This window comes from Crocodylus siamensis, chromosome 10 (genome assembly GCF_052110815.1).
Source record: "Crocodylus siamensis isolate JL-2025a chromosome 10, ASM5211081v1, whole genome shotgun sequence".
NCBI lineage: Eukaryota > Metazoa > Chordata > Crocodylia > Crocodylidae > Crocodylus > Crocodylus siamensis.
The window spans coordinates 68,103,077-68,173,518 of record NC_143404.1 but is presented as its reverse complement, the minus strand read 5'-3'; the positions used below and the strand labels follow the sequence as shown (position 1 = coordinate 68,173,518).

The following is a 70,442-nucleotide window of genomic DNA, read 5'->3' as shown; positions in this document are numbered from 1 at the left end:
CAACAGCGGCTTCTTTCTTCCTAAATGTCTGCATATGCAGCCACTTGGACTATGGGACCTCCTCCCAAGTTGAACCAACATGGTTTAGGAGCTGCTGACCCCACAATTATCTCCACCTCCGTACTGGAGACAAGGTTTTACAAGCCCAGGGACAAAAGTGCTCATTTCATGCATTGCAGGAGAGCAGGACCATCTCCAGGAATCAGACTCCTGGTACCTGAGCTGTTTCACACCTTCTCCGTGAACTCAGTAAAAGGGAATAAGCCAGCTTCTTTTTCCCAGCCATTGACAAAGAGGTACAACAGCTGTAAGTTGATTTTTATTGTTTAGCAGCTCAGGTTAACTCTCTCCTTGCTAATAAAATGAACTCACAAAGGCACTCGATTATGCCAGACCCCAAGTGAATCCACCGCGCTCGGCCAGAAAGTAATGGCACTTTGTATCCCATTAGAGTACGGCTCTTAAGGCAGTTAACTCCACTAAGATGCATTGATAGCGTGCAGTGCGTTTCCTAAAGACATTTTTCCTAAGGCCAAAACGTAACCTCTTGGCACAAGCTAAACTCCCATTGACTTCATTAGTGGAGGTAACACAAGGCGATTTATAAAAATAAAGCCACAGTAAATTATCACCTAATAAGGATCCTACAGTAGCTAAGAACCTGCTGGCATCATCCCCTGCTAGGTTTGATTCCCCGGTCAGATATTAAAGGAGCTGATGCCATTTGTCTACAAAACGCCCACATCCAAAGTAGGAAATCAGAAGGGAATACACTTCATTCTGGCTCATTCCACGGAGTAATTGCCTTTGCCTTGAACATTTCTATGTGAGGGTTAAATGGTATTTCTCCCATTTATTTTTGTTTTGTCTGTTGGCACACGAGCGGCTCCAGTCTAAGTACCTTCGCTTCCCTCTTGTTTCACCAGGAAACTTTCTTTTTTTTAATGCATTTCCAGCAGCCTTGCAGCGGGGCCTAATTCAGTGCCTGTTCCAAAAAAAAAAAAAGCCCCACTGGTTTCAATGGAGAATAAAATGTCAAGGGCTTGTTGCAAACCATCCAAGTTCACACACAAAGCGTCACCCCATGTCCCCCTCTGCCCTCAGGGGATCAATGAATAACCTTTTGCTTTTGCACTATCTTTCCTGCGTCACCTTCATCTGAACATTTTTTTCCCTTCCAGTCATAAAATTCCCGCTTTTAATATTTTAAACTCTTATTTCTCATAAAACGCCCAAGTATGAAAATTTCTCTTAAGAAATATACCATTAATGTATCTTTATTATGTGTAGCTGATCCTCCCTGCATGGGCCATGACTTTTTTACGTTCCCTGCTTGTCCCTGAGACATTTTATTTTGACACGATATCCTTATATGTTAAATTAAACCTATTTTTATTATCTGCTATGTGCCAGTAGACAGCAGAGACTTAATGCTGCTGTATGGCCCCTTCTGTCTTGATCTTTTCTACCATCGTGGGCCACTTTCCTTTCTCCCTTCACCCTCCCTTCCCGCTCCCCTACCTCTCCAAAAAACATGGATCAAGTTATCCCGACTGACAGCAATTTACAATCCACATTAATGGTCATATAAATTCCAGCGGATCAAGGAAGCCTCTAGTATATTATATTCAGACACAGCTAATAGGTCTGGGATAATTGCCATCTCTTGTTTCTGTGTTACGAGTCGGACTGTTTATATCTACAGTACAACTAAGCAGTAAAACAAGTTTTTACATTCTCAAAGTCATTCAAGGAGGCCCGGTAATTGCTTGCTGCTTAATAGCAGTCAGAGGGCTGGAGGTGGCAGTCACTTCCTATATTTAGTGAAAGCTGCTTTGCCAGAGCCTTTAGCAGCCGCTCTCTGAGACCACGATCAGCTAGCGAGCCCTTCCCAGGGACTCGGTCCTAGTCCTGGCTCCAGCACCCATGGAAGTCAATAAAAAACATTCCCACTGAGTGAGACTCAGACAACTGATTATTATGCTTCATGTTACAGGGGTACTTCCCCCAGGCACTTCTAAGTTCCCGAAGAGACTCTGTAGGTCACTCTCTGCGAACAGAAAGCGCAGATGGACACGAGCAACCTGAGAAACCGGGAGGGCATAAAATGCATTGTTCGCTTCTTCGTTTTGCAGGGTGAAAATGCAACACTTGGGGCATGATGACAGGCAACTCATCCATGACACTCGTGACGTCCTGTTTGTTCCTGACAAGCCCTGTGGATGCCCTTCTCTGACCCCAGATCATACTGAGCGGAATATAACAACATCAATAATAATCATAAGAAAGCTTATCTGTGAGTACTGCATACTTTCACTCGCACTTAGCCATCGCCAGCTACCTTAGTGTATGATATAGTCTAAGTATGAGCTAGGAAAAAGTGATGCATATGTGCATTTATTGCAATTTTTGATTCATACACACACACGGTGGATTAAAGTTCTGAGGACGGTAGGGGAAGTGAGTGATAGCACCAGCTATTGGATGTAAGTATCTGGCATGCAAAGTTGTGAAGAGTGATGGAAATTTGGCCATATGTACAAAAAAAAAATCATGCAATGAATGTTGTTTCCAGAGGGCCTAGAATATTTGTGCTTTCACTGCTGCAGAGGCCATGTCTTCTTGCACTGCTGCGTTAAGACCTGAACCCTTCATGTCAAGCTCCTTTCCTACTGCGGCAGTGCCACTGGCTTTCGTGAGGTTGTTTCTAATTCATGAAGGTAAGTGAGATAAAAATGGGAACCTGAGCAGGCAAAGTGAGGCAGGAGCCACGTGACTGAAAAATGACCCAACCTATGAAGGGAAGGTGTCTTACCAATGGGGCCATGAGTTTCAAAAAGCCCTCTGCCCTTAGGAAACTAGAGAATGTTTAGGGTTTTGTTAAAAAAATTGGCTCAGGTTCATCATTGGAAAAAGGAATAATTTGGGCAGAAATTTGAAGTACTTTTCCCATGGTGTCTTTCCCTTTCCAGGAGTTCAAAGTGCCCTGTAACCAATGTGGGACTCAATGGTGACCCGAAGCCAGGTAGAAGCTGTCCCACAACTCTTGAGTTGCCGGCTTTGCTTGCAAGTGGATCCAGTTTAAAGTAAAACAAAAGGCCTAAACCTTCCCAAGCAAACTGCCGAGCTCAGTTGACTCCTTCTCCCCTTTTTCAAGACCGTAAGTCAGAGCAAAGCCTGTGGTGCTTCCTGTTGAATAAGACCAGCAGGATATTGACTCTTACAAATCGCGTCCCTAGATGCCCCATTAGCAAAGTAGCTTATTAAACATTTGGGTGTGTTTACTAGCACTGCTTGTCTGCTGCTGCTTTCTATTGGGTGGACTCAAAACCAGCTAACTGTGTCAGACTCCTGCGCTGGAAGTAGGAGATTTTCTTCCAGCACAGGCAATAGGACTGAGCACTTGCAGCAGGGTGGGCTGGGTGGCATCCCACATCTCGGTGCAGTTTCGAGAGCCCATGTGTGAAATTGCTCCAGGAATCCCTAGGGCTGTCAGAATATCCCTGGCTAGTATATGCCTGTGAGTGCATCTTGTCCCCAGAGCAGGGACCTCTGAGTATGTGTTGGGGGGGAGGCTTTTGCAATGCAGCTAAACACCCTTGGCACTGATACCGGGACAGTTAAGGGTGAGTTGAGACGTGCATTTCAAACACAAGCATCAGCCACTTGCTCTCCCTGCCATTTGCCCTTGCTCTGGGGCTGTGTTACACACATTCCTGGAGCCATTCATAGACTTCACATTGCTGGTTGCACATCTTTTGGACCCCGTATTCTCTGCCCTGTGGTGGTTTTGGAGACAACGCACCTATTAGCAAGAAACTTCCCGTCAGAGGGAGAGCACTTCACCCGCTTTGTGGAGCAATATGCCCATGTTGTTATGAGCCTGTGCCCAAGGCATTTGTGTGCAGGGCTCCAGCGCTAGGTTCCATAGTGAATGGAAGGAGAGACATAAGCTGAGGATACCAAGGCAATAAATGAGTAGCTGTTAGCTGGGGAGGAGATTAAAAGGCCAGTCCTCTCTCACGATGCCTTGCTTTGTCTCCATAACTTAGCTATGCAACCTACAAGAAAGATCCCCTTGAAGAAGGTCTGCAAAGACACAAAACATCCCTGTATTTCCAGGGCACTGCATCACCCCCACAGGTTTATCATTCCCCTTCTTTGGCAGCACAGATACTAAAGTTTTTTCCCTGCTGACTCCCCACCAGCACTTTCTAAATGATTCATGGCCGCTTAATACCGCTCTCCCCCTCTCTCTGGTTTGCTCTCTTGCAAGCCAAGAAAACCTTCCTTCAGTAAATGAAGATGAATCCCCGCAATTCTGCAATTTCTTTATAAATGGTGCGTCCCGGCCTTTCATGTCTGTAGGGTTGTCGGGGGTGTTTGCATGCGATTGATTGCATCGCACTGCGTTCCAGGGAGTAATTTGATTATGGCGCAATTAAGTCTGACAAGGTTATCAGATGACCCTTTGAAAAATGGCAATGCACTTTCCTTCTCTCGCAAGATGGAGAGATGAACTTTTTTCCTGGCGCGGCAGCTGAAAAAATCAAAATGGTGAGAGGGCCAACAAGGTGTCAAGGCTTGGTGCCAAGAGCCCAGGTTGCCGGCCACGTTACCATCATCACTCCCACCTGCCAGACTGCCAGTGCGCTGCATTTTATGGGGTAGTTTTTGGTGTCTCTGTTAAATTCCCGCAGATTTGGTTCAGAGTCGATTCCTTTCTAATTCCCAGTCCGTCTTCCCATAGCCGGTTTCCCCACGTAAATGTGCATTTCTGTCGCGCACTTTGCAACCAAAGATAATGCTTCAACCAAGGGGTGCGGGAGGTCCTCGCTGATAGCATGTGTGAGGCTAGAAATCTGGCCCTGATGAAGGAAAGGACGCTATATGTGATATTCCCCCCCTGGGGTGCCTGGTGCGCATCGATTGAGCTGCCTTGACGCACGGCAGGATGCTCAGGGATCCTTGGTGATGCCCAGGGATCCTTGATGCTTCGGTAAGCAAAGTCAGGCAGTGGCCAGTGAGTTGCCAGTACTACCCCTCTTTCTCTTCTCCCAGTTCCTTATTCAGTTGTGGACTCCGCCAGCCCTACCTCAGGGCCTGTTTTTGCTCATGGCTGAGATTTCTGCGGGGGGAAACTGCCTGCAGGGGTACTAAATTTGCAATAGTGATGGTCAAAAATGGCTGACCTCCCCATCATTCCTGAGGCTCCATCCTTAAAATGCCTCTTGACTTTGAGGAGGGAGTTATCTAAATATTTCAAGCCGGTGACGAAAGGCTGGTATAGTGTATCCTATTGGGCATGGGGGCCCTGGTTAAAAGAGTTACAGCAGCCCTGTATATCACGCGTGCAGACATGCCTGTTTATATTGCCACTTCAATGGCTCCCCCATAAATCTGCGATCCTGGCAGTCGTCACTGGGGCTCTGGAAGGAGCCGACACTGATTGCTGTAGAGGCACCTCATTTGTACAAGGGCCACGGGAATATGGAGCCGGTGTTTGTCCTTGGAGCGGTTCTCCGGCACCGTTGGGTTCGGCCGTGCTGACAGATGGAGATGTAGATATTTAATCTATGGACCTCGTTTGCTGTTTGGGAGTGCAGGGCGAAGTCTGTTTGTGCGGCCGTCCCAGTCTCCAGGGAGTCCAAACAGAAACTCCCCGGTGTAAATCCAGGAGCCTGTCAGCAGGGAAGAGTGTGGAGCTGGATAAAGAACACGAGAGTCCGGGTCAGCTGAGATGAAACCTGCCCACGCTTCAACCCTTAGCACCATCAGTGCGAGCGTGGGGCTCACATCCAGAGCCCATTATGCAAACCAGCCTTAAATAACTAAATCAGCTTTCACTCACGGCTGGGCCGAGGCACTTTTGGAAGGGACGTGTGTATTCTGGAATAAGACTTGGCCTGCCTTCGAAGAGCCAAAAGGGTGAATTAAAACTGATCTAATCCTGGCAGCACATGTTGGCTTGCACAGCCTGTTTGTACCAGTGTAGATGTCGAACCCACACGGGTCAGAACTGGCAGGGTGTATGTCTGCCTTCCTGGTGTCGAGGGCTCTGCCAGCACCACCGTCATGAACACCTAGTATTCATATGCTTATAACTTAGTTGTAGGATGCCAGAGCTGGCCAAATGTATTCCTATCAGTTCTGATGAACCATATGAACTTTCCCAAATGGAGCTGGTGCTTCTGGAAAGTACCCAGCGTCCCTGAGTATTTGCTGACTTGTTTGGATCAGTAGCTTTCATCCTCTGAATTGTTCGTGAGCAGTTGCTCCCGTGAACCGGTCAAAACCTTTTCAACAAAGCTTTTTGCTGTGTAGAAACACCTCTTTCTCAAACAGAAATAGTCTTACAGGATAAATCGACTGAAATTCTCCCTTTCTACCCAGTCTATGATTGGAATTTTCCATTGACTGCAAACTGGGCTTCCCAGTAAAGTGTCACCGTCCCCACTACCCGCTGCAACGTGAAAACAGTCTGATTTCTTTCCTTCTTTCTAAACTGTGTTTACATCTTTTGAACACCTCTGGTCAACTGCTTATTTGCTCAATTTTAGGTTTTGAGACATCCACAGACAAAAATAAATGTAGGGGACGATGAGATGTGGATGGGGCCTCACAAGTGGATGGGCTGGAGTACAGCACGGGACATTCTGTTAGTACGAAGCCATTTCTCCCTGCCTTTATTTTTCATGCTTTTATCTTTAACTCGTTGAAAACCAGCTTTTTTGCAATTTTTTAGAAAATCATATTTTTTGCGACTCGCAGGTGAACGTGCTGGAGCAGAAATCAGCTGTTTCATCAGCAATAAACAAACCAAAAGGTAGGTTGTTTTTTTCTTTAACTGAAACCAATTTATTGGCTGTGTCCTACATTCCCCCGCTGCATAGACCTGCACAAAAAAACCTGCTTACTACATTGCAGCTGTGCACAAGACGTGAGCCTCGGAGAGCACGAACAAGGAGCAGACCAGCCCGTAGTTCACAGCAGACGGTGTGAACGGGTCATAAATGCAACTGAAAATCCCCTCAGGGGAAACTGGTTACTTCCTCTTTTCTCCTGGGTTTGTTTTTTCAGATCAGATTCTTGCAAAGTTGTAAGTTTGAGAGGGGAGGATGTTTGCATGGTTTGTTTTTGTACCTTGGTGGGGAGGCGGCTGGGGTTAAACTAAAATGCTGCCACTGTAACTGGGTAAATGATCTGGGCTCATCACTGCTGCTCAAGTTCGGTGCCTCTTCCTGGGGTGGAGCAGGACCAGGCCGCCACCAGAGACCGTCTGTGCCCTGCATCATTTGGCCGATGGGAGCCCTGTTGAGCAAACAAGGGTATTCCTCCCCCACCGCTCCATAGAGCAGTATGGGAGCCACAAGTGGCACGGGCAACCTCTATGTGTGGCACATGGCAGATTGGGGAGAGGGTGGAAAGGGCAGGGAGCGGAAAGCAGAGCAGCAGCTCGGGCAGGGAGCAGAAAGCAGAGCATCAGGAAGAACAGTGCAGGGGGCAGAAATTCCCCGACAGTTTAATTCAGGCTGCCGGGGATCCCTGCGTGCGTCCTAGGGAATCACAGAGCCAGAAGCTCCTGACAGCGTGGATTGACCGTCTTCTAAACAAAGAGCCTGGGGACATCAAATAAGAGAGGAAGAGCTCTCTGAATACCAAATAGCATCACTGGAACAGATGAATGGGGCTTATTTTAATTTTGATTAAAAAATGCCCCCCCAGCGTCTCCTTAAAATGACGAGCCGGGTGAAGTAGAGCAGGCGTCAGTCTTGGACAAGAGTAAATAACTCGGCACATTGAGAGCTCCCCAGGGGTCCATACCTTTCACCACCGCGGGTGGCATAGGCTTTCCTGGAGCACATCTTCCCTGCTGTATGCAAGGGAAAGCTGATGCCTCAATGCAAGAGGCAGGCGGACCGGAGCAGATGTTTAACACGTCACGCTCAAGGAAGTGCCCCCTTCAGAGAGGTGATGCTTACTGGCATCTGTTAGGGGGAAGCAAGCCTCCTGCTCCTGTATTGACTCTGACATAAAACCCCCAGCTGAAGCAAAATGAATTCAGATTTTAACTTTTTTGATTTTGCAGTAAACCTAAGTTCAGTAAATTGATTTTCATAGTAATAAAAGCTGAACACTCATAACCCCCAAAGCGATAAACATTTTACTGCTCTTTAGAATTTATATTTTATTTCTAGTCTTTTTCTTGGACATGCCCTGAGGGGATACATTTTATGCGAAGCTCTGGAAATGAACGGAGTGCAAATATTTTTATTTTCTGCTAGGCATCAAAATTTTTGATGCGTCCTCCCGAGACCAAATGTACTTCTTAAGTATACAGAGCCACCGCGGTGGAGCATCTGTGCCTGTTTCCAAAGAGAAAGCCGTACCCATGACCATTCAGTCATCCGTCAAGATAGTCATAGAGCAAATTAATCTGGATGCAATAGAGACCCCAGGCTTGAGACTTCCTTTTGAGTTTTAGATACAGCTGACTGATTTTGGATTACCTAGTCTAGGGTTGGAGCAGTGGTTTTCAACCAGGGTGTTTCGGCAATATGAGCATGGTGATCCATGCACTGTGAGCAATATGGCCCATGCAATCTGAGCACTGTTAGGTGTTCAAACGCCTACACATGATTCACAAGATAAACCCAGAGGTTTCAAATAGGAATCCACAGTGTCAAAAACATGCTGACCTGTCCTGGTCTTTCTGGTTTTTTGCAACAAAAGAATTGTTCTATTATTTTTCTGTAGTCACAAAACAAGTGAAAAATAAGAGCTGGCATTTTGCTAGGGGGATCCTAAAAAGGTTGAGAATCACCAGGTTAGAGTGCTGTACCAGTGATAGTCCAGAAAACGTACAAGAGAAGGATTTTGTATGCTGTCAGACCAACTGTATAGTTGGGACAGATGTTAGACAATTTCATTTTCTAGGATCCCTAGAAACGGCACTTGCCTCTCCCAGAAGCAGGGAGGGTAACATACTCCAAGAGGCAATATTCATAGCAGGCTGACTGTTTGATCACCGCTATTACTCCAGCATCAGTGTGGCTTTGCTGGCTCAGGTCTTCTGCTGGCCAGCCTTCCTGTGGGATTAATGCTGATTTGAACCAGCTGAAGAGCCAGCCTATGACCTGAATTGCAGCAACTCCATTTATAGGAGTGTAAGTATAGTAGAGTCAGTCACTGGTCCAGCCACTGGCCATGGCATTTACAGACCCAAGAGCAGGTAACATCCCTTGGGAAATGTTATCGATTAGGGTGCAGTAGGGGACAATAGGAGGTTAGCACAGGGGGAAACCCATCAAAGTCTGAGTCAAAGTCAGCATCATTCTAACACAGCTGAATTAGGGCCACCCTGAGCGTATATATCGCCGTGTATCTATTCCACATATGTCCGATGAGGTGTCGGCACAGTAACCAGGGTGTGCCCCTAATTGCCTGACTTGCAAGCTGCTCATTGACCCTTCTCCACTAAAGCTAAACTTCTGAGTAGATTTGAGCAGTCACCACTTCTCTTTGAAACACTTGGCTGGGTTCTGCTTCCTCTTTCTCCCCTAACATATGATATCTACCTTGGATGGCCTGAGATGCAGGCTGGGCGACGAGATTCACCCAGGACCAGTGACTGACTTCAACTCAGAAAATTTGTGGCCTCATGAAGCCTAAAAAAGAAGAACTCTCTGGTTTCCTACTATCCCACAGAGTGCCCAGCACTTTCTCTGAGTCTAGGAAAGTCCCAGGATATTGGATCTTAAAATAACAATGTTGTGATGCATGGAAATTGTATTTTAGGGCTTTTCTCTTGAAGATTCCTGTGGTGGATTAGCTATAACTTTTCTCCTCTTGTGTTTGCTGTGTGGTTAGATTCATGGTAAGTGATAAACTGGGTTTAATCTGCAAAGAGATATCAAAGCAGTGCTTGTAAAAGTGTAAACACCCTCTAAAACATTTCTGCAATGTTCTTTCTGTAAAATAGGTGCAAATGCAGACTTCATTTAGGGTGACCCACATATCTCCCTGAACTCTTTATCACATGTGAGGTGTTTGGTCATCCTATCCCTATGTCAGTAAAACCTTTATAGCATGCAAAGACACCCTATATTTCCCCTCTCTAGTATATTAAGATGCATACAATATTTTTGTTATGTATAAATGAAAGGATGAAGAGCCCAGGTTCAGCAGTGTTTCCAAGCCAGGACCCCACTATAATATCTTGGATCCATATAGGCTAAGTACAGACAGTCAAAAAGCCTGAGGCTGACTCAATCCAATCTTCTCAGGTTAGTCTAAGCTGCATAGACTGAACCGATAAGCAAATGAACAGACATTCACTTTTGATTCCAGAAATGCAGCCACATGCCTGTAATAGCCCAGGCGAGAAACCAGGGGGTGCTGGAGCACATCTCCCTGCTTGACACACAGCTTGGGCCAAGGCTAGCCCACCCACCCTGGGAGGGGAAGATTTTGGGGCGGTGCAAAGCATCCTGGGATGCTGGGGGACTGTGAGTTAACTTGAATCTGGAAGGTATCTGGGACAGAAGTTCAATAAACTGATTTCACCTAAACCAGTTGAGTCTGATACTACATCCATTCAGATTTATCTTAAACCAAGTTTGACCACTTTGAAAGCAGTTTAGGTGCACTGAACCTCTGTAGTGTTACAGATTTGAACCCCTTTCCGATCACTTTTACCAGTTCATAAGTAACTTCTTTCTCTACCCATAAGGTTTTGTTTGCTCACTAGGGTTTAACCTGTAGACAGCAGCTGCCTCTTAGGCACTAATCAGATGCTCTGCAAGTTAGCTCACATGGATCTCCGTGCTACCACAGCTACAGCGCTGAATCACCAAGCCACACCACATGTCACGTAGCTTTTTGCAAGATGCAGTCATACCTTTGATGGCTTGGACACCTACCCGAGTAACATCCCCAGGGAAATTACAGCAGCTGCTTCTTAGAAGAGTAAAACCGGGGAAGTACTGAAGACCTTGAACTTTCCTTAATGTAAGTTGAGAGGAACAAGATTCATGAAGTGAGGTAATACCTCTTGTTGGACCACCTGCTACAGCTGGGAGAGACTGAAGACAAGCCTTCAGGGTTCAAACACCTCTCATCCTAGGAAAGAATCAGAGATAGTCCCAGTATTGCCCAAGTTAGAGCAATCGATTAGTTAAACCTAATTATGTTAATGATTTTAACCACTTGAAAGGGAAGTGGACAGTTACCACTTGTCGAACAAAGATAGGAAAGGGGGAGTCCAGAGCCCCAAGTCTCTTTAAAGGGTTTCAGCTGCTGAAAGGGAGGAGGAGGAGGAGGAGGAGAAACAGCCCTCAGGATCAACCTGCTCCCCACACCGGGGTGCTCTATGGACACCAATTTGGGAGCCATTGGCCTCTGGATTTAGTGGAACAGAACTAGCAGGATCACCATAACAGGATTGCCTGCTGGCTCTCCACAGCATTCCCCCCCCGGCTCCACAACCCACCCCTTGCCCCCCAGGAGGAGGGGATGAAGTGGGGTCTCCTTGTTGATCCATTTCTTTATGCAGTCATTTCATAATGACTGCATAAAGAGCTGCAAATTCATCCCTTTCCATCCACGTTCCTAGTCTTTCCCAGCACTGAGGCTCCAGAAATGGGCTGTGATTGGGATTTAGCCAACCTTGCTCTTGCTCTTGCTGTTGCCTGAGCTAATGGATGGGCTCCCAGGCCAGGACTGTGTTCTTCCCCTGGCACTGCCAGCTTCTCCTTGCAAGCCGCCCATGCGTGCTAGGTTTGGGCTCTCTTTTCACGTGGCTTTAGAGTAAACATCCTGGACCTGATCCATTGCTTGTTTACACCAACACAACCCCACTGATTTCAGTGGACTCATTTCTGTTTGATGCAGGAGCAGAAGCAGACCAATCTGCAGACCAGTCTGCTTTGATCTGCCTGGCACCAGCTCAGGAACTGCCATAATATTAATGAAGTCATAGAGCGAGCTGTATTTAATGAATCGCAGTTTCAATTAATGTGCACATAAATTGAGTAGCGTCGCCCAGCCAGGGACAGCTGCCACCGGGATACGCTCAGCCAGCGTGCACCATGACACGTCTCTCCCCCTCATCATCACAGTTTCCCTCTGATTCTCCCCATCATTAGGTTTTATTTAATGATTTAATGCCAGAGTTAGCCGAAAAACCAACACAGCTCATGTGCACGGGCAGCACCAGCAGCTGAACTGAGCACGGCATTGATACCCCTGGCGATTCATGTTGGAAATGTGCTACACCATTAATCCATGGGTTCTCCTCGTCTGCATGGAGGCATTTAATAGACTTGGCCAGTCTCAAGGAAGGTTAGCATTGTTAGCAAGTAGTGCTCAACTCTCAGAAGAGGAGGGCACAACAGGATGATCCATTTAATGAAAAAACTGCCTACCTGAGCTAAAACCAAATGCCTTGGCCAAGAGAAGGAGCAGCCCCTGATCATAGACATCAAAGCCCCACAAATATTGTCCCTTCAGCCAAAATGAGTAACCGCCTTTTATGACTTGGTCAGCCATGATTCCATATATCTTTTAAAGTAAGTGCTTCATCAGAAGTGCAAGGACTCCAGCATAGCTCCAGATGGTCCTAAACCAAGCCCTGCAGGTTCTTAATCCTGGCTCAACCTTTGCAAGAAGCCCTTTTATGTCTGGAAAGCATCTACTTTCATCAACCAGCCAGTATGACAGTCTTTTCACCCAACCACGGGTCAGGTACTGAGAAGTGATTGCACTGAAACTATGTTGATTGGCACTGTCTGGTCCAATAGCTTCAATTCATAACCTTTGATAGTGACTCGTGGTTTTGTATCTCTTGATGACCTGACTCCACACTTTATGTGATTCATAGCAGATAAGAGAAACCCTTTTTTTTCTTAACAGTTTCTATAACCAAGGGACACATTGAATCCTTCATGGTGCCATCTTTTGAGACCTAGACCTCTCCACGATCAGAAAAGGTGTCTATGAAGAAAATGTCTATATGCTCCACTGTACTACTACTTTGAGATGCCTCAAAGCAGGTGAAAAATAATGAAGGCAGGTCCCAGTACAGTAGCATCTGCTTCTCCATGGTATTGGCAAGGACGTGCTTCTTACAACTGTCCCATGCTGATCATTTGGTGGCCATGAAGGAGGAATGTTGAGTGTACATCTGTAAAGTGAATTGACTCTCAAGCAAAATATCAAAGAAATGTGCTAAGATGAAAAAGAGTTGGAACAATTCATAGGTGTGTAGCTGGAGTTACTTCTGATGAGGCTGGACAATTAAGCTAAGTACAGGCAGTCAAAAAGCCCAGGGCTGAATCAGTTCAGTCTTCACAGGTTAGTCTAAGCTGCACAGATTGAACCGATAAGCAAGTGAACAGGCATTCACTTTTGTTTCTGGAAGTGCAGCCACCTGCCTGCAGTGGCCCAGGCCAGAAGCCGGGGATGCTAAAGCACAACTCCTTGCTCAGCTGACAGCTTGGACCAAAGCTAGTCTGCCCACCTTGTGAGGAAGGGCAGGGGGTGTGCGAGGGAGGTACAAAGCATCCTGGGATACCGGGGGACTGGAAGGGATGTGGGACAGAAGTTCAATAAACTGATTTAACCTAAATCAGTTAAGTCTGTTACTACATCCATCCAGGTTTATCTTAAACTGGTTTTGGCCACTTTGAAAGCAGTTTATATGCACTGAACTTCTGTTGTGTTACAGATTTGAACTGGTTTTCAGCCACTTAAACCAGTGTATGTGTAATTTCTGTCCCTAGCTAGAGCTCAGAAATGCAGGCATGGAATAAAATAAAGGGCAAGTGCAAGGGTGTAAGGAAATCCAGTGCAAAGTCACTGCTGCTGCTTAAACTGTGTCCTGCTCTTCCTTATCACCCAGTCCATTTTATCACCCGACATGCATGGGTGGGAGCCTGGAGATGCTTGCAAGGGTGGGTGATATACTAATAGATAGCTAGCAAGATGTTCCTCATTTACACTTGCTGAGATCATCCCCTGATCTTCGCTACCCCTGTGTAAGTCAGGTGTTACTGATTCTAAGCTGGTGCAGCTCAATGAGCCAAGCTAATTTTGGCTACACAAGTATAAATTTTGAGTAAATCCACTGACTTCAGTGGGGCTAAGCAAAACCACCACCATCGTAAATCAGAGCAGCACACGGCCCATTGCATCAGGTTAAAAGAGGAGTGAGATAGACAGGGGCCCCCTTTTCTGCCTATGAAAACATTTGTTTGCAAAGGGGCCAAGGAATCTCATGTGCCCTCCCACGGAAAAGCAAGACTAGCAGGCCCAGGTGGGAGCTTGTTCTTACGTTGCCTGCCCTGTTACTTTTCTAAGCACGCAGGAACCTTTGGCTCCACTCTGCTGGAATAACAGGAAGAGTAATGAGAAAAATAAGAACAAGGGGAGAATATTCGGCTGGAGCCCAAAGGGCCTGCGAATTGTTTGTCCAGTCGGAAAATGCCCTGCTCTTTCGCGTGACACTCCTTCACTTCTCCTGCTGCCCAGGCTGGCACCATGCTCTGCGGGGTGATACTGAATCTGGTGGCAAGCACCGGGCTCAGCATTTGTTTTGCATCTAATCTGGGGGGAGTTTCCAGCTCCAAAGACATTTTTAGCCCTTCCATGCGGTTTTTAATGCAGAACCAGCTTATCTCTGCTCTGGACGCCACTTATCACCTGCCAGGGCCCACCCTGTCTTGAAGAGGTGTCTGTGAATCTCTGCACCAGCCAGAGGGGGGTAGGTCTGTGAATCCTCTGGTTAACCCTTTGCACTGACAGAGGCATTGTTCATAACTGTCACGTGGGCTGTCCTGCACCCATCTCATTTGTTTGAAAACTAGCCAGGGACGCAGAGAGGCAGCCGCAGGACTGAGAGGGCGACATGCTGTCCTCAGTGACATGCACATAGCCTCACTGTGTTGGCCCCATCCGTGTGCTTGGATGCAAAGGAAAATAGCCTCCCTCCTCCAGGTTCCTATTTGCAGCAGACCCCTGTGCTCGCTTGCAACACCTGAACTCATCTTACTCCCCTCCTATTCCACCAAAAACACATAAGCCCATTGATTCCCTGCTGTGAGCCACACGTTTCCCTGCACCGGCATGCTTTGCACCCCACGTGCAAGGTGCGGGTAAGTAGCGTGGACAGCAGAAGGGGGCTTAGCCAGAGTCCTTGCAATCTTGTAATTCCTGATATCATAGCAGCCCCGCCGTGAGACAGACACCCCAACACTGCTCTCACTTGCCCCAGGGTGGCCCAGTTCCTCTCCCAGAAAATATCTGGGTTTGTGGAACCATTGAGATGCCTTAAGAGATGGTTTTTTGTCTTCTTCCCCTTCAGCTGCAGGGAATGGAGCTGAGGATGAAGCCCACGGCTGAGTGTGAAAGGAGTCACCTTCGAGCTAATCACGTTCTCATTGTCCCGCTGGACGAGCCAAAGTAGCCAACCCAGAGCCTTCCCCGCAGCATCCTGAATGGCTCCGGCTTGTCCCAGCACCTTCCCTTGCGTTGTGGTGGGGTCAGCTGACCCTTCCCATTGCTCTTAGTTTAATTTTCTGGGTCCAAGCACTATTCATCACTGACTGGGCAGTGTTTGACAGGGAGGCTGGAGCCTGTGGGTGGGCTGAAGGGAGTAGCTTTGCTTGGTAATTAGCATGGAGTCAAATCCAGGAAAAATTACACAGATAATTAAACCTTCACTTACCATTTAGCAATGGAGGGTGCTGCCGGTGTGGCTGTCTCAACGCACGCCAGACTCTCGCTGGAGGAACTGAAGCCAGTGGGAGTTTTGGATGCTGGACAAATGCAGAATCAGGCTTTGGAGGAGATGCTTGCGTGGAGATCGCAGTCAGTACCCAGGATTTTGGTGGGAGAAGCACAAGTTTGGGAGGAGGCATAGCAGTGCTGGGTCCAGTTCTGGTCCTGTGTTGTTGTGAACTGGCCCGAGTCATCCCCCTGTGCTCCAGCTGCTGCAAGCAATCACCCTCCTTTGTTGTGTAGTTACGACCCTGTATTAAGAGGAAAATCCTAAGTGCTGGGCCATTGGCTATCATGGGGCTATATTGTCACCCGCTATAACTAATGCACATCCTAAGAGATGATTTCTTTTGGGAAAAGGGTGCCGGGTTCTAGGGCAGCAAAGGTTTTGATGCTCTTCCAGTTGTTTGCAGTGTTGCCGCATCCGTTCCCCTGATGGTAGGTTTACATCAAGTGCAAACCAGGAAGGAAAGCGTTAAGCGTTTTACGCACTGACAGCTAAGCATATACTTTCAATCTAAATGGCTTGGGCTTGAGATAAAGAGGGAAAAAAAGCATCTCTGTGAGAGAAAACACAGGACTCCTCTCTCTCTCTGTATTTTGAGGTAACTCTTGGTTTTGACCCAGCAATAAGATTCCTTCTGTCTATATGTCTGTCTTAGGGTTTTATATGGCTGCCCACCCGTGGCATTTCTGAGTATTTCTGATGTACAATACAGCGATAGCAGAATCCCTGGTGGAAGATATAGGTTCTGCGGGAACAAGTCTGTTGGCGGTAGATGTTTGCTTTGGCATGGATGGGAAGGGCTTGGAAGGGGAAGGGGAGGCCAGCATTGTGTTCCCCTTGGAAAGGGGGTGGAAAGATGCCAAAACAAAATCAAAACCTGCCCTCTGCCTCTAAAGAGCTCCATGCACCACAGGATGGAAGGTCATCTCGGATGGGTTGATGATCTCTTGGATTAATAGGAGCATTCGAATGCCAGGAAGCCAGGATCTGAAGAAATCCAGAGGGTTTGTCTTTGTAAGAAAGGAAGTGCTAGAGATTAAACAGCAAAATCGAGCCGTTTAAAACAATACAAAGCAGGCCACTGGATTTTAAAGGAAAAGAACTGTCTGAGACATACTGTTAGCAGCTAGTTAAGGATAAGACGGGGAAACGGTGTGCCTGGAACTTTGTCCACCCAAAAAGAGTCCCGCTCAGTTTTTGCTGCCCTTGCACTTCTTTTGATTTCCATTCCCAGGCCCTGAGTTGAGTTGAAAGGATATGCCATGGGTGGGTACTGGGATGCCTTTCTGGAAGACTTGCAGCCTTTGTGCTCTGCAGCATAGAACAGAACAGGAAAAGGCCTCGGCGGGTTGCTTGGGAATCCTTTACTGCACAAGTCATCCTTTGACACTGAGCACGTGCTTTGGTGCTGGCCAGTATGATCAAGCGTGACACAAGTGGGCACAGAGGGCTGCTAATGAGATCCCCTGTCCTATATATTCTCGCTCATGCAGAGTCCTCATTCGCAGGAGTTAGGCCCATGACTCCCGTAAGTAAGGCTCTCAAGACAGGACCCTAAAACTTTACCCGAATAGCTTTCCTTTGAGCTCACTAGTGCTGTATTCCAAATTCTCCCGATGCCTAATAAAGAAATGTTGGGGCCAGAGCCATGACCTCTACTAAATCTGCAACACAGACCTGCTGTAAGCAACTGCTGCCTAATGCAGCTAATACAGCTGCACCAACCTGGCTTCTGCCTGAATTTGTCCTTTTATCTTTCAAGTCTTGTCCTATCTTGTGCTCTGGTCGACTTCAGTGGAACCAGTGGAATTAGAAAAACTCTTAAGTCAAGGCAGAAATCAATGCATTGGGCACGAAGACATGTGATACGGGCCAAGTTCTGCCCTTTGATGCACGTGTACATCCCCGCTATCTGCAGATGAGTTGCATACGTATTAGCAAGGCCAGAATCCATCCTTAAAATAGCATAGCTGGGATGCTATACTCATGGCTTAATATTCCCAGAGGTGTCCCTCTGATGCTTTGTTATGGTATGTTATGTTAGCTATTAGACAGTGGGCTGTCTTCCCATTAAAAAATCACAGCTACAGGGAAATGAATTGGCAAACTGCATTGTTATTATACCCATACCCTTAGAGCATGCATACTTGCCCAAACCCATTCTTTGCTAAATCCCTTCCTGTAGGAACAGCAGAGCAGAGATCTCCCCTTTGACAATTAGTGATAACATTAATCCTTTTCAGTAGATCTAAATACAGGGTGTGTACAGAATAAGGTGAGAGACTGCTCCCAGCAGTGGTTAAACATTGCCCCATACTTAGAGCCATCCCATCACCTTTTCTCATCTTGCCCTATGTAATAACCTGAGAATAGCCCAAATGGGTTGCAAACCTCCTGATCTCCTAGGACTCAGAACCCACCAACCCCCCACCACTATTTTTGTAAAGCTAGGAAGCTGCTTCTCTGTATCAACAGCACAAGAGAATAGTCCTGCATCCTTATTTTATCCATATTGGTGAAAATCAGGAGTGCCTGCCCCTAAGTCTATGGAATAGGAATTAGGCCAACTGCAGGCAATCCCATAGTGGGAAGAGCTATGCCTGCTGGCACATCCCAAACCACTTGGAAATGATGTAAAAATCACTTCCCTGTTTAACAATCGGGCCTCGTAGTAGAGGTGATATCTTTCATTAGACCGACATGGTGTTTTGCAAAAAAAATTCTTTAATTTTGCAGGATTCTTTAATTTTGCAAAATGCAAGAGAGACAGAGGGGCGAAAGGCTCATTCAAAAAGGAGAGAACTCCCCTGTGCAGAGATATACCTTAATAAGTCACTCATTTATCTCATACAGACAAGTGAAGTCTGCAGGCATTCGAGGACACTACCCAATTCAGTAATACTGCCCAGCTTTATCTATCGCCTGAGTAACACAAACATTTATGAAACCACATTTTCAGGCTCTTAAAGGTGTATTTAAAACGTGTTTTCTTTGAAGTTTTATCTTTGCACGGTCTCCTACGCTGATAAAAGCTGTGTTTTGCTGCCTCTCAAGGAGTTGGCCTGAATACTGGCTGTGCCACAGAGATTTCATTCTCCGCGGTCAGACGGACAGGGACAAGCACCCAGCAAGCGGCGGGAAGCTGATGAAGGTTGCCTTCGAAGAGGTGCCGGATTTGTTCTGCACAGTATGCCACATGCTGGTTTTTCCATTGGCCCTGGGAGTGGGATATAGCCATTGGAAGGAGAGAAGTGACCCTGCCACGGTTTTATGACACTATATCAGCTTACAAAATCCGTACCGTTCTTTGCGGTAGAGAGACACCTTGGATACAGTCAGCCTCTGGGGCTTTTATTTTTAATAGGCCGGGAAATACCTTCCACCTCAATGGCACTGGGCAGTTATAGCCAGGGTAGCCCAACAAGATGTGTCTGGATCTCAAACTGTTTAGGGGTTACGATCAAATCAGAAGTAGGGTTTAGGTCTGATTCTCTGCCTGAGAGTGGCTTGAATCTCACAGGCCCCCATTTCTGCCACCGCTCATTGTAGACTGATTCCTCTGAATATTTCTACCCCCTTAAACGAAGACCTTGTCAACAGCCCCTGACCCCGGAGCAACCCAGTAAGCCCAAGCCATGGCTGCGCCTTCCCATAGTGCTCTGCGGCCGTTCAGAGATTTGAGGCATGGCACCTTGAAGCTAGTGGAGGGATTCCTTGGGCTTTGAATATAAGGATTAATAGCGACAAAACCCCATTAGAGGCAACAGAAACTTTGCTGGCCATGTGAGCTGTAAGGTCAAGCCCAATGAGAAAATTAATTCACCAACAAAGCAAATTCCCTGTTTGAAGTTTCCAAGGAGTGTCTAACAGGAGTGATAACTCATTCCCTTTAGAAGGAGGAATGGTACCTGGGTAAAAGCCCTTTTAGATAAAGGTGGCTCTGGATAGGGAGGAGATATATTCATTTTGTGCTAGATAAGTCTAGAGAGGTGCAGATATCCTTCCCTTTCCGTGGCCCTTCCCACCTCCCTGAGTGCTCCTGGTGGTGACCTCTGGCCTGGCCTGGGATGGAAAACTCCTTGCTGGAAGACAGCCACGCTCATTCAGTCTGGAGCTCGCTTTCCCTTTTGTCATCGTTTTCATTCATTTTCTTCCCCAAAGTCACTGGGCACAACTTGTCTGAACATATGCCGAAGCTGATAAGCCTTTGGCAGGCTTGAGAATAAATTGCTTTAATAAAAATGAGAGCTATTTTGTAGGGTTATGGGGGCAGGGGTGGGAGAGCAAGAAGCAAATGGGAAAATAATATACAGGAAAGGGACCATGTGATTTGCTGGCAATAAGAGGTGTTAGGAAATCAAACAAAGCATAAATTACAGCCGGCTGGGTGTTCGGGCCAGGCATCAGCGATGAAGACAATTGCTAAAGCTTTTCACCTTGAGACTTTATTTGCATAATCTTTTTTTTTTTAGGGAATACAGAGAATAGATACCTTTGCCATCAGCAAGTGACTAATGAGGAATAGTTTAGAAAACGAACAGGCGGGGAGGAAGGCAGCCCCCGAGGCGATGCTTGGATCAGGGCTCAGACCAGGACACAACAGGGGCAATGCAACAGCGAGTCCGTGGGCCTTGCTGCATCGTGCCGTGGAGAAGGTGACAGGTGCCATGAGGTTCTTCCTGCCTCGTGTTGCAGATGGTAACATGGTGAGCAAGGTGAGTTTCCCTGAAGTTGGCGCTGCTTTTCCTGCACACGTTCCTGGTGGCACCTTGGCTCTTCCCATCTGCCAGCCAAGACAGTGAAATCACGATGGGGCAGGGAGCAAGTTGTGCCAGGGAAAATGCCTGGCTCAGCTTATCCCCTCCACGAGGCCTGGAGGAAACAGGAGGCAGATTGTGACTCTGGGGATGGCTGTGTTGCAGTTGGAAGGGTTGCAGCCCGCGGAGACGCAGCCGATGTAGACGGGGATCTGCCGCAGTAAAGATCTGGTGGCACAGACTTCAATGAGGGCTCGCTGCCTGGGGAAGTACATGCAGGGCTTTATGGCTTCACTGCTATTGGCGCCTAGCTATATGTATAACAAGCTTTTCGAAAGCAATAAGGCTTTCTGGAAAGCAGCAACATTTAGGTTTTAGCTTTAGTAGCGGTGAGGAGAGAGTAGCTCTCACCGGACCTCTGTAGCAGGCCTGAAAGGAAATAGAAAGAAAATGAACATTCAACAATTTCAGCCATGTATTTTGACTCATAAGCTTCACTTGGGGGCCCTCTGGCGACTCGATGCTCAGCTCAGCGCTCATGTAATTAGTAATCTGGACAATACCAATGTTTAAAGGGTTAATACTTTGTAAAGCTCCCTGGCGTAGAACAGGGCTGATCATGATGGTGCCTAATTAGTGAGGCTACAGATAGGGAAGTCAAGAAGAAGAAGATGATAATGCTAGTTTCCTTCCAAATATCTCAATCAACAGCAAAAGAGCTGAAGGGATAGGACAGATAACAAAAGAGAGGCTAAAAGACCGGGACTGATCAACTCCAACAATTTTGGTGAGGTCTGTCATGGGGGATCTGCGACAGATTATTTAAAATTGCTGCACCGGACATGGATTTTAAGTTATGTCAAGGTAGAACTGGTGAAAAACACCCCTGATGTAAAAGCTTTCCATCAAGAAATGCAATTTTGGCAAAGTTGAGGCATTTTGTGGGAACATGCTGAACTTTTCACTTGAAAAAATGTTGAAATGAATCACTCTGCCTTTCTCATTTGGTTTCAGCTTTATTGCTCTGATTTATTTTGTTGTGACTTGATATTATATTGCATGCTGTTATATGAATAATCCTATCATAGCACAAGGCTCCAGTGTTTCCCAATCACAGGTTTTCAGAAGTTCCAGCATAGGAGAAATTGTCGTGATTTTACTTTGATTGGGAACAAAAAATCATTTGGAAAAGTTGGGATTTCCCTCCAATACAAATTCCAATCTCGCAACCAGATCTAGGAGGGCCCTAGTGGAATATTAACCCTTTTGACTTATTTTAAATATAGGCATGGGCAACTGCTGCCTTCCGAATCTGGGGGTGGCACCAGATTGCCAACAGGGGGAGTAGGTGCCCCAGCGGCCGATTGCCGGTACTTCTGGTTTTGTGGCTGGCGCTTCCAGGGGGTGCACGGCCAATCTCAGGGGATGCACGTGCACCCGCATGCACCCCCTACATGTTGCCTGTGAATATAGGTACTGGTTTAACTCTAGTGTGACTATTAACCCTTTTGACCTATTGTAAATATAAACTCTAGTTTTGACTGGTGGTATCTGAGAGCTGGGAAATTATTTAGTTATGCATATGCGAAGGCTTTAGCAGTCTCACTCTGGTTCTTGGTAGACATCATAAAAGCCATCACCATGGTTGACTTTGACGGACCTGCCTGTTGGCAATTGCAGCAGTTGGTAATATCCAAAGAAGCTGGAGAGATTTCGGCTCTCCTCTTGGCTGAAGCCAATGTCCCCTTGAGGTCAAGGCTGGGGGAGTGCAAGAGAAACTTGTGCTGCTGGTATCCTTGCTCTGACTCATCTCTAGAGAGATGCTCCAAGGCAAAAAGGTACCTGTGGCCTATTTACCCTACAGTGGAGAATGTGGGCAGGCAATCTCCAGCACTCGCCTTCTGGAAGCTTAAACCAGAACCAAATCAGTGTGAAAACTTTTTTAAAAACTACATAAACCGCAAGGAGACAACAGAATTATCTACATCTCAGCAGGAAAAAACCTCCCTAAACCACTTCATATATCTCATCCTGGTTCATTATTCTTTTTCCAATTCAAAATAGGTTTTCTTGTCTTTAAGACTGAGGTATTATTGATGTATTAATTACAGGGGATGAATGAGCTTCAGCTGTGGTTTTATTAGTAAATCGTTCAAAACCTGCTAAAATGCAAAGATTTATCATGCTTTTCCCAGTGTCTCCAGAGCAGAACCTCTTCCAAAAAAAACCTGTAACATATAAGAGTCGTTCACAATATTTCCTCTGAGAGTTTTTCCAGGGACACTTGTAAAGGTCTCTGGAAAACAGGGACAGTTTTCCTGGGATACGACTAGACTTCACTCTGACATTCCCACCAGGATTTGGGGGCAGGGAATTGGAGGCAAGGGGCAGAGAGAAAGAAACATGAGGTTAGTAGATGGGACGTTTCCCTGAGGCCCGAGGGACCTGTTTTCAGCCCTCCCCTGTATGACCCTGGGCAAGTCACTATGCTGCTCCTCGCTGCTAGCTGGAGCACTTTTGGACCTCGTGGAGGCATTATGAAGGCAAAGGCCATCGATAAGCATTGCTCACTTGGGTTCTGTGGCAACGAGGGCCATATTCATAGATAGATTCATAAATTGTCAGGGGCTGGAAGGGACGTCGCACATCATCGGGTCCAGCCCCCACCCACTCTAGGCAGGAGTGCATGGGAGATACGAGTGCGTAGAAACAGGCTCTATTAGGGCCTCCAAATTATGTCTTCACCCAACATGGGAAATCAAGTGGCGCAGACTATTCTTCCCACTTATATGACCCTAATTTGGTTAGAAAGGCTAATTTCATTAATGGCTGCTGGTTATCAGCCAACGAGTATCCTTCCCCCCGTGTTTCACGGGTGGGTCTGTTGTCACTCAGCCTCCTGTTAAGGAGTTGTGTGAATGAAGTTTCTGCAAAACTGGTCTGGGCTTGTTTTCTCGCTGCCTCTCTCAGCTTGTTCTCACCAACGTTTTCATTCTCTCGTGATTCGAGTTATACTCGTTATTCTAATAGGCCTTTGTCCTCTAAAGACAATACACCCATCTTGTCATTCTGCAAAATTCAGACTATGCTCTCTACCCATTCAGATTCTTTCAGACAAATCTTTCTGATCCACTCACAACAGTCGTTAGTGGGGTGGAGGCAGGCAAGCAGTCTGGTATGAGAGCACACCAGTAGGATACCATAAGGCTCCGGGGAGCCTTTGGAAACATCAAGATCATTTGGCTGTGATACCATGATATTTTTCCTCCTTTTTATCAGGAATATTTGGATGACATTTGAGTCGTCTTCTCTTTGTCATCACTTTTTGCTTTGTAGAGCTCAGCTCCAGTTATGTTGCTGTCATTTAATTTCCAGAGCAACACATCTGGCCAGATTTTCCGAAGAGTTCAACATTAATGGGCATTGATCTGACTAATACATGAAAGAAGAGAAACTCCTTAAGAGAGGGTGTCAAGAACACTTATTCCCAGGATCTGATTTTTTGTAAGTAAATGTTAAAAAAGCTGAGTATCACCCAAAATGTAATGTTTCAACGGAATCAATTTGCACGCAATTTTCAAGCCTCCATGTGCCAATCTGTGTGTGTGCAAACCCCTAATCTGAATTTCCTGAAGCTTTTGCAGTCAGACATCACAGCATCCTGCTTATACGTAAAAGTAAAACTGAGCCGAAGTAACATGGACCAGCCTGTTTGCACTTCCCAGATTACAGCAAATGCAAGAAGGGAACAAATGTATAAGCTGAAAGGTAATATGGGTCATCACAAATTTCAAATGCAAAGAAATGAGCAGCTTTCCACTAGGTAGCTAGCCAGAGACCTCAGAACTAGCCAAAATATTGGGAAGGGGTCACTGCAGAAGTTGTCACTCAATCTTTGTAGTGGTTTTTAGACATTTCAATGAAAATTGTACTGAATTTCAATGCATTTTGATCAGCTCTATCTGTCTGGCTAGCTAAGAGCAGCAGCATCATGTAGAAGAATACTGTTTCTGTACTGCCTGGGTGCTTCAACCCAACACAACTGAGCTAAGCAGGAGAACAGCGCCTGCCCACCAGAGTCAGTCCAGGATCTTTTTTCTCTTTCCTGGCACTGTTACCTTGGCCAAGTCACTGCAGTCTCTTTGAGCTTCAGGTTCATAGATTCATAGATACTAGGGTTGGAAGGGACCTCAGTAGGTCATCGAATCTGATCCCCTGCCCTGAGCTGGCTTCTGATGACCCCAACTAGGTGCTTTTCCAGGCTTCTCTTGAAGACCCCCAAGTCTCCTTTTGAAGACCCCCAGGGCAGGTTCAGAGGAAGGGAGGAAAGCATTGTGATCTGTGAAGGAGCAGCACTGTATTAAGTGCCATGTGCTTGTTTGTGATTACTCCACCCTTGGTGGGGAAAAAAGGGTGCCCAGTATTGTATGCATTAAGTATGTAAATACAAGTTTTCAGGATCACAGCCTATGTGAAGACACGCAACTTAGCCCAGTTCACCCCATCAATGCTGTTTAAGTTGCTTCCACTATCTGAGACTGAACGGTTGCCTATTTTCATAGGGAAATAAGTACAGGGTATATATAGAGAGAGAGAGAGAGAGTGTGTGTGTATATATATAGAGAGAGAGAGAGAGAAAGAGAGAGAGAGAGAGCAAGTGGGTATATAGAGAGAGAGGTACATGGAATTGTCTTGAGATAAAAGGTTTTAATTTCTGGAGGAGGACTTTAAAGAGTTAAAGCAACTCATTGCTGCCTGCACCCTGGTTGACCCAATGCCAGTCCACACAGACTCAGGCATGCACTTTCAAATGAATACACACATGGCATACTACCAGGAAGCAGTGTACAAATACAGGATGTCAGACTTGTACTAAGGAGACATTGCACCAGGGCTCTTTCCTTCGCTGCTGTTGATATGTGCAAGCGATAAAATCTGGGAACAGGCTGACGGTGCCATTGGTGTATTGTTCCTCTAAACAGTGGTGCCTTGGAGCAGCTTAGAAAATCTCCTCTGTGCACGAGATGCAGCAGACTACAATGTGTGTAAATGCTATTTAAAAGTTTATGGCAACAGTAAATGATCGGTTTATCTTGGCCTTCTCCTGGCACACTCTGACAAGGCCTCTCCACCTTTACAGGGCAGGAAAAGCGACCTAAATGCTTCTCTCTGAGGACCCTCCCAGGTGATCTGGCCAGCCACATCCTGTGCTGGCTCCACTGCTGCAACTATGTGAAGTCTCCCAGGCGCCCATTCATACAGCCAGCATCAGTCCAGACCACGCAAACCCAGTGTAGCGTGAGAGCTACACACATGCACGTGCTGAAGAGTCTTTTTATGGTTGTTTGAGATCCAGAGCTAAACTGAGCTGAAGCTGTGCCCCTGCTTCAGACGCATCCTGGTCACCAGCACAGCATGGAGCCTTCTCGGGATCTCTCCCCGCCCTCCCCAATTGCAGTCCGGCCTTTTCCCGAATTGCAGACCAGCCTTTGCACGGGAGCTTTTTTGGAAGTTGGCTAGCATCCTCTGGTGGAGATGCCCTGTAAATGTACCGGGCTGGACCACTACGGAGGCTCCCCTCTGCGGGAGGAAGCGGGCTGGACTGCAGGCAGCAAGCAGAGACTTGCATCACCTCCTTTGCTTCTGTTTTACCCAGGTTTTGAAACCCCTCTCGTTGCTGTTGCATCTCCGTTCCTTCTCAAAGTGCAATGAGCCATATAGTTAACCTCCTCTCCCCAGGGCAAGAATTCAGTGGAGGACTTTGCTTTGATGGGGCCTTTGCATCGGGAAAGGTAGACGCGGGGAAGTGATGTAACCCCCCCTATAATGTCCAGTGTTTACATAGCTCAGTTCATCCGCAGGGAACCGTAGAGTCTTTACGATTTTATATGTAATGCAGAAGAGATACCGATCCAGCACCTTTGAAATACAGCCACTGTCAGTGTTTGGGGAAGCAGGAATTGGCACACCTCGTAGTATGGGATGGCTGAAGACGAGAGGGAAGCGTTGGCCAGGAGCACTGAGGCTGGAAGGACCAGACAGCGAAGAACAGAAGATCTCACCTGGAAGTAAGTCCTGGTTGGAGGCAGAGGGCCGGGTAGACCTGTCAGGCTTACACCCCTCGGAGGCTTCTGGCTCAAAAGCTGAGAACAAGCAGTGATATCCCATTTTACATCACATCTGCCGTGGACTCTCACTCAAACGCATGACTTTCCCGCTCCAGACCTTTGCAGGGTGCAGGGTTGAGCCAGCTGCAGAAGAATCTTAAGCTAGTCCCAGGAAGACATTGGGAAGATATCTGATTTTAAAAGTAGTGCTAATTAGTGCAGCTCTCTGGGACTTGATGGTGTTTCCCCTGGATAGGTGCCCTATCTTAAATAGTTCACATCAGAGGTGTAGGTCCTGAAGGCATGGAGATCCATACTGGGTAGCTATTGAATATGCTTGTGCTTAGGCAAGACAGTGTGGGCATGGACGGGGAGTCCCTCGTATTCTGAGCCATCGTGAGATTTCTTTCAGCGGGAGATGGGCGCTTGGAAGAGGGTTTTAGAGGAAGGGTTTGAACAGGAGTCGCCCAGTCTATGTTGTTCCCTGTGAAAGTAACACTGATTACACAATATCCGCATGTTCCAGCCTTTTAATGCAACATTAATATGTGTCCTTGGCATTAGGTTTCAAATTTGGCAGGTTCTGGGGTGGCTGCCACTTCCCTAATTAAAGCACCCATAGTGTCATGTGTAGCCAGCACGTTCGACGAGCTTCAAAGTGCCCCCACCACCATTTTGAAACACGGGGACACTGAATACACATGACGTAGAGGCTGCTGGAGCGCGCTCCAGCAGACTTGCGGCAGACTCGACTGAGTCTGCGTAGTGTGCTAATTAGCTCATTAGCAAGCATTGGAGCAGAGCCCCTGATTTGCAACAGTATGTACCATACAGGCGAGGCATTTTCAGATAGTGGCTAGGACGTTTCTAGGCTCCGACTGAAACGACGGCTTCTCAAAATCTCTTTGTGGCCCTTAGCTTTATCACCTCTGTAGACCTTCCAGAATCTGCGCCAGCTAGACCAATGCTGTCGGAGAGTCTGCAACCGTCTTTCTTAAATTTCCGTGGCAGTGCCTGTTCCCAGGAAGAAGCAAAGGGAGCCGACAAGAAATATTCAGGAAGGCCATCCTGGCTGGAGATTCGACCTCAAGCTGCAAAACAGCGTGCTGTTCCTGAATCCGGAATTCAGCAAAGTACTTATTGCAGCAGCACAGGTGCGGATTCATTCGCACCTATGCCACATTTATTTCTTCTTACGAGCAATGTTAGCATTCAGCACTAAATAGACTTTAAAAATCCTGGGTTGTGCAAGCACAAGCGCAGTTGCATTGGCATAAAAGGGAAATTTCCTTTCGTCTACACACGCCCCTATTGCTTATAGTCTGGTAGCAGCTCAGACCCCGGTCACTGATTAGGACCCCCCGTGCTAGGTGCTGTACGAACTCAGAACAAACAGGCAACTGCTGCCCCCAAAAAGCCTACACGCTCAGCATCAGAGGTGGATCCAGATAGAAAGACAGGGGAGCACAAGCAAACACATTTCTGGGGAAGACGGTGACACCAGTACAACTGACAGGGGCACTTGGTTATTTGTGTGAGCTTAAGAGTGAGGGAAGGAGTTATTCCACTGCAATCATCCTGGAAATGCTGAGGTCAGCCCGGCGGCTCGTATCCATCACAGACCTGATGCGTGACACTACACGTCACAGCCAAATCAGAGCAGGGCAGGCGGAGAGCCTGGGGAGCAGCACCCAGCCAGAAGATTAGTCACGGAGGGAGCTGGGTGACAGCATGAAGGACAGGCAGCAGCCGGAGTGATGAGCTAAGCACATTGCACTGGCCTGAAAGACGCCGGGTGGTTTCACACGCCTGCATGTAACATGCAAGTCAACCCCAAGCCGGTCGTGCCCGTTCTCCTTTACAGTATCCGTCTATCCATAGTACTGGCGTGGCCGGCTGCTCCTGTCACACGTCCGTAACAAAGCACAGGGAACAGACCACGGGGAAAGGAGTTAAAGCAGATTTCATGGACATTAAGGGACCTCAGAGATCATCGAGTCCAGCCCCTTGCCCCAGATACCAGAAGCAGCATAGCCATGGCCAGAGACAGGCCTATTTATTACAGACCGGCGGTGGGCTAAAGCCCACCAGGGTGGGCAGGGACATAATACTTGGCTAGACGGACCATTGGCCTGACCCAGGACAGCACTGCTTATGTCCTTATGGTAACTCAGTGCTGGCAAATGAACCTTGCTGAGGTTAAATTGCCCACCATGGAGCTCTCGTCGACTGCAGCTACTTCTGCTCCTGAGCCTACTCAGTTAAAGCCAGCTCGAGCATCTCTACCCTGCGCTGTGGTTGACATACCCTACCTCTGGGCATTGGTGGCTCACCTAGCCACCAGATCAAGCAGATGCGTATGGACACGTTTATTACTTGGAGACCCTTTAACCAGGAGACAGTAACACGCTGGTAACTGCTGATGGCTCTTTTAGCCTTGGCTGGTCCTGGTCTAAAAACTGTATTTAAAGACACTATAAGCAATTTAAAAACTCTTGGTGGTAAAGTCTAATTTACCAGGAAAAATGTTGTTTCCAGCAACTTTACCTTGGAATACAACCTTGTCCATGGATGGGAATCAAAGGTGCTCTGGATGAGCTGGGGGCACTGTCCCCCAATGGAGGGAGACTGACACCAAATGGACAATATCAAAGCACTTCCCTTGCAACATGCACCCTGCAGATTCTTCATTAAATGCGCTCTGCTCTTTTCCAAATGGAAAAGGTCTTGGAGCAATCTAAAGTTTAGTTTGATGCTCTCAGACCAATTAACTCACCACTCTTTAACCATTTATCAAATGATCTGATACCAAAAGGTGGCTGGAGATTTATGGGGATCACATTCTTATGTAGCAGGATTCATTTTTTTTCTCGGACTCCTATTTAGATGGTCTCCCAAGATACGAACAAGCAATAACCAACTTTGGGACATGCAGTTGTACTGCATACTTGGCACGAGGTAAGAAAGTGTGAGTGCCCCTGGAAGAGGTGCAATTGGCTCAGACAAGCCCTTTCTTAACTATCCGTCTGCAGAACCAGGGTGGAAATTATACAAGTGCAGGATTTTCTGCTGGATTTTGGGCACAGCCCTTCTGACCAGAAAAGCTCTGAAGCATGGAAAGGGGGCCTGATTTAAAATAGTTCAAAGGAGCTCCAAGGAGACAAAAAAATCCAAACTTCCAAAAAGATTTGGTTCAGGAAAAGGCAGGGGAGGGAACTCTTAGGTTCTTATAAAACCATTCATCCAATGCAAAACAGTCTCCACCTGCACTGGACACATGCCATCACCTCCTCTGTCACTTGTGGTTAATCACTGGATTCATTAAAGCTGCATGACCCCTATTAGCTCCTTGGTCAGTGACGTTTGAATGATGCAGCGAGATTATTCCTTATATTTTCCACACATCAGCATACTTTGTATGTGCTGCAGGAGGGCTGAGCAGCATCACCAGCTTCATTGCAAGAGGCCTTATGCCATCCCACACACCCCCACTTTAGTGGGAGGTTGTGAGTGCCATTAAAATGTTGTCGTGGTATTAGTCTGATTGGTTATACTGCAGCATTGCTGATGCCTAGGATGGGGAAAACTGAAGATCCCACAGGAAATTCAACAGCTGCAGGCACTAGTTGCCAAGGTTTGGGTGGTGCCTGCTATAACACTCACCGTGCTCCCAGCCACCAGTCATTTACAGTCTTCCTCTTTACAGTTACCCTGCAAACCTTTGCTCTTCTGTGTCACCCCTCAGCAGTTCCCACTCACTGGGCTGGGCCCAGCAAAAAACTTCAGTGCCGTTTCCATTAAATTCCGCTTTGGAAACATCAGCCTGGTGCATTGCACTCTATCAGTCAATCGACCTCCAATTGACATGTCCCTCAGCAAAACAAACTATCTGTAAGGGATAAGCAATGATTCATGGAGCCAACGGCATCTCTCTGTTCCTAGCTCCTCTTTCAGAGTGCTCCTGAGAAGCCACGGGTCAATAGTAATGATCCCTGAATCACCCCGTTGTCTTCCTCTTCCTCCAGGAACAGATGAAGAACTCTATACCTACCCCGATGCAGCAACCAGTCAGTCCTTACACGTTTTCCAAGGACCACAGCTCCCCAGGAGATTGCTGCTGCTTACGTAAGTGAGGTGTGCAACCACATTCTTAGGACCAGCACCTTTTCAGCAGCCTGGACAGACGGCTGATCAGAAGCAGAAAGTACAATATCAACACTGTGCATCAAGGTATCGCATCAAGCGACGTTGCCTGAACAATAACTACAGGGGGATTAGAAGCCCCCTTGTCTTTTGCATTCCAGTTTCATTCTCCTTATGCTCTGCTTTCTACATATCCTTTCGTAGCATCTGATGAAGGGAGCTTCAGCCCAAAAAAGCTCGTGGCAGTGTAGTGGGGCTGCTCACAGTGGAGTAGCTCCTATAAAATACCACAATATCGCGACCTCCGGAGTAGGGTGAGTATAGAGCAGCTCAAAACCCTAGCCCCACACTGCCTTTCGGGTACTTCTTGGTTGGAGAAAGGCCAAGGGACATCACCCGGACAGAAGCACACCCGCACCGAGGCATTAGGCAGTCAGCAGCAGTTTTTATCTGTTGCTCTACAACCATCAAGGCACTGAATGTCTGGACTCGGTCTGGCCTTTGGACTTTGTATCAATGAACTAAAGGGGAGATGGCAGGTCTAGGACAGCCTCTACTTCTCCATACTTTTGCCTAGGCATGCGCATTGAAGGTCTTGGTGACTACTAGACCTCTTACACGTGTACCAGGATCCAGAGGATCAACAGTTGCCTACTATAAAGTGGCAGATCTGCCCTGCCTTTTGACTGACTTCAGACTACCGCAGTTAAACTACCTCTCTGGCTCCAAATTGGACATAATCAAGGAGCCAAGCCCTGAACTGGTGTAAATCAGCAGTCACATTTATATTAGTGGAACTCCAGAAACTTAAACCAGTGCTTTGTGTATCGCTGGTACAGTACCTTCCCTCCACAGCATAGCTCAGCCCGTTTGAAGGCACCATGCTCAGAGCAAGGTAGGAGCCCAGATGTTGTAGCAGTTCAACCCTGGGCTTCTCTGCAGCATTTGCCTGTTTCGAGCCATTGCGGTGATGTGCTGTGTGGGTGTGTTGCTTATCTAACAACATGCTTTTCTGCCCTGTTAGGCGGGCAGCGTTTCACTAGGTCACCAGAAGATCTTGTTGGGCTTCTCTTTACACGGTGCTTTTAGGTGTAGAGGAATTCCCCACTCTGCCGCAGCGGCCGTGTTGCGTTGCAGCTTGGTATAGGTAAGTCACTGTTTGCAGCCTCTCATGCCCTCTATGCCTCCTAGCCACATCCCTGCTTTTAATGGGAAGCAAAATCCCTTTAGACCACAAGTGCACATTTTGCACTTTGTGTATGGGCAAATATATGCACACTATATGCATTATTTGCAAATCTGTGCACAACTCAGTCAACCCTGGATGAATGAGCAACCTTGTCGAAGCAAACCAGAGTGTATGCAATGGATATGTCTGCAACAGGAGGTGGTTCTGGTGTCACCCTCTGTGCAGGTCTTTATTTTATCTGTTATTTCTCTAATGAGCTACATGCTTTACAAAGAGGGGGAAAAACAGATTGGGGTCCCTAAGCCACCTCTGCATTGACATTTGTAGGAAGCCATCGACATTGCCTTGCCTCCAGAACAGCATCTGGGCCTAGCAAATGTGGGTATGCGGTTGCGGACGCTACAGCTCCCTGATAAAGTGGAGGCTAGGAAGATGAAGAACATAGCTAGGGACCTACTTAAATTGCAGTTTCGTGATTTTTGCGACAACTCCAAAAAACAGTTTGTTTGATCCCCGCGAAAAAGGGATTTTCCCACGATTTGACACAGAATCTCCCCACAAAAAATTGAAAGCTTACCAGAATACAAAGAAAGCACGGCAATCCCTGCAGCCACAGAGCCCATGATTTGAGAGAGAGCTACCGAGAGGCTGAGCTGGTGTTGTAGATTCAGTGAAGGCACCAGTCGGGAAAGCAAAAGGGTTTCGGTCCCAACTTTTAAGAAGCCAGATACAAAGCTGCTGTCTGAAGATAAGCAATTGATTGCCCAATCAGTGGTGAGAGGCAGGGCCATCGGGGCCCCGTGGCCAATCAGCAGTGGGGTGGACTTGATGCAAAAGGATCGTGAGATTGGATTTGTGCACCGTAAGGCCCCTTGGCCAATTAGCATCGGGTGGGGAGGGGACTCGCCATTAAAAGACCATGACATCAGCTCCATACACCACAAGCAGCCCACAGCAAGCCATTCATCTCACCGTGATTTAGGTAGGTCCTTCCCTACACAAAGCACTTACATTGGTGGACCTGCGTGAGAAGAGGGGACAGAGCATTTGGCATTCAACCCCAGCCTCCAGCTGCTAACCTCTGCTGCCTTGTCTTCACTGCTCTTTAAGTCGAGTTACCGCACCCGGGATAGCCAGCTCCAGCGAAGAGTTCTTTACAGTGTAGATATACCATAATGCAACATAGTCTATGACAGTGGTTTTCAACCTTTTTTCATCTGCAGACCCCTACAAAATTTCAAATGGCGGTGCAGATCCCTTTGAATTGTAAGTGTGGGTATTCGCATATTTTGATTGATCATAGTCACATTTTGCAGACCCCTTAGACAAAGTCTGTGGACCCCCCAAGGGTCTGCGGACCACAGGTTGAAAACCACTGGTTTATAGGACATGGCACAGGGCTGAGAGTCAGGAGAGCCGGGGCATGTGTAGACAAAACAAAATTTCCCATTTATGTCGATGCAACTGCATTTGTGTTTGCCCGACCCGGGATTTCCCGCTGCTTTAAAGTCCATTTAGCACCTTAAATTAACACTACTCAGAGATGTGTTAATTTTTAGTGTTTTTGCGTTACGCCGCTCCAAGTGTGGATTTTGTTCATACAAACAGCCAGAGACGCCGAAGACTTGGGTCCTAACCCTCACTCCATGGCCTCTGATGTGAATTTGGGCAAGTCATTTCCCTCTCTTTCCCTTCCCACCCTTTATCTGTCTGTCTGTTTAAGCTGTCTCTTCCTGCTTAGTCATCATAATAGAGCCCAGGTCTCAGGGTTTATAGCCCTTACTGTGATATTAAAATGATTGCCATGAGCAATTCTAGCATAGACAGCAGTAGAATTGGTATCCTAAACAAACTGAGTGAGAATAGAGGGGTTAAACAGGATGCAGTTGGTTTTCCTCCTCTTTAAATGAGCTGTGTTACATAAAAAAACCCTTCTCAGCTGAATGGTGGACGCACTGTGAAATGGGCCTGTTTGTGAATGTGATTGACTTCAAGCAACAGCCCAAGTTGAACTATAATTATGGGAAAACAATCAAATCTCTATCTGAGTTCATACTATACTGGTCCTGCCACTTTTTTGTATTATAGCAGAACCTGTTTAGCAGCTTTAACTAAGCTGTGCCTCCTTTCTGCTTCTGGGTTAAAGAAATGCAAACCAGTAGAGCAAGTCAGACTGAAAAGAAAAATTATGGCTTATTGTCTGTGCAAGTTCACCCACACGGCTCACTTGTATCTCGTGCAGCCCAGCGCACTGTCTCCAGATCCCGACTTCAGGCAAGCGACTGAGCTGGAGGAGTTCAGAGAGAGAGGCTGCTTCACCATGTGAGTAAAGTATCACAGCAAACAGAGTGACGTTGCTTTAGCCCTATGCCCTGGACTAGGGGAGGTTTGGACATACAGTGAAGGAAGACTTGCTGTCAAGAGCAAGGGCTGCAGGGGTCAGAGCAAGGATCAGTCTCCTGGTGGCTTCAGTCAGGTTCTGCTTAGTCCTTAGCTCCAAGTGCAGAGTTGTTGTTCCAGGACTGGCGATTCTAGCAACTTGTACAGCATCAAATGCATTCATTGCTTGCTGCAACAGGCTTCTTTTCCCTGTGAGGGGGAGACAGGATGGAGAACTATAGGAGCTGGCTGGATCAGCAGAGATCCTGTCTGAGTCACAATTCTGCTTGTCTGGGTTTTGGTTGCGGTTGCATAGACAGGTCCGCTCACTGGAGTAAGCTGGAGCGGGTCGGAAGAGGAGGTGGGGGAAGTTTAAGCAGAACTGCAGTCAGAACTTTTTCCTCTGGATTTTTTTTTTTCCAAATGTGAAATGGAGCTATGTTGCAAGGTCAGCTCCCCACTCCATATGGGTCTACTGAGGTTTCCAGAGCCCACCGTCCATGGGCTCGTCTAGGTTGTGACTATTTGAGAAAGAATTCAAAGGGGACTGCAACCCGAGAGCGGGGACAGGGCAGAAGCATGAAGACGGTTCCCTAGCAAGCAGACAGCAGTTGTTCTGTGCTAAACCTCCTCAAGGAGCATTGAGCATCCTGCCCCATCCATGCCATGTGCTGCAGAGGTCTTGGAGGAGAGGAAAGACTTTATTAGCACAGGTGCCCTTCTGCAAGCATGGGTCTAATCTAGCAGGCACAGTGGGCCCAGGGATGGGACACTGGGTTGGGAGTGAAGTTCTTCTTGATGGTTGAATTGGGAGGATTCTCTTTCCCCGTCTCTGCGTGCCTCGGTATAATGGAGGGACCAACCTGCTCTGACACCTGTGGATGAGGTGCTCTCTAAAGGAGCTGGATATGCCCAAGGCAGCATTTGCACTGCTGAATACAAGTTCAGCATTAAGCACTGAATTGATCAAAGTAATGGGCCAAACTAATCCATGCATGCACTTGATAACAGATAACTTACACCTGGGCTGTTAGATTTCCCCACCCTGGATCAGCCTTTTTGTTGCTGGATAGAAAGGAATTTGCGCCTTTCCCTTACACGGCAGCAGGGAGTCGGATTGCAATTGTCTCTAGACTCTGTGCTCAGAAGCGCAATAACCTTCCCACACCCTGCTGCAGGGACAGCACCCATGCGTGGGCACCTGCTGATAAGGGCCATCCCCATGCTGCCATAAAGGCCAAGCCAAGGTGTCTGTGTTAGGGTACTCTACGGGACACCCAGTGCTTCTTTGGGCACAGGACTTCCCCACTGCAAGGCCAGGAACAAGGACATGCCAGTGAAATTGCTGGGCTAGTAGCAGTAATGTCTATTGTACAGCTCCCCATGGCCGGGGTGCTTGGAGTCTCCTGCAGTTAACTCCCTTCCTCTCTGTGCATCAGAAACTCTGCCAGGATTCGATGCAAGTGACCTAGGCAAAGCCCAAGAATAAAATAATTCCACCTGCAGTGGATTTGGTACGATCAAATCGCCCCCTCCCACTCTTAAGTCTCATCGAGTTAATCCAGCGAAGTCCATGGATTTGCATGGGGGTGAAACAGGTGTGAGCAAAAGTAGTGTCCACCCCATTATGTTACCTTGAAAGCCTGGGCATCACTGAGAAGCTGCATCAGTGGGACCCCTGGATGTCACTGGAGTCATATGCTGAGGTCACCAAGGACTGAAACTGCAGGGTCTGTGACATCTGAGCAATGGGCAAGCACATCCCAGGCAGGGGACTCCCTCAGTGTCCCCCGATCCAACAGCTGATGCATTTACAAGGCTTTTTTTCTTCCCTCACGTTTTTCACAAAGCCTTCTACAAAGCATCAGTCCTTGTTCCCTTAAGGACCAGAAATCAAAGAACCACACAGAGAAAGAGGAAATGTGCTGGGCCCGAGTGAATCTTTTTTTTTTTTTTTTAATGAACCTCATCCTAGTCAATCAACCTTTGTCGTTTTTCTTTAGCAGAGGGATCTCTCTCCATGAGGAGTAAGACAGAGATCCTGCTACTCAGCCTCTTCCGCGTCGCATTATCTCCTCCGTTCTTGTTGTCAGTAGGCAGGATCGGTGTGTGCGAGTCTGCCATCAGAAACCCTATTTAATTCAGGGACAGGGAAAGACTGACTTTTCCACGTGGCTTGTGGAGACATGAGCCATCAGCTGCAGCACTGGACTCCAAACCGCGGGAAGTCTGTCTGGGGTGGGGCTTTCGCTGCAACATCCCCAAGGGAAATCAGCCAGCGGAGAGAGTATGATCCCTGAGGAGCTAAGAGTTGGATTTGGCTGTTGGGTTAGGGGCCATGTGATAGCCCCGCAGTCCCAGCAAAAGCCCTGAGATAACTGGACCCCAGAGAGAGATGAGACCCATCAGAGCATCTTGGTTGTGCAGGGTGGAGAAAGGCTCCCTTAGCAATTCTCCTTCCTCCACCTCAAGCCGCTGGGTTCTTGTTTCAGCCATTTCTTTCCAACCTGCAGCATTATCTGCCCAGAAGATTACATTGCTGTTATACAACGCTGGGGATGAAGTGTCTTAAGAACGCTGCTCAGCAAGATATTAAGCCCAAGCCTCATATGTGACCAGCCAGCCTCTAGGAAGTCAGTGGCTTTATTTGCCTGCTGGCAGAAGAGACTAGCTGGCCTCCAAAAGCCTTTATTCAGATACAGCCCTGTGTACACTTCTTCCCCTTATAAAATGCGCTAAGGAACGAGAACGGGGCAAGCATGTTCTAACTAGTCGTCAAATATGCAGCGCACGTGGACAAGTCACATTTAACAGCTGACTAGCTTGACTGAGCAGTAACCACCTCCGTTTGGAGAGACTGACTTACAGCTGCAGCAAAGGCGAGAGCCAGCTGTTCGTTTTACAGATCGGAGCGGTTCGACGCGCGCTACCCGCAGGAACCGGAGTCTCCTGTTTGTTTCAGCAGCGCTCCGGAGAAGGCCGGGCCGTGAAGGTATCCCGCACTCAGCATCTCTCACGGAGAGCTCTCGCCATTCACTCTCGCCACATCCTGTCTTGAAAGCAGTCCGGTCCCCTTTTCCCTGGCAGGGGAAGGGAGGCACGGGGAGGGTCCTTGGCTTGCCCAAGATCGCTCAGTGAGCGAATGAGACAGCTAGAAGGAAAGCTCAGACATGCTCGTTGCCATCCCGAAAGCTGGCCCACTAGGCTGCAGTCCTGTTAGGATCCCTCCTAGCACCAAGACTTACCCAGAAGGAGCAGTGAAAACAAAAGCTATTCATCGGGCCCTCTGCAAGACAAGCATCTCGACTAAGGACTGGCAGCACGAACGTGCAAGACCGTGGCCAGCCAGGCAAGCTGTTCCTGGGAGTGCCTGCCTAAGTGTCATGGCATGTGTGCCGTGGAAGGGATTTTTTATGGCCCCATGGGCCTTTCCTGCTCTCCCTACCCCCATATCCCACAACCCTGAAGATCGTGCTGCTAAGGACCAGTCGTAGGGAGGCAGAGAGAAGTGGGGGTGCGATGCTGACCCAGGTGCACCGGGCCGGACAGCCACTCAGCGTGCATTTGTGAGTTGGTGAGGAGATGTGGTATCCAGCTGGTCGTTCCCCTGATTTCACTGTAGCAGGGTGGGGGGTATAGGTTCAGGTAGACATGTGGCAGGGTTTCCGTATCTCCCACTTCTGTCTCTTCGGTGTGTGCTGAGTTTATTTAAATCTGAATGAATAAGCACCAGAGCGGCACCAGATGCCTCTGGAGCACTTTCCAAATATTGACTAATCATGAGTTGCCATAACCTTTTCTGATTTACAGCTCTCGCCACGCTCTGGGAGCAAAAGCCTCAGTGCCAGCTTAGCAAGATGGAGAGATAGGAGGCAGCTGCAGTATTTGAGCCTGGAGGGGCTGGGAGGCTCGCTGGGATACCGTTTACCCTCCCTTTTGTAAGCAAAAGGGCTGGGGTATTCTTCTTACCGCTGTATCCCTTCCCTGGGGGGTGTATGATCACGGACCAACATGGCTTTGTTATCGGGGTAGCAGAAAAGAAGCATAAGCAGGTGTCATGGTGGCATGAAGAAGACCAGCTGGCTGAGATAGCAGGAGGGATTGAAGGAAGCAGATTATAATGAGCCAGGAAGCAATTTGGCCCCAGCCCTAGTGTTTAGCCCCACTGCCGTTATAAAAAGAGAAAGATTTAACGACCGTAAGACTCCAGGTTTACATCCAAGGCCAGATGCACTGAGGTAGGGCCAACAAGCTGTGATCCAAATGATGCCTGCAGAGCTCCCCTCTCCTCTGATCTTCACTTCTCCCTTCCTGCTAGAGCACTGGCTCTCAACCAGGGTGCCTCCAGACTTTTTGAAGGGTGCCCTGAGGTGAGAGGAGATAAGTGAGATGTGAGGAAACAAGCAGATAAACTAAGCAAATAAGCCGCAATCAGGCTTGTCCCTGCCTGGACAATGCCAGGCCTCTCTGCAAGGAGGTATAAGCACTATAATCTATTCATTAGGTTTATGAAATCAGGTGCCACTCAGTTCACATAAGTTATGCTGGGGTGCCTCGAGTCCAGCGATGGGTGCCTCAAGTCCAAAAAAGACCAAGGACCACCATGCTAGAGGATGCCTCCAGGGCGCAAGGAGGATCTCCAGAGTCCCAGCAACGTTGCATTAGCTTAGGGGGCCATTCCCGTGGTGCGGCGTAAAGTAGTTTTCAATTTCATTGCAGCCAGAGGTGACCAAGGAATCAGGAAGCTGAAGCTGGCTCCTTCACACACCGTCCCGTTCCTTATCTCAAAGACAGTCCCTGTGTCCTACTGCAAACGCCGGCTGAGTGCTGACTCAGAGCAAAGACTGCCACATGCCACAATACCCACAAGGCACCTGATAGCACTTGAATGTCGTTGGTTGGGTTCCCAACCCGAGGTTGACCTGGCACGACCCTACTCGGCTTGTGAGAGCCGATAAGATCGCAGAACAAGCTGTTGCAGGTGCCACTGAAGCATAAGGATGGTGCTGGTGCCCTGAAACAATTTCACACTGTATCCCTGAGTAGGAACTTGGAGCATTTGGCGTTGAGGCTGCTCGCATACAATCCCTTCCAGGTGTATCAGTCCCATTGCGCCTTGAAGCAAGGGCATTTCAGGTCATTTTAGATGGACGGGGAGCAGCTTGTTGGTTGCCTGAGCACAGTGTCTTGTATTGATTCCTGACCGATAAAAGAAGGTGACCTGCAACCCCCCGGCCCTGGAGAGTCAAGGGCATGTAACCTCGTATGAGGAACGCCAGCCCGTTCCTAGCTGCTTTGTGTCACTTCGGGGAGGAGACATCACCTCCACCAGTCTCAGCCAGCCACAGCCAAGCTCCTTTGATATAAAACTCCTTGTCTTATGCTTTAGGTTTGGTTCCCATCCGCAGGAGAAATCAGCCAGTGCAAAGACATACAAAAGGCATCCCCGGTTCAGCTGGGGCTGTCAGGAACCAGGCAGCACCTGCCCTTCCAGGACCAGTCTTCTCAATAGCTCTAGAGGCAAAAGCCAATTCAGTTAAGAGCTTCATTGCATGTGTCACATCCAGTGAACAGACATGGATTCTGTTTATTTGCACGATCGTTTCCTAGAGAGGCCAGATGTACTAGGATAGAGCCACTCGGCCGGAGCAGAGCTTGCTAATTTATCGTGGCAGCGTTATGTTAATTCCGGTGACAAAAATTCTTTATTCTTCCTTAATTCTCCAATTCGAATCATCATGTGTGGGGTAAAACCCGTTGGAGGGGAAGCAGAACAAGAGCCAGACTGATGTGGACACTGCATATTTGAGCCGGTGAAGAGCATTTTTCCTGAAGTCCTCCCAGACCTGCTGTTGCTAATGCCCGTGATCCTGCCTTGGCTGCACTCCTGTTCTGACTACTGTGGCGACAGGAGCACTCAGGTGCAAAATAGCTCGGCTTTCCACAGATCGGTCTGCTGCAATGCAACCATGAATTTGGTAGGCTGAAAAGAATTGGCCAGATGGGACTTGGGTCCAGCAAGGAAAGCTTGGGTGCAGCTGCAAACTTCTCAGGTGCCCGCTCCCTCTGTCTAAGCCCTGTGTGTGTCTGCATGCCAGCCTTGGGGTGTAGTCACTGTGAATGCAAGCGCCAGCCTGACATAGAAACACTGACGTTAGAAATACCGTTTTAAGAAGGACTGAAGCAAACTGGTATGGAGCAAAACTTTCAAGGAGAGGCAAAATTAGCCATAGATGGTGATGAGAGAGCGTAATGCACTGATAACGACCTGGGAACTTCAGAGTGGCAAGAAGCATAAGACTCATAGCCAGGTCCTTGCTGCTCGAGGTGAGGGAGACTCTCCATTAGTTGTTCACAGTACAGAGTCCATGGCACCCGCTCAGTCTGTTCTCATTCCAGCCCACAGTCATTTGCATTGTAATCAAACCTACTAAGGGTCTCTCCGGGGCTTTGGCCACCAGAGTTTTGAAATGATTTTTCTTTTGAAAGAGTTTTTCAAAGGGGAAGGCATGCGACTGAGAGGTGGAGTTTGCTAGAGCCAAGTGCTCTGCTTTCTGTTCCTGGCTCTGCCGCTTCTTCCGCATGTAGCCTTGAGCGAAACATCGCAGCACCTCAATGAAACTACCTGTAAAATGGGGAGAAACCTTCACGGAGCAGTAGGTGGTTCCCCTTAGAGAAAGATCAAGCATTATTATTTTCTTCTCCATCATCACCACCATCAGTCACCCCTGTGTACAAGCCTAGGTGCTCAGCCAAAGCCCATTGAAATCAAGGCAAAGATTACTGTTGAAGGCAGTAAACTTTGGATCTGGCCTGTGCTGAGGCTGGCCATGGGCAACTATGTAATACCATTCTTTGCCAAGCAGATGGTGCTCAGCTTCACGAGCCTACCATGCCCCATTCATTTTCCTGTCGTTCCAGTCCTGGCCTTAACCTGCCAGGGGCACTGTGTGACATCTCATGGAGAGGGAGCCCACTGCTACAGCTGGCTGAAAAATTTCCCACAAGCTTGGTTCCAGTAACATATTGATTTGGAGAGAGAAGCAGCCTCTCAGTCTCCTGCTGCAAAGCCACTTTGCATTTCAAAGTATGTTTTGTTTCATAGCGAAGCGCTTACAAAAGCAGATAAGCAGAATGGCTCGCTTTTGCAAAAGTACGGAGCTCTGATTGGCCTGCACTGGTGCTTTTTTAGAAAAGCCCATTTCAAAGACCATCTCAACCCTTTTTTTTCCCCCCCCAGTGAGTGCAGAGGTAGAAAATTTCAGAATATCTTGCAAAACAGAGCCCCGATTCCCACAGAATCCTGTTCAGGTATTTCACGTAACTAATGTCTCCTATAATCACAGTGTAATGACCTGACCTAAGGGGTGTCATTACTCCCCAACTCCCCCCCACCATGAGATTGCTCTTGTGTGCAAGATCTGTTGGCAGGCTTCAAATGATGACCCTTTTGGATGAGGATGCACAGGGAACTGGTCATCTGAAAGGTGGGTCTAATGACCCCCTTTGAACGTCTTACCCCCATGGATTTCTGACCATGCCCAGAAGAGATGAAAGGGCTCTTTGGTGCATTCACATGGCTGTGTGTCACAGCAGACAATAGAAGTCATCAGAGGCAAGCTGGAAAAGGGAAAAAAAAACTTTCCTCCCCTCCCTCCCCGCTGTATGCTGGTAACATATACTTTACCGGATTTAAGTAAATAAGTAACTCTGCAGGCTGGGACTTGAGCATTAAGCTCTCCCTGGCTAGATTTGCTGTCATTTTTCTCTTGCACTAAAATATAGCCCATCTGAATGTCATAAATAGGCATTGTGTCTCCTTTTCAAAGCCAGGCTTTTCCCTGCAGCCCCCTGCTGCAAAATAACCTCGCTGCCACTCAAGGTTAGCTGGTCTTAAAGCCATCATGGTAACACTAATGAGGTTGCCTTGATCAAGGCCATCATATCACTTGTACCTGCAAATAAAGCAGGGATGCGTGTGCCTAGTGGCTTTTGCACTGCTGTAGGCACCCTCCGCGTAGATAGTTGACAGATGCACGTACAAGTATGTGCAATGGGGATTCGTACCGATGAAGCCACTGTGGTTTGCACCAGTAGAGCTAGACCAAGCTGCACTGCCCCGTACCATGCACACACCCCAGAGCGAAGCGCAGCTTGTTCCTCATAAGCTGCGAGCTCCGTCGTAGGATGCCACCTTAAGTCCGTTGCGCAAACAAAAAAAATAAATAAATGCCCGGCAAAAGTTGCAAAGTAGGCAATACATCAGGAAAGCCAAAGAGCTTCACTCTGGAGTCCAAAATACTCCTGGCACTGCAGATTTTCCATGACTGATTGTCCAGCCTGGCTCAGTATAAATTCAATTTATAGTTCTAAAATTAGGCAGGAGCGGGTAGGAGTCGCCGAGGAATGAAAGGTAGGCTCGTGAAAGCCGTCCCAGTCCGGTAATCATGTATCAAAAGGCGCATTACATAAATCCATTCTCATGCTGAAGAGCTCCAACACTGCTGATCGGGAAAGATCTGGTAGCTTAAGCCATGCCGCTTAACTGCTCTTGCAGTGTTAAAGCTGCAAGGCCCTGCGCATGGCAGGTTTTCTTGCTAATTGCCTCTTATTCGGCTTCCACAAAGCAAACGGGGCTCCGGGTAAGTTTTTGCCACTGGCGCAATCCTTGAGCTGCAATCCGAGCTGCATGGAAGTCCTGCCCCTGCACAGCTTCCCAGAGGAGCTAACTCCGGGCTCTGAATGAGTCTGACAAACACCACTGACAGTAATGACAGGCTGGGAAAACCACCGAGGAACCAGAAACCACAGAGGGTTATGTTCCCAAAGGCAGGTGTCCAGAGAACAGCCCCAAAAGCTGTAATTGTGCATGACAGCAGGTAGCTAAAAGCACAATTATCTGATTTACTTGGACAGAGGCCAGGGTTGTGAATGTGAACGCGCAGGTCTGCCAGGGTGAGCGAGGACACAATACGCAGCCACCTTTCGAAATTGGGTGTGAGACTGGAAGGTAAATCCCGTATGTGCCTCGCGACCTGAGAAGCGTGAGGGATGCGAATGCTTCAAAGAGATCACGGGCCTTTAGATGGAGTGAGCTCGTCTTTGTGGAAAGGCCCTTTTTGGGGGGGAAAGAGGCTCTCGTACACCAGGCTGCTCTGCCATTTCTTTGGAATAGTGTCGGCAGCCTTAGGGCTGTGCCTGGAGATGGGAAGAAATTAGGACAATTGAGTAAAAGCTGGTTGTCTTGCTCAGGACACCATGGCCGGAGCTGGCGCCGGCAGGTTGGGGGAAGCCGGCAAGAAACCTGTGGGGCGAGAAGAAAGCCTCTGCACTTAGGGCAGCACGCCGGCCTGCAGGAAGGAGCTGACTGCCGCAGCACAAAGCACACTCGCCTACATATAATGTGCACATGTATGAGACACGCGGTGGCGGAGGCTAAGACAACCCTTAGCATCCGGCTTTCCCCAGCATCTCGTACCCTTGGTCATACGAGTCTTCCCACCAGGGCTATCCCCACAGGGGCTACTCCGCGTGCCTTTTTCTCGCCACAGAGAGAATAAGCCAGATCCCGGGGTGCGGGGAGCAGCAGGGACGACAGCAGCTGACGGAGCTGGTTGAACTGTTGGGAAAGGCTGGCTGGAAAACTCACCCAGGGAGCCAGGCGCTACGGGCCCTTCCCGTTCTTGCCTAAACGATGCCCTTGCTGTCTCGCAGCTCCGCTGCATGCAGCCAAGGCTGTCCTGCCTAAGGCAGATGCTCCCTGGAGAGGCTCTGGAAGAGCAGGTTTTTCAGACCCTGCTGGATTTACGGAGACAGGCTGGATGTGCCGTGGCGAGCTTGCCTCCCCCTTCGGTTCTGTCCTCAAAATAACGAGCTCCCCCCCAACGCCGAGGCTCTGTTTGGAAAGTGCACTTGTCACTTTGAAATACGGCCAGTCCCGCTTCGATGGCGCTCCTGAAGGCTCCCACTCCGCACGGTGTCGGCGCGGCATCGCGGGGGTGAGTGGGCATATATTACCTTGACAGCTCCTCAGAAAGGGCTCGCTCTGTAAAAGAAATCACTGTTTGGAGGAGCGAGCCTCCTCCCGCGGTACTCTGGAGTCTGGTCTTCATCAATAAATCTCCCTCAATAAATCCTCCTCGGTCGTGGAGCCAGCGGTCTGAGGAAACCCGGGGCCGCTGAGGTACCGGCCATCAAGGGAAGCTCAGAGCCCAATGCGGACTGACACCACGGTCAGCGTGTGGCCACGGGGAAAGAAAACAGAGCTCCTGCGCTTTGCAGAGAGGTCTGTATTTTCCGAGCAAGCTTGGAGGGACCGTAAGGGCTTCGTCTTGAGAGAACAAGCTCTTGAGTCTGAACGTGAGCCCGGCACTCAGGCCAACCTGGCCAGTCCCAGCAGAAAGCAGGCTGGACGCGGTGCGAGCCGCGTTTACACGTAGCAGCCATCGTCCCGGATTGCAGCCGGGCCCTGCAGAGTTAGCAGCGGGAGCGTACAGCTGACTAGTACCTAGGAAGCTTAGTGCCTCGCCCAAAGCCACCCGGTGCATCCCAGCCGGATTTAGGAGCCAGCCCCACGCTCTCTTTCCTAGACCGTGCGGCGTCTCCGCAGGGGCTGACGTAGTCCGGCACTTCAAAACAAACGCTGCATCGAAGGATGCGTCGAAGGATGCAACTCCCACGTACCGAACCTCACTCAACAGTGGCTTTCAGGAAGGGATGCACGTGCGACTGACACCAGCTCACTACCGAATACAGTTACGGAGGTTGAGCGACCGCACGATGGATCTGTTCCTGACTCCATTTCACGGTTGCTAATTCCAAAGAAGTCTGTTAATGATACGAGCCGCTGCACCGGCAAGCTATGCCAGCGTCCCACGCGGTTTGGGTGTGGGACACACAGGTGCACCGAGATCCCTGTCCTTAGAGGAGGGGCTTTTTACTGCCGTGGGAAGTAGCAACAAACGAAAATGATTTTTTTTTTTTTAAGATTTCTCAAGGCACGGTGATCCCTCCTCCATTTTTTGGGCTAGCTGCTGATAAAGCAAGGAGGCTGGCGTTCAAAAAGCCTGGGCATACAGCTGAATGTCTCATCTGTGGGTACAATTGCTATGATCTTTTGTTATGCATCTTGTCGCCACAGGCAGCTCCGCGTCCATTTTGCCTATGCATCCATGGTCACTATACCCCAACTGCACGTACCGTTTATACTCACAGGCAAATGCCAAGTCTATTAAAAATGAGGCCCTTCTCAACTTCTGGCTCCAGCTGTGCCTGCGTAGCTGATAGAGTGCATCTGTTTTATGAACGCAGACAAACACACGCACAAACCTGCAACAGGAGTGAAACAGAAAACCAGTGCTAAACCTCAGTGCATGATGCTGCAGGACAGCTTTCTGGGAAGTGCCCTCACAAACAATGTCAATGCTGGTCTTTTCAAAAATACAGATGAACCCATGCACTCTGCATACAAGCATGTGTATGCGTATGTATTTCAATAACCTGCGATCTGTTCAGGCCTGCGTTCCTGTTAACAAATTCACCATATTCTGAATGGGACTGACTGTAGATGAGACCAAAATCTAGCTTTTCAGTGGAAAAAGACTTATTTATCCCGAGCCATGTACTGATCCTGGAGAAAGCTTACGTCTGCATCTCTTTCCTGACGCCCCTTTTCTCAGTTTTGGAAATCTACTGAGATGATCACTGAGTTTATCACTAAACTAAAATACATCCACGAGTACCTGAGAACTCGGCGGTTGTTTCCGAGTGACAGGGGACCCGGGCTGGAAGCCGATGCCCTAAACCACGGGCCACTGCCCCTTGCTGTAAAGAGGAATCTCCCTTGGTTTTACAAGAAACCGTCAATCGGCCCTGGTTCTGTCCAGCAAAACTGAGGCAACCAAGGAACTGACCTGCTGAAAAAAAGGAAAGGACTTTGGCCAATATTTATCTTTAGTGGCTACAGGTTCACGGGTTAACTTGCAGATTTGCTCTAGTGTTTACAGCCGGTAACTCCTGAGGTTGTGAGCACTGAAATTAAGTTTGGTTGGTGGGTCGCTTTGTCTATTGGCTAGGACTCAGTGGGCCCATCTACACAAGATGCTAAATGCTCAGTAGATTTATTCTCCTGTGCATTAGCGTGTCACAGCAAGCCGTGCTAATGTGCTGATGGACAGTACAATTAGTCTACCGCGCATTAGCGTCACTAAAAACCTGTGCGCCGGCACTATAGTGCGGGAGCACCAGTTACTGCACACTGAGTTAGTACTTGTTATTACAGGTCCTAAACTTAATGTGCATTAACTACAGCACATTAATGCACGTGTAGACACACCCAGTGTCTCCCAGGTTGTACTTGCCCTTGGAAAGGGGGTCATTTTCCCCTGCCTCCCTTGCTTGTGTGGGTCATTGAACAGAGGAGAAGAAATGCACTTGTTAAAGCTAGGCCTGTCGTGTGTTGAGGATGCTTAGCTGGCACCGCCGCCACAACCCACGTCTCCACATGCCTGCAAGGTGAGACAAGTTAACAGAAAGGCCAAGTGACAGATGGAGCAGAGAGATGAACCCTGATGCTGCAAGTGTCCTGACCCCTGAGCCGCCCAGGTACAAATACCTCGATATGCTAGTGGAGCGGAGCAGCAAGGCTCTGTCTGAAACAGCTTTTCTTTCATGGTCTTAGAAATGGGTTAGGATGAAAGGGGATGCAGTCTCTTCGCCATGCAGCTTCCTGGGCCATGTTGGCCATTCATTTAGTCTTTCTGTGAAATGTCTCTCTGGGGCATTTTTGAGGCTGAATTCACTGACCTCAGGGGGCTGTTTTGCAATTCTCCGATGGAAAAAGGCACAGAAAACCAGGGTTGACTTTGTGTAATTAGTCTGCTTCACGGCAAAGGTGTTTCAGACTCCTTCTGTGGAAAACAGGGAGGTTAAAGGCTTTTCAATCTTTTTTTTTCACTCTGATTCTTCTGGCAGCAATGATGCCCCGGGCTCACTAACTGCACTTCCCAGAAAGGCATGTGAGGCCCATTCGCTTGGCCTACTGGGAGATGCCCTGCCTTTTCTGGTCTCAGTCATTAAAAGGGCAATGTAAATTCAGCCTCCCTGCCAGTCCCTGGGTCTTAGCCTAGCCCAAAATAGGTCTCCCTTTCCAAGCCCTCATTTTGCACAGAAATATAATTCCAGATCCAATTTTACAGAAATAGTTCATTGCAGGCATGATCTATATTAGTTCACAGCCCTGGTTTGTATCTTCAAGTACAGCTGGCACCTGCAAGTGAGGACTACAGTTGCCAAATTGCACCTGTCATCATTTCCACCCACAACTTGTAAGTGCAAAATAGAAAAGAAAAGCCAGGCTTTGAGGTCTGACCTCTGGAACATGTGCCCTATTTGTAACGCTTTAGGAAAGATTTGGCTGTCTGCGTATCAGCTTGTGCAATTATTTTTTTTAACCTTTTAATCGCACAACTTACATGGGGCTTTTCATTGTGTGCTTTTATCTCAGGCTCAGACATAAAAGATAAAAAAGGCACAGTCCGGACCTGAAAGCAGAAGATTCGCACCCAAACCCGGGCTTCTCATATACCCTTGAACATGAGCACAGACAGCTTTGCAGAGTTCCTGAACAAGCTCAAGGAAATCCATGAGAAAGAGGTCCTCGGTAAGGAGACACTCAAGAGCATTTGTTGAAAGGGGCAAAACAATTTCTTTCTAAGAAGTAAGTGCGCAAACAAAGTCAGACTCTCCTGTCTAGCTCCAAATAACCTAGAGAGGGACAAGTCTGCTGAGCCTCGGGCATGGGAAAGGAGCTCCCAGCTCAACAGTCATTTCCTTCTCAAGTATCACTAATTGGGGGGCAAGGAAGGAGGGTTAGATCGCAGCCCCGAGGCTGGAGGTCTGGGGGCAACTTGCTGTTTTAGGAGCTTTAGCTTTCCAGACATGCTGGGATGTCAGCCTGACCGCACAGAGGGGTCAGTGCCAATGTATTCGCCCTATAACATGGCCGGGCTTGCCAAACAGAGCCTGGATGGCATGTGCTCCTGATCGAACCCATCGGACCGTATGCCTTCATCCTGAATTTTTGGCACAGAGCATGCTGTAGAAATCAGTAACTCTGCACCACTAAGGGATACGGGTGTCTGTTTTCCTATTCCCACCCGTCCTTCCACAGGGTATGATACAGTGTCATTCCCATAAAGGATGCTCCAGAGCGGTGCAGGGCAAACCTGCCCCGAATGCTCCCACTCAACTAAAGCACCGAGGATGCTACTGCCCTCACTCTCCTGCTGCCTGCCCTGGGTTCGTCCCCAGTCTCCCGTGTGCAGCTGTCAGCCCCTGAGCCGTCCAACTGGTCTGGGCTAACACAGCTAGGGAGTAATGAAAGCCTTTGCAGGATAATATAAATAGGAAGCCATTTGCCTGTTAGGTGAGTGGGTAATACTTTTGGATACTAAATAGTCAATGAGAAAGTAGAACTTGAGCAGAATGATGGGGGGTGATGTTTTTCCCCCTCTAGAGAATGACTAGTACGTGTGTTCAAACTCAGATCATCAAGAAGGGAAAAAACCCAACAAAACAATTGCTCTCATATTAGAGTCATTTCCAGCCTATGCTTTTCTGATAAACTGTTGCATTAGCCACCGTTTTAGGTTATAAGTACAGTCTTGCCCTGAGTAATCCTAGCCCATGTGATGTTTTGGGGTAACTCCAACCCCAAATCTAGGGTTTGCATAACCAGCTGTAATGCGAAACAGATCTTGCAAAAAGTGAACTGGAGTAGTGTGCTCTCATTGTCCAAGAGGAAAGAAATTCAAATATGTTCAACAGGAAAAAGGAAACAGGAAAAAGCAGGTTTTTAAAAAAATGATTCAAGGTATACTCAGCTCATTCACTAAACTCACAGCACAGGCAAGGAAACTCACTTTCTAGTAAGGAGAGTTTTAAACCGACCGTGTCCCTTTAAGTTACCGTGCTTTCCCAGAAGTTAGAAGAAAATGTTCTGTTTCTGAAATATCCCATCATTAGCAATAAATACTTATCTCCTGAACCTCCATTAATTATTCCAGGCCTGCAAACAAAGCTAGCAGAGCTGACAACCCAGAAGTGTCGGTGAGTAAGGCGGTTTCTGTTCCCGTCTCTGTGCTGAGCGGGGGGGGCTGTGTTATATATTTCTCCATAGGAATGTTAAAAGGCACCTTTCCCGGGCTCTGGGTCCTCTCAGCATCCATTAAATCAACACAAAGCGTACTAGAAAGACAAGCCCAGCAGCAAACTCGCCATCTTCGCTTCACTCTGGTCCACAAAGCAATCGACAGTGCCCTGACAGCGGGCAGGTCTTGAATCACTCACTTTCTCCAGGCAATTCAGATTAACCTGGCAGCCCGCTCAGCAGATGTACTGATCGCAGCTTTGCAAAGGCACGAAAAGCCCCTGTTTGTAACTCAACCAGCCAGGGGCTTCCCTCCTCACAGGTTCATGCAGCCTGTGTCCCCAGTGCCGTGGGGTGGAGGTGGAGAACATTGCAGTCACTATGCCGGAGTCTCCATTGCTTTTTGCACAGCTAGCTGTGTTATTTACTGCTTCAGTTTAAGGCTGAGTAAAAAGAACTTGTGTTTTTAAGTCTTAAAACACAAATAGCCCCGTTATCTTGCACTGGGCAAAATGATTCCCCCCTGCATTTAGTTTTCCGTCACACGACAGACCGAAATCTCCTGCTTTGCTCTGCTTGCAATACATAGCTTGGCAGGATTCCCTCCAGGCCTCCCCAGGTGGATGTGCATTTCCCACACGGTTGTTTTATTTGCTTGGGAGGTGCCTCACAGGAAGCAGGAGTTTCCGACCTGGGGATCCTAGCCTTCAGGCTAGGTGCCAGGGCATCACAGCCAGGAGGTGCCAGGCTGGTGCCAGGGCATCACAGCCTCCTGCCCCTCTCCTCAAGCAAGGTGGGAGCAGCGTTTTCAGCTAGATGGGAGTGAATCCCAGATTTCTTTTGCATTGAAACATGAGGCCCTGGGAGGAGGAACTAGTGGTGCAAAATATTATAGGCAGCACCAGTTGTGACACCTAGCAGCAAAGGGTGTCTGGCACTTCCCATTTTAAAACCATGTTTAGTCACTCATCGTATTACCAAACTGAAGCCCTTGGAGCTGAAATTTTCTGGGCCAAAAGGTCTGCTCAGGTTGAATTTACTGGTGGGAACTATCAGCAAAAGCAGATCAGGCCAGAGTGAGTGAGGGGGGATGTGTCGCTTTGCTCTGGTTCATGGCCCTTGCCTTTTGTTCCTGTGAAAATGAGGCAAAATTGGCCCTGGTCACAAACCTGTGCAAACTCTCCGCTCAGAAGTCGGTTCCAGTTCAGCAGGTAAGTCCTGGAGGAGTCTGTCTGCACAGAGCATGCTCCTGCTGCCTCCTGCCCAGGTACCTTCTCCCCACCGTGGCCCAAGGCTTCCCTTGCAGGTGCTCACCTTGTCTGCCAGAGGCGCGAGAAGCCTGAGCGCTCTCCTATCCCCAGTGTCCACCAGGCTCCTCCAGAGCACTGAGTCCACTGGCATGTAATCAAGGACTGTATCAGTTATGAATATACAGAGAGCGGCCAAATTAAGGTTGCACAGACAGTTTTGCTTTTTGCATTGCCTAATGACTGAGTGCCTGGCTTTGTCACCATAGCATTCCTTGAAGGTGGGGTTCCTGTCTGTTGTACGTGGCAGGGAGATGGTACCTGGAGATAGTCTCCAGTGACAGTATCTCCAACTTACTCCCTGGAGCCAGCCTGTAATACCTGTGCATGCCCTGCCCTCCAGCATACTGACTTCCCCCCACAAGCAAGAGCGTTTTAGTGATAAGAATAGCATGAACTGCATGACCCAGGTGGCCTATACATCCTTCCTCCTCCCAAATTGAGAAGAAAGCAACAGGGCTTAGGAGACAAATCCAGTAACTTCCTTGCTTTGTCCTGTGTTGTCTCCTGACTTAGAGATGCCCAGAGAATCGAAGAGCTGTTTGCTAAAAACCACCAATTACGGGAGCAACAGAAGGGCCTTAAAGAAAACATTAAAGTTTTAGAAAACAGGTAAGAGTTGTTTCTGAACTGTCTAGCAGCCACACCTACCTGGAGCTTGCTTTCCAGCAGCTCTGCAGTGAGTGGGCTGTAATACAAAAGCCTCTTTTCTTAATAACTGGAGTTGCAATGCAAAGCCGCCGGAGCCTCGAGCTACTAAAATTTCTAGCAGCCTGAACCAGGATGTTCCTGCCCCAGCAGACGTCACACTAACGCAGCGCCCAGTTCAGGAGCTGTCCCCATCTGGGAGTAGTGTAGACAGCCCCGCTCCCCGCTGCCCTGAAGTTCAGCAGAGTTTATGGATGCGTGCGCAGCACCGTGCCAACCTGGCTGTATTCCCTCTGGTTTACGAGGCAGCTTAGCCAGATGCAACACAGCGCCTTGCAGTGTTGCAGCCAGGAGCAGGGTCTGGCCACAGAGTATATTAAACTCTCTTCACTGGGGTCATCTTCCTCTGTGTGCAGCAGGGAAGGATCATGCACCCTCCACCTGGGTGCAAAGGCTCATAAAGCAGAGGCATGGGGTAAGGGAGGATGAATGGTAGCTCCTTATGTGGTTTTGATGCTGTAAGAGGAGAGGGGTCTCCCTGCCGTGGGAGCTTTCTGCCAACCAAGCTTCTTAGCCCTGGGTTCTCTGTTCAGGTTGCGAGCAGGTCTCTGCGACAGATGCATGGTCACCCAGGAGCTGGCCAAAAAGAAGCAGAATGAGTACGAGACCTCCCATTTCCAGAGCCTCCAGCACATCTTCATTCTCAGTACGTACAGAGGTTGGATGCCCCTTCAGCTTTGGTGTGCTGGCACTTTGCACATGCAAACGTGTCCACCAGCCATTACCTGCGCAGTCCTGGCACAGGCTGGTCCAGGGTGAGCATCTCGGGGCTTGTACCTCGAGCCATCCGGGCCTAAAAAAAAATCGACAATTGCTGAAAGAATGCGTTTGGCAGGGCTGAAGCAACGCTCTGCAAAAGACAGGAAGTTTAGAGCAACAGCTCAGCACGGGTAAATGAGAACCAAGCAACACGTATGATTAATCTCGCCTGAGCTCTTGGCACGACTCCCAGCGCTGCACAAGCCCAGGGTGCTTTTCCCTCTCTAGCCACATAGCCCTGCGGGGGGAAGGTGGAAGAGGCCATGCTGGTTTGTTTTGCATTGCTTCGGAGGGAGGGACAGCAAAGTGCCAGCAGCTGCTTGTTTCTTTCCTCGTTATGTCTTTGCTGTCCCTGGCTCCCCCGTCCCAAGTATCACTTCCACGCCGAAGAAGCCAGACAGCGGCAGTATATCTCCTCTGTGCTGCACCTGTCTCCTCTGCCCTGCGCTGCCACTTTGCTGGGAGCAGTCAGAAAGTAGCATCTCTCACCCTAAAGATCCATCTTGCTTTAAGTGAAGCAAGGAAAGGCCAAGCTTCTTTGGAGAGGGGCTCTTTCCGTCCCTGGGGAGCACGCAGGTGCATTGTCTTGAAGGCCTCGTGCCAAAGACTGCTTTTCTGGATAACCGCTCCTGGCTTCCTCCCTGTCCCAGGGAGAATCGCCCCCGAAGGTGAAGCTGGCAGGAGGGACAGGAGAGACCCCGATGCACTTGACTGATGCTGTGAGGCCAGTCCCTGAGGGCATGCTACCTTCTGGAGGTCCAGTTAGGCCGTCGTCGTTTGGATGACATTTGCCCATGCACGGGCAGGGGAGGTGGAGGGAGGTGACAGCAGTGTTGCTTAAGAGGAGGTAGCTGTAGACATGAGGTCTCTGGGCATATAAATTCCTGCTTTTCCTCGAGGTGGTCAGTGCTAGAGCTCCCTCGGAGGGCCCTGAACAGCCTTTGGGAGACCTGAAGCACTTGCTGCTTGGCCTTCCCACTGCCATCGCCCTCTTACCATCTGCAAGAGAAGGGGGTTGGGAGGGGCAGTGTCGTGGGAGGTTTCTCCAGCTGCCCTCTGGCCCTGGCAGACCTGGGCTTGGGTGCTGTAGTGCTGTCACCTTTGCTTAGACTCAGTCGGAGGCTTTTTTTAAGCACGTCTCATTATCCTGCCCATCAAGGGCACGCATCTGCAGGACAGCTCTCATCACCCAGCCACTCAGCCTGCTAAGTCTCGGCCGGTCCCCTAACATACGGTGCTCCTTGCCTCTCTCTGCAGCTAACGAGATGAACAGGCTGAAGGAGGAAAATAAAACTCTGAAGGAAGAGCTGAAGCGGTTGCGAAGTCTGGAGTAAGCTTGGGTTGAATTAAGTATGTAGGGCTGGCAAGGCGGTTCCCCTAAGACGAGGGATGGGTGAGCAGGTGATGCTTCTGGCCCAGACAGTAGAGACGGCCTCCTCAGGCTGGCCGAGTCCTTCTGCACCGTGTTTTTTGTTCCCAGATCCTCCTCCTCCCATTCATTTCAGGGGGTCATGAGGTCCCTGGGAGGATCTGGACCCCCGTTTCCACCCCGCCTTCACTTCTGTCCTCCCCAGCATGCAAGCTGTTCATTCTGTGCCTCACTGGGGCCAAGTGCGGTTGATGCTTGGTCCCTGATGGTGGAGGGAAGTGGGATGGGAGACCCCTCACTGCACTGCTAGGGCATAGCGGGGCAATCCCCTCCTCGGATCACAAGTGTATTTTGGGTCCCTGGTCTCTGATGAGACTTGGGGACCCTAGGGCACTCAGTACGTGCCCAGCACGCACCTTGCACGCAGCTGCTAGAGTAGTAGACCAAAACCCTGGCCTTGCTGAAGGGAAATAGAAGAAGCCAGGGCATGGTCTTGGATATCACCAGCTTCCAATCCATTCCCATGACGCATAAATCTCCGGAGATACCTATTAAGGTCCGGCACCTCTTGGCAAAACCCTTGGGGCATGCAGTTCGCCAGGACATCTGTACAGGGAGCGGCAGGGCTCTGAGTCAGTAAAACAGAGCTGCAGGAAAGAGATCACATTTCTCCTGAGGAAAAAACTGCCAGGAAGAGAATCCAGGCTGGATTAGGAGGGGAGAGCATGCAACCCACAGCAAGTAATAACCCAGCACAACACCGCGGGGAAGCTCAGGTAACACGTCCAATTAGCCAACACGTACAAGCCGTTTTTTTTCCTTGGGGGTTTAAAGTCCAAAAAAAATTATTAGAAAGGGATTAGCGCAGAAATGTGTTTCCTTTGGCACTCAGATGGTTCTCTCGGTTTAAACAGCACTTTTCCCTATTATGTCCGGCTTCTTTCTTGCCACCCAAAAGGTTTCTAGACCGTCTCCTGGCCCGATTTACTGAGCTAGAGCTGTGCAAAGCCGTACAGCAAGGCTGCCAGCCCCAACCCCAGCCCTGCTTTGGGGTTTGAAAGCAAATCCCAATCCCTAGCCAGAGCCCCCAGGATGGCCACAGACCATCTGGGAAAACTTGGGTCTGTCTTTTGGGTTGCACTGAAGGCACGCCGGTGTCATGGCTTCCCATGAAACTCTCCCGCAAACATTTTTTTAATGGTGTTTTTTTTAACTTTTCATGTTCCAAGTCAAACCAGCCAAATCAATTCCAAATCCGTGAGTCATTACTGCCGACAAACATCCTCCGCCCCGCCTGGGGCTTCAGGTGCTTCCAGATCCATTGGTGGGCATCCTACATGCAGGGCCAAGCCCGGGAGCTTGGGCTTTGGATGCCCCCGAGTTTTGCTTGCCCTCGGCCATACGGCCGCAGGGGCAAGCTGGGAGGGGTCTCCCACTTCCATAACGTTGGCGTGTAGGCGAGACCTCTCCCACAAAAAAGGAGGGGGAAAGTCAGCCGCTCTGTCTGGGTTTTGCCGTGAGGTGCTGTGTTGGTTCACACCTGAATCAACTTGCCTTTCAGGTGCAATGAGCTGGAATGGAAGGGGTTTTTGTGGTGTGCTAAGGCTGGCATCCAGTCTAGTGCTGTCCATCTCATTTCTCTGCCTTTGCATGCTTTTCACTGCAGCAGCGACAGGGCCAAGCGTCAGCGCTCCCTCTCCAGAGAAAGCAGCTCAACCCCTGACTCTCCCTTGGCTCTGCTCTCCTCCGGGAGCCGAAACCCCAGCACAGACAAGGCAGCTAGCAGAGAAGCAGAAGAGACCCACCATGAACTGCCCAGCCAGGACGTGGAAGAAGGTATGGGCTGCCTGTACCTACGGTGCATACCCCATTGGCACACAGGCAACCCCTCTGTGCACAAATACACCATAAACCAGCGCACACGGGACCGCATGCACTGTCGGCATGGGCGAGGCTTTCAGGACCTGGCTCGAGCCTAACAGAAAATGTGGCTGCAGGTCATTTAGAAATCCTCGTTGGAAAGCACACGGTACCAGGCTGGCTCTTTCCAGCTGCGGTGTATTGATTGATGCCTGTTTTAGCAACCTGGTTGGCCAGGCTTTTTAGGTACACTGCGTGCAAGGGCATGGGGAGAAATGCAAGGGAGTCTCTACAAAATTCTGGCCAGCTTTGTTGGTGACAGGCCCTGTCCTTCTTTTCAGAGAAGTCTGCAAAATGGAGGAGTTCCCCGGGAGGCAGGATTTCCCCAAGTGCCACTATCCAAGAAGCCTCTGTTCCAGAAACCGTAAGCTACCAGAGGTTGTCCAGCATCACCAGGCTTTTCTCACCAAGTCTGGGCATCCTTACCATGGAGAGTTGACTCCAGATAGGCAGCGAGCTGAATGCTATATAGGCCCTTATAACTTGCCCGGTAGATCACTAAGAAAAGAAACCAGCCAGTCCCAGGCCCAACCCCAATGTTTGACACGTGCCTTAACACTGGGCATGAGCATCCAGCAAGAACTCGGCTGCAGCTCTCGTGTCTCCAGCTATTAAAGTGAAAACCTCAGCTTTGCTTTCATGCTTATATTCTAGAAATGTCTCCTAGCGTGTCTAGCAGCAGGCGGTCGCTGTCTTGCAACGGCATTCACTCTGCTCCTAATCAGACTGCCTCCCCTCTCTGATACATGATTAGGGAACTTTCTTAGGTCCAGAAACGACACTGGTGTTGCCTTTCAGAGAGGCTGGGCTCCAAGTGCCTGGCTTTTGACCTTGGATGTCATTCCTAACTACCCATGCCTTGAAAGAGTGTGTTTCAGGAGAGGCATCCTGAGTGATCTGGAGCACTGAGCACGGGGGCTGGAGAGTTTGGGAAGCAGAGCACTGTATCTCCCGATGGGAGCTCAAACACACCCGCATATATTGCCATCCACACACGCCGATGCTTTAATTCTGGCCCTGGAGCCAGTTACCTGAACGCCACGGAAGACGAGGCAAAGCTGCAGGCCAGCTGGGAGAGCAATTAATGATGATAGATAATAGAGGCTGGTGGTGACATCGCAAAGCAGGAAGGGAAAATGTCAAGTAGAGGCGTGTGAGGGCACAGAAAGATGCTGCTGCATTGGCCTGCGCATGGAGGTGCACTAGTGCGCTGTCTGCTATAAGGCAGTAAACAAGGGAGTTGGGATGAAGGACCGGGGCTTTGAAGGATCATATCCTGGGTAAGACACTGAGTCATAGCTCACCTTAGACAGATCGCCTGACTTCTTGGTGTGTAAGTCAGTGCAGCTGGAAAGCAGAATCTGCTGGGCAAACCAGAAGTGGAGAGCAGCCTTCCCGGGGAAAGAAAAGGCAGATCCTGGCACTGTGCTGCAGCGTCATTCCACTGTTCATTGGGAATTTCACAACATGTTTGAATTATTAATGTAAATTGATAGAAGAGAAAATGTATTCACTGCTGCAGAGCTTCTTCTTTTGTCATCTTTCTCTGCCTGGTCCGCAGTCAGCAGCAGATCTTTAGATGAAGCTAAATTTCAAGCACATTTTTCTCTTGTGCTTTTAGCCTGCCCAGAGGATAGCAAACCAGCTGCATGGGACCATCGCCTTGGTGAGACCTGGATCCCGGCCTTGCCCCCTCGGGAAAACCTCTGCCGAGACAGCAACGTCACCACCAGCAAGGAAGCCCCTGCTCTCACCAGAGCGCGAGCACAGCCCCAGCCTGGAGGTGTGAGTAGTGTTATCTCAGTGTCGACATCTCTCCAATATCCCACTCTCCTGGGGCCTGATCCAGCTCCCAGCAAAATCGACTGGAAGATTCCCGTTGACTTTGAGGGCTTTGTAGCAAGCTGGTGCACGGCTGGTGGTTTTCTTTTGTTTGCCTCTCAGTTAGCTGCATGCCATGTTGCTTCTTCTCACCCAGAGCATCCTCAGTTACGAACCGAGCACATGTATGTGGAGGCTGCCCAGTGGTAAGTCAGAGTGATAGGCCGGGACTCAGTTTCCCCAAGCAGGGTACTCTGAGCTCACGTGTGCTTAAGGAAGAAGGCAAGAAGACGCTATCACCCATTCAGTACAGCTGGGTTTTGGCAGCCTGGAACTACCCTTTCATCTGCATGGCTTTCCCCCTCTGAGTTTTCCTGTTCCTGTCACCACCCAATGCCACAAATCTCCTGTTTCCAACCCATGTGACATGTGGGTCCATCACAGCTCCAGGTCTGAAGCTTGGTCTCTAACTCAAGCTATAGCAGCTTACACTTTTAGCTCAGGAGGTCCCCAGAGGAGCCCTAGGTATGTTGGACAAGAGGGTGACTAATATCAAGTCTGTTTTACTGTAGAGTTGTTTGTGCCCAGCTGCGAGTTGGTGGACACACGCTCGTTTTTGCACCAGCAGCTCTAGGCTAGGGGCAACATGCCCCAGACCACCTGGTTTTCCCACGCACCAGCAGGTTTTGCACAGACATAATGACACTATGTTGGACCCGTGGGGTGGGTGTCCAGATACACACACAAGTGGACGTGCAGGTTTTTCTTCGGTATGCCAGGCCAAACTCATTGCTGGAGTAACCTGGCAGAGATCCATTATCTTCAAAAGAACTGGGCAAGTGTAACCTCAGCAGAGATGCTGGCCCGTCAGCAGCAAGAGCCAGGCGTGAAGCAGGCAGTGAGGGTGACTCGCTTGGGAACTTGCACCTTTATTTTATTTTATTCTTTTTGTCTCGCTCAGTTACTTGAGAGCAAACAAGCCGGATTCCCACCAGGCAGCTTCTTCCTATGAAGCACTGAAGCTGACCGCGCGGAAAGAGCAGCTCTGCCTCCTGAACCAGCACCTGTCCCTGCACCAGCTTGGGCTCGGGGGCAAGTGCCCTGCCGCCAACAGAAGCAACAGCTGCCCGAGCCCCCTGTTTCGGGCCAGGGAGGCGGAAGGCAGGACACGGGCGCAGGACGAGTGGGAGGATCCTGCGGCCATTTTCGAGCTGCCTGGGGCTGTGGTGTATATGAGGGATCAGCACTTAGAGGGCCGGCTCCAGCTCCTCAAACCCCGGGAGAAGCTGCAGTGCTTCCTGACCCACCATCGCCGTGCAGGTGTTGCCCCCCCGGCGGACATGTGGCCGCCTTCCCCGCGCCAGGGCCCGGCCACGGGAAGCAGGGAGGACGGGTCCTTACTGAAGGATCCCTTGGAAGGGAGAGAAGAGAAACACCCTTGGTTAAACAGGGACCACCTGGAGCAAAGGGAGAAGACAGAGGCAGCAAGAGACTGCGCCGTGGACACACCTCTGGACCTGTCCGATTATGGAAGAAGGAGGGAAACCCTGAGACCCACCCGCTGGCACCAGTCCCCCAAGCAGGGTGAAGCTCGCAGCCGAGGCCCCGATCCTCAGGCGGGCGTGCTGCCGAGAGCTGAGAAATCCCACCTTGCCTCCGGCCAGCGCCTGCCCGCCACCCCACCCCCTGCAACACATGAGTCTGAGCAGACCAGGGCCAAAGAGGAGGAGGAGGAGAAGGATGTGGCAGCTAGACTGGTGAGTACTGGTTGAGCACTGGTGAGTACAGGCTGCTGGTGCGTGTTGGTCCATAATACAGGGAGCTTTAGTATTGTCCTGAGCATGGATCTGACGGGTCTGCAGTGGCCTGGGGTCACCCGCGGATAGACTCGCGTGTCACAGCAGGGCGACGTTGTTTTTCTCAGCTTCAGCAGAACCCGGGAGCTGGATCGTGGAAACCCTGCGTGACAGGCTGGCTGGCAGTGACCTGGCCCAGGGGTTTTGAAGGGGCAAAAGATGATTGGAGGATTTGGGGTCCCCTTTCCTCACCAATCTGGTAATGATTTGGCCCAGGGGTCTTAAAGGGGTAAAAGATGAATGGAGGACTTGGGGTTCCCTTTCCGTACCAATCAGGCCCCAGAGACTCACCCCCCTGTGTCCCAACTGGCCCCTTGGGTCACCTGGAGGGGGATAAAAGGGGCAGCATGGGCTGACTCAGGGGAGAGACCAGCGAGGGGCAGCAGGGAAGGAGCTTCACAGAGCTGGCAAGAGCTGAGCCAGTGGGGTGGGAGCAGTGCCCTGGAAGAGCAGGACCTGGAGGCAGCAGTGGGACCCTCCGCAGCGCGGCGTGTGGCCGGCAGGAGAGGCTCCCCGCTCCAGCAAGGATCTGAGCAGCAACCTGAGAGGTTCCCAGCTCTGCTTCCAGCTCCTCGTCAGAGGCCAGGCAGCTCGACATGAGGCCGGGGCTCCAGGAAGGTCAAGGCCCCTCGCAGGCTGGAGCAGTGCCACCAGTGGTGGCTGCGTGGCAGTGTTCCTCCTACCACGTGGGAGATCTGGGTTCAAGTCCCAGCTGGGGTGAGTGAGTGACAAGAAGCAGATCTTCTTGCAGCAGAAAGGGGCCCTTGTATTCCCCCCTTTCTCCCCCTCCAGGTACCAAGGCCTTGCATTTCGTGCCTTTTTATATTTCGCCAACCCGTATTGTTTGTTCTGCTGTTTGCGTTTTATATTTTGTTAACCCTGTTCTTTGCCAATGAGTGTAAGTGTCTAACCTCTGTTGAATCCTGACCCCTTGGGGCATTGTAGTGTCCACTGTACCCTCTGATTTATGCCTGTTATGTTCCCAGTATTAAAAGGTATATGGTTAAGTCCCCATTGGTGGTCTTGCTCTGCTCTACAGGGGGAGGAGAGTCCCTACACCTCCCTCAGCACTTTGATCCCTTCAGCTGGAGAGGGGAGTACCACCCGGGTTACAGTGTAACCTCCCGGAGGTCTCTTGCCAGCTTTAAATCAAGGTGCATGGACAGAGTCTGCCTGAAGGACGTGAGGCTCTGTTGCCGCAGATATGCAGAACCCTTAGCCTGAGGCTCGGGTGGAGAGAGGTGCTTTTAACTCTCATGTTGGGGGTTTCTTCTTCCCGTGATTAACATTACGATTGCCTGTGTTGCAGGTCCCTTCCTCATGCGGACATCCCACTAGCAAGCCAGCATCACATGAGCCAGAGCTGGATCCAGAGGCCGGGATAAGAACATCTCCTATGGCACAGAAGCAAGAACCAGGCGCGCAGCCAGGTAAAAAGCTCTGTGCAAATGAAACGTCTGAGAAGGCCAGACCAGAAGGTGCCTTGAGCCTTGTGAGCAGGTCTCCCCAGCACCGGCTGCTCAATGGACTGGGCTTCCCAAGCAAACAAGCAATGCTTAAATACCAAGGGGTTGAATTCAAAAGCACCAAGTGCCCCTTGGCAGCTAGTAGGAGTTAGGCACTTACCTCCCTTTTTTTGGAAATCTCTCCCCATGTCTATGCTTTTCCAAGCCGGGGCCTCCACTTGGGCCCCCTACACCCCTATTCAGCTGTCTAGACAAAAGTGGTCTGATTTTCAAAGGCACTGAGCCCCCACACAAGGAAAAGCAGCCTCGGGGCAGCTGCACTTTGTGCCAGTTGCCACAAAAGCCTAGCAGGTGATTTATGCAATATACCAGTGCCCTGGCTCTGCCCCGTACCGAGGAGCAGAAGGGGAGATGGCTCAGGAGCCCGGCTGTGGCTCATGGCTGTTGCAGGATTCCCCTGTGCAGAGGACTGGAGCAGGTGGTTTCCCCAAGGGCCTTGCTCCAGCAGCATGGAGCGTAAAGACTAGCCCAGCAATGAAGATGCGAAGCTGCCCCTCAGTTAAGGAACAAGCACTGTGGGGTGGGATGTGGAGCCTTTCTCCTGCAGACAAACTCGTCACGGAGCAAAGAGGGAGAACGGCTGCCCAAGATACCCACTGGAGTGGGCACGGAGGAAAGCCCAAGCTCCTGGCAGCTTCCTCAAGCTGGTACCCCGAACCGAGCCTGCAGAGGAGGGCTTATCCAGCCACATGTAGCAAGGCTGTCACCAAGAGACTATTGTGGTTCCCAGAGTAAAAAACCTGTAGCTCACAGAGGAGCAAAGGCACAAGCTTCCAGGGGAGGCAGCAGCATGGTCTTGGCCTCGAGATGTGATGCCGGTGGGTGGCAATGGGGCTGTGAAGAGGCTGGGGGAGATGTGACAGATCCCAGCACGATGGAGCCCTGCCGTACACCTTGGGCTCCTAGCATCTGCCGCTGCACATTCCCACTGGCTTAGGGTGGCTTGAGCAGCAGGGGACTGCCAGCTCCTCATACACCGGTTTCACGTCAGCTTCTTTCCACTATTCTTGCTTCCACCAGCCCAGAAAGTTTTTTCCCCTCCATTTAGGTCACCTATACCCTTCCTCCAGCCATAGGCATGTCCTTCTGCACTGGCATTGCAACCGGATGTTGACCCCTGGTTTCCCTCTGTTTGTAGGAGAGTGTCAGTACCTTACTCCATGAATACACGGAAGTGCAGCACGTCTCCAGACCAGACATACAGGCTCAGCTGGAAAGTTGAGCTACCCTGGATTAATTGGCTCTGGGCGTGTCAGGGGTTTAGGAGCATTTTTCCAGTGCAAAGAATTGGATTTTTGCATGGGGGGGGCGGGGGAAAAGCTGCGGGGGAAGGGAGGGGGCACTGTGTCAATTTTATATGTTGAGAAGGTATAATCAGGGCTGAAGAATTTAAACTGATTACTGCCTGGGTGGGGGACAGTGCAGAGCTCACTTTAGTTTTCAATTTAAGGCTGACACCAAGCCCAGAAAAGGGCCCACAGAATAAATACCTTTGCACTGTGCTAGGGATCCTCACCCCACTGGAGTGATAGTGTAAGAGTGCGAGGGCTCCCAAAGGGGTCTGAAACGAGTAAGCCATGTGTGCGGGGGAGAGATTCTTGTTTTAAAAAAGAGAAACTGGCCCAGATGAGGACAGCACGGGAGGATGTGCTGCAGGAGCCGGGGTGAGCGTGGTCACGTGCCTGCAGGTCTGTGCCCCGTTCTGTACGCTGTGAAAACCTTTTGCTGTGCGGGGACATCATTTTTGTTGTGAACAAAATTCACTGCTGTGACTCCGGGGCATGAAATCTTGGGCAGCTTTTCAGAACTTCCACTCGGGCTCATTTCTGTCCTTATCCTGCAATCCTTGTGCCGGCAAAAGCCTTGCTGGATTAGGAAAAGAGAGGGAGTGCAATGTTCCTTGAGCCACGGCGGTTAAAGGAGGGGGTGCACTTTGGTATGGCAGGCTCGTCTGATGCTGCCCCTTGGTGTTGTGGTCATTTCTTTTTCCTTCTGGGAATCAGCACTGCCACCCTGCCCACGTGTGTGTATGCACACACATACACATCCATGCATGCATGCACACGCATACACACAGAGATAGGCCTTGCACACCCCTACCCCAGAAAAATTCAACTCCAAGTCCAGTGAGGTATCTCCACCTTGTGACGGTAACTCATACATCTTGCTGGCTCAGACTTTCTCTTAACTCATGTCCAACCCAGTCCAGACCCACCAGGGCACTCTAGTTAGTCCTAGCAATACAAGGCAGCCGTAACTCCAGTTCAGCAGGCCAGTGAAGAGGGATTTCAACTTGTGTATCTCCACTGGACAACCTGGGCACACTGAAGAGCTTGGGCCCGCGCCTCTGGACTGTCTCAGCCCTTCTTGTCTTTTTTATTTTAAGTGCCATGAGATTGCACAGGTCTGCTGAGGGCCGGGGACCCTGACAATGGGGGTATCTAATGTCTGCAAGGGAGGGGAGGTGGATTGCTACTCCCCAGGATGATCCTGTGACCTTCCTTTCTTGTTTCCTTAGAGGACAATGAAGCGGAGTCTGTGAAGCAGGAGTCAGATGAGCCGGACACGACAGATAGCGAGGTTTGGTCCTTTCCCGAGCCCATGCCCAAAAACACCCTGTCTTAGGTTATGTTTGCAGGTTGGGGTTTTTGCTTTTTGAAGTTCCCAGAGTGATTCTGTCAGGCAGGGACATGTTATGTCCAACAGAAAGTGGAATAATAAGACAATACAAGCACCGTCTCCCTCCTATTTCCCCAGGCTATATGGACTTTGGGAACTCCTCTGGGTTACAGAGTGGCCATATACCTGGCCAGGGTCACACAGGGAGGTAGCAAGCATTTCTGCCTTGGAGACCCAGTCACTAAATCTTCCCTCCCTCCCTCCTGACTTCCAGCCCGGTACTAGCTGATGGAGCTTTACGTTGGAGGGAGCAAGTTTTTCTCAAACCAGAAGGGAAATCCTTGTCTTTATCTCGGGGTGGTAGCAGGAGAACAGGGATAATGGGAAGATGCTCTGCTCTCCCTGGAACATCACAGTAGATCCCGCTGGGGATACCCTGTATGAGAGTCATGGGTGTCCGTGGCAGGGCAGGCCCATCACCAGTGACAACCAGTATGTGAATGCCATTGCGTGGGCTCAGACCTCACACTTGGGGTCCTATTAGGGTGATTAGGTTAGTCAACTAGGCCAAGATTTTGCAGAAGGGAGTAGTGTTTCCTGGGTCAGTTCCCAGCCCACGAAACATTCGAGCATCCTCATTTTCAGGGGAGCAACCCAGCATTTTCTAACAATCAGTCCCTTTTCGGGCCTCGCTAGGTGGGCGCCCACAACTGCTAGTCACCTCTGGTAATCCTGGCCCTCCGCTCTACAAGCACTTGAGAAGGGCAAAGGCATGGGGTTATCACATACATCGCATTCACGAACAATTGAAAACCCACGTGCTGCTGCATAGGGGAGGTCACACACCTGCCTGCCACTGACAGACCCCTAGAAGCCCCGGGAAGCTGGGGAGCCCAATGACCGACCCGCTGTCATTTTGTGTGTAGGTGGTGGCTGCGTCGGAGCATGACCCCCGCCAGGAAGCTCCGGCTGAAGAAGAGCAGTTCTGCACAAAGGACAAAGCTCAGGTTTTGCAGAAGAAAAGGCAAAGAGGGCAGGATCCCCAAGCCAAAGGTAGGAAAGCAGAGGGCTGCCCTGAGGGACCCAGCTGGGTATTTCTCTTTGCCACAGAAAGTGGCATCAGTCATAAACTTGCCACCCTTTGGCTCCATTGATTCTCCCTGCAGGCCTGTATTAGGGAAACTCTTCCTGCCCTCTTCGGGGCACTGCCCACAGTCAGGGGAGGCTTGTTCAACCACAGCCACCTGCCACCCAGCCCCTGGCCCTGGCTGCCATTCAGCATTTTGTCTACTTCTATCCTGCTACCACCTGGTCATCCGAGGGTAACAGTGCAACCTTCGCCATCTCTTTCCCAACCCCCATATTGTTGTCATTGCTCTCCGAACCCCCCAAATTCTGCAGTATCCATGGCCAGGACTGCCAAATGATGGCATACCGTTGATGTAGTGGCATTATAATAGTCTCCATCCTATTGCTTGGTTTTCCCATTGACTTGGATGGGCTCTGAGTCCCTGGAATAGCTGTAGGTGCCAGATCTCATGATCTGGTATCCTAAACGAAATTTTGAATTCAACCTGTTCATTTCCCCAGCCTGGGCACATTTGCTTCCACTCAGTGAATTTCATGCTGAGCAAACGTTTGCCCAAGGTGACACAGTTGAGTTTTTCTGGTTCCCAATGATAAGACACTTTACACTGTACATTGGTAACTTGTGTATCTCCAGGCAGGGGAGCCCCCTGCTAATGGTTAGCCAAGGCACCTAGGGACAGGAGCGGCTGAGTGAGCACTTCTTAACACCTAAGCTAATAGGTGTCAGTCTTTCCTGTTTGGTTAGCCAACTCCAAGAAACACTGGCTGACAGACTGGCCCAAATACTCAACAATGAGTTATTGACATGTGGAGAAAGCCTCCATGCAAACTCTGTTGATTTTTAAGCATGGCCGGAGAGGTTTCAACTTCCTAACAATGGAATGTGTTGTACTGGTATTTCCTATAGGTGAATAAGCAGCAAATTGTTGTTGATAAGGCTAGGTACAAAGCAGCTGCCTATCAAGCCTTAAATACTACCCCCTCCTACGAATCCTGAGGGTGGCTGCCTTTGTGCAGTCCAAAAATAAAGGGTAGTGTTGACCGATGGAAAAATGGATGGAGGGCTGTCACCAGAACATAAAAGAGGGCTTGTTGAACAAGTACCAACCACCCCTTACCTTCCCCGGAGACCTGACAGAGCTGAAAATGAAATCTTGATCAAACAGTAAAAGGAGCTCCTCTTGAAAACAAATAGCAGGGCACTGCTGAGGAAGCTGTCACGCCAAGGGCAGAAGTGGCAATGGTGATGCAGAGTTGGTGGGGGCATGAGAAGGGCCCAGTCTTCTTGCTTTTCATTGCACGAATGTGTGGTCACCTGCAGAACATGGGCAGAGATGCACAAAACTGTAGGAAGGGACAAGAGCCCTTATGTTCGTCTGTCTGGGCATTATTGCCACCGCAGGCACTGCTGCCTGTCAGTCAGGCCAGTCCTGGTGTCAGGATTTGGGATTGCACAGGTAGGGGATGCAAACACCATCTTCCCTGTAGAAGTGCCAAGCATCCCACTGCACACACAGCTGCACAGAACCAGGCCTTTATGCCTGTACTTACCTGCCCTGGGCATGAGTCCACAGGGACTCTGCACACTTTGTACACACACAGATGCCCCCAGCAGGTGAAAAACTGACTCCTCACTTTCTCCTCACTATTATAAAGGTTACGTTAGCATCCACCAGAGCCAGGTTAACTGAAAGACGAGATCTATTTATATGAATAAATAACACATGTGTATGCATGCACTTGCCCATGTTCTCTTGCAAAGATCCCACTTCCTGCTAAACTTTCCCACATGCAAATATCCCTCTGCATGCAGTCACGCTGTCTGTGCGACCAGAATATGCTTGGAATATGCATGCAAGGGCGCACAAGCCCCTGTGGTCTGTGCCCCATGGGGCTAAGCCAACAATTAAACACAAGTTTGCACTGAGAGTTTAAGTCTCTGGCCTTGTGCTCTCCAATTTGCATCCACTTTTGCATGCCCGAAAAAGTGAGCCCGCAAAAGTCATGTGCCTGGTTTTTGCATGCCAGGCAGTTGCAGATCTCTTTGGCAAGGCACATGAGGGCTTGGGATGTGCCAGAAACCCACATGGTACCTGTTTGCACATCCATAACTTGAGTGTGCAGGAGCGGAGGTTGGCTTGAGGCTGCCTGAAACAAGCAGTTAGTTACCCTTCCGTTTCGGAGACAGCCTCTCCTTTTATTTCTCATGGGCTCTTGCTGCTGCCTCCAGGATGGTGACCCCATGAAGGGCATTTCAGCCTTATTAATCTACCCCTGCCTGCATTCACGGATATTTAAAACAAAATTGAGTGTGGCTGCCATTCGTCTTGGCTTTGCTAAGCCTTGTGCTCTCTTAGCCATGATATTTTGGGCTGGGGACTTGCTGACCTCTAATGTGGCTCTAATTGCCGTCTCAAATATCCATAGCTGTGCAGTTAACTCCTGTGGTCATCATCTCATTAACAGAGTATAAGAAGTCAGTGAGAGCGAGAAAGAAAGTCAAAGTGGCCCAGGCTCCAGCTGGTGCACCAGGAATGACAAAGGAAATGGACAGCAGCAGCCCGGCTTCCAGCAACGAAGAACTGTAACAGAGAGCTGACAATGTAGTCCGTGGGCCAGGAGCCGAAGATCCCAGCATTGGACACCCAGCTGTGACAGTGTCTCCTTCTGTGACCGTAGGCAACTCGCTGAACTGCCGTCCTCTGGCTTCCCCACCTGCAAAATGGGAATAAAGACTCTTCTCTATCACAGGAGGGTCTGTAAGGACTAGTTCACTGGGCCTGGAAACCGCTTTGCAGCTTGCTGTTCAGTGCCAAGTATTATCACTCTCTGAATACACAGATGGTGATGCTGAATACAGGTGATGCTGTGTCATGGCACTTCTGAGCCCCATCAGGCATCATGGGCAACCTAGGTGGGTTGCTCTTCCATGAGGCCTGCAAGACCAACAGCAGCAGAAGCTTTTCAGGACACTAAATGCTGGGCTGTGCTTGGGGCAGGGGCACTGACGGGAAGGGAGAGGAGTGGCGCAGGAACCGAGGGCTGGGTGCATGCCCAAAGGCAGGCAGGGAGGCGAGGCCAGGGAAGAGAGACAGTCCAGATGGTTTCTCTTGGAGCAGGCTCTGGGGCCTGGGAAAGGTCAAGCCTGTAAGTCAGAGCTGCAGCTCTTGCCCAGCAGACAGCCCGGCGGGGACGCATTTGCACACAGATGAACTGTTCTTCGGTTGTGTTTCCAGTGCGTCAGGCCTGAGCTGGTTTTGCTTCAACATGTCGCAAATGGGGTTCCCTCCCCCATCTAACTAAACCCCCTGTTTGTAGGCAGCCCTTATTGCAGACAGGACCCTGCCCGAAGCTAGCTTTGAGCTCCCTGTGAAAGGACAGTGGGGCTGAGCAGGAGCTGGGCCACGTTCAGGCCTTTACTAGGCTTCCCAGGTGAGACCCCAGCAGGCAATCGACAGCGGTGGTCTCTCTTCCTTGGGTGAGAAATAGGCAGACAAGGTTCTTCGGGTGAATGTGATATCTTTCATTAGACCAACTGAAATAGTTGGAAAAAAAGTTTGTAGCAAGCTTTCAGATTTAAAAACCCTTCATCAGGCTGACGAAATCTCCGCAGTTGGTGTGTGCTCTTCCAAATTGCATTTCTCTCCATTCAACATCTGCCTCTGTGCAGGGTGCTCTGGAGAAGCCTCAGCACTGCCAAGATGCTGAAGCATCCAGAGAAGTGGCCCCGGATCCCAGATGTGACAGGTAGATCCTACTGAGGCTGTTTCACTGCCCACGGGACCTAGCTCTGAGCAGACCCTGGTCCTGCTCCAGAAGAAGTTGCCTCCTGGGAGCCAGGAGCCACACACATGCCCCTGGGAATCAGCATCTGTGTTACTTTAAAAAAAACAAGGGACCGGGGTGGAGACTGTGTCTGCATGGCTCGGTGAGATGCATCATTATGCCATCCCATGAAAAATAGCTTGGAAAGCAACAGAGGGGCTGTGTAGGCAAAGGTCCCAGCCATGGGGCAGGGTCACCCTGTGCCACCGCGTTGGAGCTGATCCCAGCGTGGCTGGGATGAATCCCAGGGCTGCTGAGGGGGAGATAATATAGCAATCCCTTCCCCATCCTGACAGCCGCAGAGATGGGAGCTGGGGGGACTTCACAGGAGCTCAGAGCCCTCCTGAGAGTCCTGAGCATCCCTGGGGCAGCAGAGTGGGGCAGACAGTGCAGGCAGACCCCAGGCTAAAATCAAATGAGGATGTGCTTGGCATGGAAAAATGGGACTTTGGAGCAGGACCTGGATGAACTCTTTAACTCTCGTAGTCTGCCAGTGCCACCTCGTGGGGGAAAAGTTGATGGCACAGCTTTTGGAGTGAGGGAAGGCACATCTACCCCTGGCAAGCGGGGCGGCTGTCCGGTGGGCCATCAGCTGCCTTGCCCTCAAAGCCTGGCTGCCGTGGAAAGCAGACAAAGCCGAGAGAGTTTCAAACTAGCTGGCCTGCTTATCTCCAGCAGTGGGGGAGTCAGGGCAGGCTGCAAATCCTGCCCTAGAAGCTGGGGCACTCTCGGGGTTATCCCTGTTATCCCAGCTCCACTGCTGTGGTACCCAGGGGAACCAGGTCCAAGCGGAGCTGGGTCTGTCCCCACGAGCTGTAGCCACATCTCGGACACAGCAGACATCAGCAGAGGCTGAATATGTTGGCCAAAAAAGCGGAGCCAGGGATTTGGTGGCTGCTGCCACATTCAGACTTTTAAATCACAGGTCTGCTCGTCACCGGTGCCGAGTGCCTGCAGGTCCTGCAACCGAGGGGGGGCCAGGGGGCATGGCCCTTCCAGAATCGGGCCCTGCCAACAGCCCTGCATTACGGATTTACCTGCCCTGATTTTACCCACGCCAAGTGCAAGCATGAGTGTGTGCAAGTCTCTTGCCCTGCGGTCCCGAGCTGGCGCTGACTACAGCCCAGGGACTAGCCAGGGCATCGCTGGGGCAGGCACCTGGAGAACCAGCTGAGATTGAAATGCTGCCCAGGCCTTGCATCCACCCTGTCCATTAAAAGCAGTGGCAGATCCCCCATCCCCAGGCCCGGATTTCACCCCATGGCCTTGTCTTCACTAAAGGAAGGGTAAAAACCCCATTAAAGGTGAGTAACATCTGGCGATCTCCTGTCGTGTCTGCCTCAGCCTGCCAGCCCAGGTGGCTTCCTCCTCCTAGGGTTTTATCTTGCTCACCGTGAACAAAGAAAACCCCGTTTTTCCTCCCAAGGGGAGAAGCTCAATGCATTTTTGTTGGAAAAAGAATATTGCTCAGTTCACGAGATGGAAGCAGCTGTTACTAAGAGAGGATTCACGTCCCCAGCTAACCCTGGACAACCCCACCTGGCAAGGTAAGTGCCCGGACGCGTGATTAACAAATCTTGTTCTTCCAGTCCCACCCACCACTCATTGTGCCATGCAGGCTTGGGTCACCACCCAAAAGTCATCGTGGTCCTGGCTGTCCCGTGCAGACAGCACATCTCAGTCCTTTAGTGGCCTCTGCTTTGTGACCACAGGTCATCACAGAGGCTGAGGAGCGGGCCTCCCATCTGGGGTGCTCCCCTCATTTTGCCTACTGGGGCCTCAAAGTGGCATGCAGGCGGCACTACTGCCCCACTTCCCGGCAGTCCTGGGGAGGTGGGGTGGGGGAGGTAAGGATGGCAATAGAGACCGTGGCCAGCTGAGCTATGATGACCCCGGGCCAGTCCCTAAGGAATAGCCTTGCCAGAGTATTGAGAGCAGCTGCACTGATCCTACCGGCTCTGGGACCAGCCAGCAAAACGGGTGCTCACTACCATCTCTCTGCAGCTTAACCAGACCCCAAGACCAGGACCCTAGAAGGGCCCTGAGGGGTGTTTCATTCCCAGGCTGAAGGCCTTTGCTGAGAAGCTGACAGGGGATGGCATTTCTGCCTGCAAATGGCACAGCGGGAAGATGAGC

At 49.7% G+C, this 70,442-nt stretch overlaps 1 protein-coding gene and 1 long non-coding RNA gene across 4 annotated transcripts; both read left to right on the top strand.

Annotated features, from left to right (window-relative positions):
* The first annotated feature begins 1,888 nt into the window (after positions 1–1,888).
* On the top strand, positions 1,889–3,153 carry LOC149856774 (uncharacterized). The gene is made up of 4 exons (XR_016444404.1): positions 1,889–2,038; positions 2,136–2,296; positions 2,610–2,720; positions 2,973–3,153. It is a non-coding gene; the product is annotated as an uncharacterized LOC149856774 (long non-coding RNA).
* A 28,690-nt stretch (positions 3,154–31,843) lies between these two features.
* Positions 31,844–68,721, top strand: RBBP8NL (RBBP8 N-terminal like). 3 transcript variants are annotated; one of them, XM_090020603.1, is made up of 15 exons: positions 31,844–31,938; positions 34,223–34,302; positions 47,864–48,019; positions 49,425–49,467; positions 51,331–51,426; positions 52,056–52,168; positions 53,539–53,611; positions 55,317–55,486; positions 55,852–55,934; positions 57,192–57,355; positions 58,353–59,148; positions 60,557–60,677; positions 63,292–63,353; positions 64,319–64,445; positions 66,948–68,721. In XM_090020603.1, the coding sequence occupies exons 3-15, from the start codon at positions 47,953–47,955 to the stop codon at positions 67,067–67,069; spliced, it is 2,037 nt and encodes a 678-aa protein (XP_089876729.1). In that variant the 5' UTR covers positions 31,844–31,938; positions 34,223–34,302; positions 47,864–47,952; the 3' UTR covers positions 67,070–68,721. The 3 variants fall into 3 exon arrangements, with proteins under 3 accessions (XP_089876729.1, XP_089876728.1, XP_089876730.1); XM_090020602.1 differs by lacking the exon at positions 31,844–31,938 and having other exon boundaries at positions 34,157–34,302; XM_090020604.1 differs by lacking the exons at positions 31,844–31,938; positions 34,223–34,302 and adding an exon at positions 37,788–37,925.
* Positions 68,722–70,442: the final 1,721 nt, after the last annotated feature.

Excerpts from the sequence above, each read along its gene's own strand:
- RBBP8NL (XM_090020603.1), top strand. The coding sequence starts at position 47,953 with ATGAGCACAGACAGCTTTGCAGAGTTCCTGAACAAGCTCAAGGAAATC. Across the intron at positions 52,169-53,538 it reads CCAGCACATCTTCATTCTCA|CTAACGAGATGAACAGGCTG; the intron begins GTACGTACAGAG and ends CTCTCTCTGCAG. Across the intron at positions 60,678-63,291 it reads AGAACCAGGCGCGCAGCCAG|AGGACAATGAAGCGGAGTCT; the intron begins GTAAAAAGCTCT and ends TTGTTTCCTTAG.